This window comes from Ammospiza nelsoni, chromosome 15 (genome assembly GCF_027579445.1).
Source record: "Ammospiza nelsoni isolate bAmmNel1 chromosome 15, bAmmNel1.pri, whole genome shotgun sequence".
NCBI lineage: Eukaryota > Metazoa > Chordata > Aves > Passeriformes > Passerellidae > Ammospiza > Ammospiza nelsoni.
Genome location: NC_080647.1, coordinates 13,280,694 through 13,352,782, shown reverse-complemented (window position 1 = coordinate 13,352,782; position 72,089 = coordinate 13,280,694). Strand labels below are relative to the sequence as shown.

The 72,089-nt window shown below is 40.0% G+C and overlaps 1 protein-coding gene across 3 annotated transcripts; it reads left to right on the top strand.

The window, feature by feature from the left end:
- The first annotated feature begins 41,228 nt into the window (after positions 1-41,228).
- FMR1 (fragile X messenger ribonucleoprotein 1) lies at positions 41,229-71,516 on the top strand. Of its 3 annotated transcripts, none has more exons than XM_059482768.1 (15): positions 41,229-41,561; positions 49,632-49,684; positions 50,592-50,685; positions 51,691-51,762; positions 52,041-52,189; positions 53,175-53,268; positions 53,357-53,473; positions 56,136-56,306; positions 56,409-56,487; positions 58,778-58,887; positions 62,251-62,337; positions 65,124-65,319; positions 66,657-66,800; positions 67,742-67,824; positions 69,552-71,516. In XM_059482768.1, the coding sequence occupies exons 1-15, from the start codon at positions 41,511-41,513 to the stop codon at positions 69,711-69,713; spliced, it is 1,662 nt and encodes a 553-aa protein (XP_059338751.1). In that variant the 5' UTR covers positions 41,229-41,510; the 3' UTR covers positions 69,714-71,516. The 3 variants fall into 3 exon arrangements, with proteins under 3 accessions (XP_059338751.1, XP_059338750.1, XP_059338752.1); XM_059482767.1 differs by having other exon boundaries at positions 41,230-41,561; positions 66,621-66,800; XM_059482769.1 differs by having other exon boundaries at positions 41,233-41,561; positions 66,621-66,800; positions 69,603-71,516.
- Positions 71,517-72,089: the final 573 nt, after the last annotated feature.

Sequence of the window (72,089 nt, the reverse complement as noted above, 5' to 3'; positions counted from 1 at the left end):
GAAGTCAAAACATCCTGCTCTAGCTTTTGTTTACATACCGCAACCAGCTCCCCAACTCAGTGTGCAACTTGAAACACAGCAAAAAGCTGCTTAAATATGTGCTCCCTGACATAGTTCTCCTTGCCTAGGATGGACTACAGCAGTGATCCTAACTGCCAGAAAGAATGCTAGCATTAGGTTTGCAAACAATGCTCAAAAAGCAGGACTTCCTTACAAAACAAAAGTTCTTGGAAAATCTGCCAACCAATGCTTCAACCACTGCCACGGGGGTTCTGCAAGAAGGCATCTCAAATTTCACTCAGAGCTTCTGTTTGGGGAAAAAAAAAATCAGGGAGGAACTGAGCACTTGCGCCCTGATGTCTTGTCTGGCGCTCACTGAGCATGGTGAGGGAATGTTGGAAGGGGTGAGGCTGCTCAGAAGTGGAGCAAGGATTAGAGCAGAGTTGGGCTGCAAAAAGCCCCTCAGAGTGTCCCCATGTGCTCTCTGAGGGGTGCTCCAGCATTCTGAAGGGGAATTTTCCCTGGAGAGCTGGTGCTTTCCTGTGGCTGGTGCTGGCCTCTCTCTGTACCTGCCTGGGGTTCCTGGGAGGCACCTAAATCTGACCACCAAGTCAGGAAACCAAGAAATCTGATATTCCAAAGTGACTACATGAGATAAATTCCCTCTCCTTCTAATATAAAGTTCAGTGTCCAATTATTATTTGATCTGCTTGCTTTTAACACATCAAGGAGCTGGGAGAGCAGAGAGCTGCTGAGCAGAGCAGAGGTTTCTGTGCTGACAGTCACCTTCCCTCAGCTGCTCCCAGAACATTCCTACTTGGCAAGGCACTGAGAGGGTTTGATCCTGCTGAGTGCCAGACCGAAGGGGAATGAGGAGTAGGGACAGACAGACCCTGTCCTTGAACACACCAAAGGGTTGAGCATTCAAGTTGATTTTTCACTCCCACCTTTGTCTCTCACCTGCAGGTGAGTGATGTTCTCATTCCAGCTTCAAATAAAAGTGTCTGAATAACCTGATGTCATCCTGAGGATAAGATGTAAATGAAGGATTTATTTTAAAGGGAGACAAAGCCACACATGTTCTATTCCATAAAATGTTCTTCCTATGGAAATTAAAGGCTGTATTATTTGGACAAGGATTACTCATTGTTTCCCTTCAAAAATGTAAGACTGGAGCAGGATTATGCTACAAAACTTTATTCTTAGTGAGAGCAAGTTCCAGTGGGAAATTCAGTCTTTCATGTTTGTAATGTAGGGATGATGTTGGTCTTTACTATGCCACAACAAGTAAGACTTCAGAGAAGAGAATGAAATTTGTATGTAATATTAATATATAGATGCTTCTCATCTCAGTCTTTGTTCTTGATTTAACATTTGCATGAAAGCCCATTGCTAACTTATTTAGCATTTTGGCCTCATAAAGAAACTGTGTTTCTTATTAAAATGCTACTACATTTTCTTTTGAGCCTGATCATTCTCTGGTTTATTGTGCTCAGCCTCCTGTGATGAGTGTGTCCTCTTCAGCACAATGTGCAACCAGTAATTTTAATGTACAAAGATCACTTCAGCTGACTTATCCTTGGAATGAAAAAAAGCTTTGTTCTTGTGCCTGGGAACTTTTTAAAATGCTTATGTGCATGTCTGAATGTTTTCAGTATCACAGCATCCTGGTTTTATGTTCCATGCAACAATTTTAATTGGAGTAGACTTTATGTTCAATTATAAAATTATGATGTTAGAGGATAATAACATCAACATTATCATTTCATTATCCAGCTTAATTTTTTAAAAATAATGAGTTTGAATTTTTGTAACAAATGGGTTCTGAGGCCTCACTTCTACGAACTGAGCAGATATGTTTGTCACAATTAACAAAAGGGAAACCATCAAAGAAAGTGAAGGAGGGATACTGTGCTAAAGCTACAGTCTTCCTGATATTTCAAATCCATTTCCATCACATTACTTAGTTCCTACTTCATGGAGTCAATGCCAGCTGGTGACATTCACTGTAAATCCTAAATGGTGTCCCCTGGCTTGTTCCCATATACCCAGTCATAGATGGAGAAAGAGAAAAGAAAAAAGATAAGATTTTCAGCCACTTCAAATGATTCCTTGTTGGAAGCCCCCAAGAGTTCACAGGAAGTCCCTGCAGCACAGTTAGTGCCGTATTATAGAAAACATGGAAATCCATGTCAGCTAACCCAACACCATTTCCACAGACAAGCTATTCTTCATCTGAAAGCTTAAAAAAATAAAATATCTTCTCATGTCTGTGTGGCTCCTTGATTCCTATCAATAAGTAAAAACACTAATTATCTAGAGTGTCTAGACACCATGTTAAAAAACTAGCACTATGAGATCAGCATATGCTGAATAAAATTATTTTAGAGTTCATGGAAGTTTGCAGACAGCTTGAGCACCCTCAGACAGAAGATGGGAAAGAGATGGAGAGAGAGAGAAAGAGGATGGAAATTGTATTCTTGCCCACTGTGCATAGGACAAGAACAATGGAATTAGAAAGCTATGGAGAAAGTTTAAGTTGAACGTAAGAAAAATGTTGTAATGCTAAGAATATCAAGAATGGGACTGGACTGTAAGGTTAGAGCCTTGCCATCATCTTAGGTTTTTAAGAAAAGCTTAGAATGATAAATTACTCTTGACAATTCTTTAGGTGTAGTTCATTCTGCCTAAGGGGGAAGAGATGGACTCAGTTATTTCTCAAGGTCTCTGGGAGAGTTTTGTGTCCATCATCCTCTCTGTGTGATTGCACAAAACTGGTACCACAAGGAACTTGAGCTGAACTGATGCATCTCACTACCAAATTTATCTCAGTCTGCCAGGTGCAGTCCCTCCCACAAATAGATTTGGGCAGAGCAGTCCTAAAACAAAAACAGACCCCTGGATTTTGACCTGTATCAGAGAGCTGCTAGTGAATCATTACTTTTGGTGTTAAATTGATGTTTATGAAAACACGCCTCTACCTTGGACCAGGAAACCCTGTCCTCAGTAATGCCCAGCTACCAATTTGGGATCTCCGGATAATACCCAAATATCACACAGCTAACCACATTTTCCTTTCAGACTTTTATCAGAGGTCACTAAACCATGAGCTCCAGCCCAGCTGGTTGGAAAGCACGGGAGTGTTACAGCTCCCAGAGTGTGAGTGTCTGCTGCCCCTCAGAAAGGAGAGGAGTGGGCTCAGTCCCAGCTCCTGCCTGGAACCAGGCACAGAGGGAGCCTGGCTGGTACTGCAAACCATCCTCCCCCATCAGCCTGCACTGCAGATCCTGCTCCAGAAACCAGCAGAGCCCAGAGCTGGGCCACTGAGGCTTTTTTGTGCAAGGGTTATTGCACAAAACCACAAGAACAGTAAATTAGAGACAGGAATGGAGCAAGACATCAAGGCCCCCATGGCACAATCTTAAAAGAATTTAATATTCTGAGTTATTTCACTTTCTACTGTATCCACATGCCATTTATAACACAGACAAAGCAATATCCAGAAAACAAATTAGGTGTAATTTTCATGCTAATTATGCTACATTCATCTATCCTTTTGTCGTATTTATTTTTATATTGTGTCTTTAAAACATAAAAAGACAATAATATTAAAACACAGAAATCAAATTTTAACATTGTTTTGCCTTCTGCATTCTTCCTATTTTGCATAATAATCCCCAGGTGACATTTTATCTTGTCTTCTCACTTATATTCACAGATGACAGTTATTTATTCCCTTGGCTGAAACCTGGGGGATTCTTTTCAATCATTGCACAACAAAACCTTGAATGAGAGGTGCAGGTGTTTTGAGCAAGGGCAGGAGGAGACATTAGAATGTCTAATATTCTTTCACTTGTGACTGTGCAAGCCAGGAGTAATGTAAATGAAGTTAAAGAATTCACCAGTTTTACAGTGAGGTATGTGCCTGGGAAGAATTGGATTGATCACCAGATACAATATCATGTCACCAGTTGATCAACCAATTCTTTCTCATTGCTGTTACATTCTTCTGAGGCAAATTAAATTGTAGATTTAATCCATCAACCAGTCCTTGGGTCAGAATAGAGTTGCAGCTATTTACAGCTATTTTAAAAACATGTTTCATAAAGGGGCCCAAGTTGAAAATGCTGTAATTTATTTATCAATGTTCTTTAATATTTCAGGAAGTTCTGATGATAATTTTTTTTTTATTTATATATTTCAGGGTTTATTTAATATGCCCATCATCCTCTTTGGATGATTCTACAAAACTCATATCTAAGGAACTTGAGCTGAACTGATGTGTCTCAATACAAAATCCCTCCTAATCTGTCCCAAGAATGCCATGTAGTGCCCTTGTGAAATCACAACATTCAGAACCTATCTGGGAGCAGGGAAATAAAATTTTATGTCTGAGAGCTCTCATGGATATCTTACCCAGGACTCAAAAAACTTCAGTCTCTTGAATTACATTTCCCAAAGGATCTTTCTAGCAGTGAAGAAGAGCAGGATGAGGAGATTTCTACTCTAGCTGGAACATTATATCATCTTGGACCTCTTAGGCTATGAAATAACACAGGTAATTAATTCCCATCCAAAATGACTCTGAAAAAGTGCTGAGCTTCAGACAGACACCCCGCTTACATCTGAGAATTATCCTTGGCTTCACCTCATAAAGGACAAACATAATGCAAGGGTTTATGTCAGTATATTTGCTGTTTATCCCTTAATCTTTTACCTCCAAAAGTGAAATCAAATTGAGAATCTACCATTTTCTCTATTTAAAGAGACTGGCTCTGCATCTGCTCTCACAACTGCAAGTTTTGCTACTGTTTTCCCAAATATGGTTCTTTAGACACATGTGCTGAAAACTCAGTAGTCACAGAAATTAGTCTAATTAGACTAGATTAAAATTACACTCCCAAAATTATTGCCGAGCCAAAGTTTGATGCAAATTTCTATTTGGTTTTTATAAGCCCCATCTCAGCATCATGCCAATTTTCACATCTGTTCATGCTAAGAAGGCAAGACTGGTAGTGATGCCTCAGGTTTGGCTTTTCTATTTTCCAGATTCTGTGCTGCTTTAGTGTGTGGGTCTGGGCTTCATATGAGGGGATGGTGAGCTCTGTGCACAGAGTTGGGAGACAAAACAATTCCTGCTCCAGCTGGGGACCAAGGACAAATGATCCCAATCTCAGGCCCAAGAGCATAAACAACGTGGGCTGAAGAGAGGAAAACAAGAAGGATGGGAAGGATAGTGTAAAGCTGTAATTGGACAATTAACTCCAATATGCAAATGGACCAGAACTTAGAAAAATGAGAGACCCCGTGACTGATTGTCCATTTTGTGACCATTTTGGTTCATTTAGGGTGTAGGCCTGGCTGGGCTCTTTCGCTGCCCAAGGTGCATCCATTGAGGCCTTTTAATAAATCCCCACTTTATTCTTTAGCTCTGTCCAGTCCCTGTTCTCCCTGTTTCACAAGGCATTGGTAGCACATCCCTCCCTTATTCAGAAATCACCTGCCTGAGACACAGCCTGACCCACAGCAGACCCAGGGCAAGCCATGATGAGGAATTCCAGGCAATGTCAAAGGTTCAACTGAGCAAAACCAAATGAGCAGAGCCCATGACACATCCTATATTACAGCTAACCTCATGTTTCATAGCAGTTTGAAGCAGCACAGAAGACAGCTGGCAGGGACTTGCTCATCTAACCAGCCAGCTACAGACAGATGTTGTGCATGAAACAGGAGCCATGGCCATTGACACATCTCACAGGCCAGACAGTGGGGCAAAGTGACTCAACCTGACACAGAGAGGAAATTGTGTATGACATGTCCTTCACTTCAATGAGTAACATGTCACTTCTGGCCCAACTTCTCATCTGAAGCATCAAATGCTATGTGACAGGACTTACATGCGATTTCTGGGGTGCTAAAAGTTTGCTTATGTACATATAAACACACTAAATATAATAAAAAGCACACAACTACGCAACAGGAAAACAGAATTTCTGCAGTTAAGTGTGTTATTGGAACCCCTGATCAGGATTTTCAATTTTTTGATTTCTTAATCTGTTTTAATAATAGACCTTATAACTGCTGTCCACAAGCATTAACAATCATATTCTAGAGAGGTAATTGCCAGCTATTAATTCCTTCTTACAAATCATTGGTTTGCTTCCAACAGTGATGTTTCTGGCTGACTGGACTGAAACATGATTCTACATGAATGGGAACATCAGATAATGAGAAACTCTGTGAGAAGTGAGACTGTGAAGTGGGCAGTATATGGCTGTGACAGCACAGATTAAGAAGTCTCCCCTGTCCTTTGTCAGGTGCTTCTGAACAGCAGTGCTTTCTCAACTACCCGATTACACATTGAGATTTCTTTTCCAAAAGCAAGACTCCAAATTTGATAGGAAATTGGTATTTTATAGTGATGACAAAATCACAGAGCTCAGAGACAGATGGAAGTTCTTTCACAATATAATTTCTCCAAGTGAAGACTAGCCATGAGCAAAGTTATAATGATGTGAATGAAAATAGAATCCCTGTGTAACTATAGGTATAATCATTATATATATACATATATATACACAGAAGGGCCCATCCTAACCTGTGCACAGAGCCTCTTTGGAAGAGATTCACCCATGAACACTTTCAAGCCAAAACAATTCTTATTTCCTGCAAATTTTATGCAATGTTCTAACCTCACATAAATCAAAGGACTTAAACTCGGTGGCCTTGCTTGTGTAATAGATTTCTTTATTACATTCAGACCAATAAAGTCAGTACAGAAGGAGGAATTTCCCCAGAACCTCTGCCCAAACAGCCCTGGGTCAGAATTCCAGACATTCATCCAGCAAAGTACTGGATCATGTGCTGAAATTCAGACAATTAAGACCCCACTGGTGAGTTTGGCAATCCTTCTGTAGTCTACAAAAGCTTTGTGGACTTTGCTAGACTATATGTTAATTTTTTTTAAAAAAAAAAGCTCTGAAAAAGGTGTACTTCCTCCCAGCTTCTCCAATTAGAGATTAGGAGAAAACAGAATTATTTCTGTATGAAAGGATGAGCATCTTGGCCAAGAGCAAGCTGCAAATTACCCACCCACCACCTCATTGCTCACTTATGGATATAAAGGGCCTATAATAAAAAGAGAAATCTGGGATAGGAGGTCTTGTGGCAGTGTAGCACCTCAAATAGTTTGTACTCCATAATTAACATTTTTCCTTGATGCTCTGCATTACTAGATATTCCCAAAGCATATGCAGCAGAGAGCAAAACAGATTTACAACGCTAACAGGAATTTTATTAGTGGCAACATTGGCAGTGTGCATGCAGGCAGAAAGCCAGTGGGTAACAAAATTGGGTGAGGTTTTCTGTTGAATTAGTCATGCTCCAGTGTTAATCAAGCTTTTGTTTCTGATACTTGACTTTGCAAGACCTGGTCCAGCTGCCAGCATTCAGGGCTTTAGCTCAGGTATTAGAAAACTCTGGATAGTGACTGCAATAAACCCCAGAATTGATTCTGAAGCTCTTTATAGCTCTGTCAACACATTCAGTGCCTGCACCAACTCCTGAGTTTCAGTGTTCTGTGGATTACACCCACCCCAGAGGCTGCACCCCTGCAGGGGCAGGTGTTGCCCTGCCCATGCTCCTGCTGTCAGCTCCATCTCAGAGCTGAAATGTGGCTCCAGGACTGCCCACCCAGCCCTGTGGGGCTGCTGGGATCTCTGCTACCGAGGATTCCCAAATTCCAAATGTGGCCACTTGCAAAACCGGCAGGAAAACTGCCAGAAAGTTCAAGACAGATGAACTGTGTGTCCTTCTCAAAAGACCTGGTGTCAGGGTTTAAAAAAAAATTTTTTTGAAGATTTTCTGATTCATTGGGAGCTGAAAACACAGCATTGAGATCTTATCCACATCTAATCCCATAAAATGCAAATACCCAATGAGTCAGAAATAAAACCTATTTGATATCTCTCCAGTTTTGACTTGCTCAGTGTCAATTACAAATCCCAGAATTGGGATTTGCAGATAGCCACATTATTGCCTCCATTTCCTTCAGAAAGAAGGACATTATGACCATGCAGACAGGTCATTAAGTCAGACAAGTCTTCTTGACTTCCTGTCTGTTATTTATTTACAAAACAAATATTTTAAAGAATGAGATGTGGTGTCATATGGACATACACTATCCTAGCTCGATCACAGCTTTTTAGACACCATCACCAATGTTTGTTTTGAAATATTTCCATGCAATGGAGGCATTAGCAGCTGCTTATGTTGATTCTCTGCTGGCTAATAATAATCATCCTGCAGACTTTATCTTTGTTTGGTCACTTCTGTGACCCATCTGCTCTGTTTAGCCCTCTGCTCTGGCAGAACCAGTGGCATTATGATTACATGGACCTGTCTCACTCTGACAAATATAGCTGAAATTTACTCATGGGTTAAAAATATCACTGTGAGGGAGAGGAAACACAAACAGATATACAGATGGTCTAATTGCTTAAGTCTTCCTTCCTCCTGAAGATAAGCTTTAGAACTGGTGATATAACAGACTGATGTCAACCAGTGTGCCATGGGAATGGGTCTCAGTGCTTGAAGCATGATAATGAACTCCTCTAAAACCTTACAAGTGCAGGCAATGTTCCAGAGCACCTTCCCAAATAGGAGAGCAGTTGGTGAAATATGTTAAGAACATGTGTCCCTTGAAATTCAACTGTAGCTTTTAAAAAGAGGGAATCTAGAATAATGAAGGGAAAATACAGTAAGGAGTACAGAGCAGGAACCATTTGCCAACTGGAAACAGCACAAAGGGAGCATCAGCCTATGCCAGGCTGCCTGGGTCACTGCTTCCTGCAGTGAAATACAGCAGCTATTCACAGCTGTCATCATTTTTAAAACATATTAAGCTACCAAATAATCTTGAGGTAATGTAGGATTATGTTCCTCTCCTGTTATAATTGGCTTTGAACAGCTGTCATATAGTTATTAAAACATCCTATAAGCAACATATCAGAAAATAACCATGCACATAAATAACTCTGCAAGTTGAGAAACTATTTTTTTCTTTCTGAATTAGCAATTGAATTAGGAACAAAAACTTTTCACCAGTGTAACAGTTCAGGCTGGGATGGAGTTCATTTTCTTCATAGCAGCTTGTAGAGTGCCATGGTTTGTAATCGTGACCAAAAGAGTGTTGATAACACACCAATGTTTTGGCTATTACTGAACAGCACAGAGGCCTCTTCTGTTATTTTCACCCACAAGTTTTCTCACTTTTCCCTTTCAGTTCTCTCCACCAGGCTGAAGGAGGGGAATGAGTGAGCAGCTGTGTGGGGCTGAGCTGTCTACTGGGTGGGTTAACCCACTAGACACAGTTTTTATTCCATTCATCTTGCTAAACTGAGTCAACACTGACTCATGTTTTGAGGTGTCTTAGAAATGTTTGATAATGCTGAGCAAAAAAATGAATATATAATCAAGGAGTGCCATGAAGGAGTCCTTGAAAGAAGCTGGACTGCTTCACCTAATTCCTGCTACATTTAAGTCAGATCCATGAGAGATTCATAAACCATGCCACAATGTGCCTTCAGTAAATGGCAGCTGATGCTTCTATTTTGCTTATATTAATGAAATATCTCACAATGCTAAAAAATGCATCCAGTTGTTAAAATACACAATGAAATGTCTAAGATGGGTGAAAAGGTTCCTCTACCAGTATTGATGGGCCATCAATAAGTGCTGCTCCTTAAGGGAAAGGCAGAATGGAACATCAAGAAAGCAATATATGTGCTCAGCTGGAAAAGATCAAAGACTTGAAAATCACTTTTAACAGACAGGGGTTGATGTCATGCTGGGTTCCCAAATTCTACTGAATCTTATAGATATCAAAAAAAGGTAAGGACATGAGTTGTGGTTTTCCTTTTTTTTAATGTGGCTTCCCTTAGAAAGCCTCCATTGGACAAGACTTGTAAGCCATGGAAGTAGAGCAGTGGCTGGTGAGTCCCACAGCTGCTCTGTGCAGTCTGAGAGCACTTGCAGGATGAGAGGCAGAATTGAAGGTAGCTCAGGGAACAAGAAAGCCATTCAGGAACTTAAAAAGAAAGGTTTGGGCTTTGCTTTCCCATCATTGGGACATCTCCATGTTTGGTCTTCCAAGGGACAGTCCAGGGACACATCAGAAACAGCAGGGAACCTGGCTCCCTCTGGGTAACTTTGGAGTTTTGTTTGTTTGGGTTTTCTTATTTTGAACTGCAATTCCTTCTTCCTTAGCCTAATTCCAGTAAGAATGGAGACTTTCACCCAGAACAGCACCCTGTAGGAAGGACACTCTCCTGGATGTAGAAGCTGCCACTGCAGACACCCTTAACCTGAGGAACCCCTGAGATAGCATCCTCCCACCAAATGAACACATTCAGACAAACAGAACAAAATAATTGTCTACACAAAGTTCAGCCTTTGAGCTCTGGTGCAGCTCTAAATAGACATGGAAGCTAAATACAGACTTTCCCCTATATCTCCCTCTCTCTCTCTGACACTTCCTATCCCCTGAGATCTACTCCATCTGCTATGAAGCCCTGTGGGGAACAGCCTCCACCCCCAGGCTGGAGATGAGATTCAGCTAAATTAGCACTGTGACCTCCCCAGTGGAGCAGGGCACGCAGTGTGGGGAGGGCAGTGCTAAAAGGCACAAGTGCCTTTTTGTTTGGGATCCAGATCACTGGGAAATAACACAGGCTCTGTAGGGAAATGTGGCAGAAGCCAGGCTGGAATCTGGTCAGCTCTGCTAGAATTCCTCCAGATCCTTTTCAGTCCTCCAGGCACACACCCTCCCTTCACTTAGAGGATCTGTTTATTCCCAAACAATTTATCCTTTCAGTTTTCTTTGGTCCATCCCAACAGAAACACTTCCTAAACAGCATAGAAAATTGTCAGATTGCCCTTAGCTGGAGAAGAGATGGGAGTGAAACTTTGCTGGATTGTCTCCTGACTGACAGCAGAGCCACAGCATAGACTCAGTGATTCCATGTCCCTCCTGTCAGCTACTCAGGAGCAGCTCCTGCACAGCACCTAAAGTAGCTTCAAGCTTATCTTTGGTAGAAGCCTTTTTTACAATTTTTGCCTTCTCCTTTATTTTTACTTGCCAAAACTCCTGTGATATTGTCACCAAGGCTCTGCAGCTCTCCCCAGGGGCAGAGGCTAACACAGCCATAGTCCTTCTGTGCTGGTTGAACTACCAATTGTTCAGACTGGAGGGTTTTTTAACCCTCACTAATAACAGCCAAAAGCATTTTAAAAAGGAAAAAACACTTGAAAGCTTGTCATTTTCTGCCAAACACTTTACACAGAAAAATAGATTTTGCTAATACCAGTTTTCCCAAGTGTCTCAATTACCTGAAAACACTGCTTAGTTTAAATGCTACAAGCAAATATAAGAGAGAAATAAACACTGTGAGCTGTCAAATCTAAAATTGAGAAATCTTATTATAACTTATGTACAACTCACCCATCCCCTAACGCTTCAGCCTGGGGAAGGAACATCTGGACACCAGGAACACTCGTGCTGCACTTTCTCATGGCTTGTAGCTGTTCCCAGCTTGCTCACAGCTCTGAGCACAGCCACAGAGGGGATTCAGGTGAGGAATGCTGAGCACGTACATAAGAGTGTGTGGAAGCAAACAAACTGGGCTGGGGTTTTACATGACCCTGTAAAAAGAGAGATCTCTACCTCCCTCTGAGTATGGGTGTCTCTCATCACACACCATCACCACAAGCACTACCCACTGATTTGCACTGATTTCCCCTGTTTTGCAAAGGTTCAAGTCAAGGATTGATATTGTCATCTTATCACAGAGGTTCCCTACTGTTATCTCCTTATCACAAAAGTTCCATACCTTCTTGGTATTTCTCATGGACATCTCCTCAGAGCACTGACTCTTTCTTCTCCACAAAGCAGCCACTGACTCCAGTTCCCCTCTCACCCAGCCACCCCACTCTTTTACAGCACTCTTCTTCTCACTGGTTACAGCTGTGGCCTGTTAAAGTCAGGCCTGTTCCTAATATTTGATAATTGATCCAGCTGCAACTCCTTAGGGGTAAGATTACTTTCCACACCATCTTTATTGTCTTATATTCTATCCCCCTACACATTGGACCCTCTTCCCTGTCAAGCCTCAACAAAGCAATTACTGACCTTTGTGGTGACTGCACATACTCCTACAATGAATTGATGCCTCCTTCAAGAATTCTTTAGCAGGAATTCATAACAGCATGGACAAAGCTTGTCAAAGGACAGCATGTTAAGCCCTTCCATCAATTTACTTAATTTCCTTTGGTTTTACTTCACCCAGAATGTCCAAGATGTTGGGTCAGTAACCAGAGGTGAGGCTTTCCACCAGCCTGGGAAAGCACTCCTCACACAGGCAGAGAACAGTTTTACAACATAAGTCAGTCCAATACAGTAGCTGAAAGGAAAGTAGAATATGGGACCTGTGTAATAAGAATATGGGACTTTCTATGTAGGTAAAAGGAAAACTTTCTTACAGCAGCCAAATATTGCTTACTTTTTGGCTTGTATAATTCCATTTAATTAGCAAAGAGAGTAGGATTAGTGCCTTGGTATTATAAAACAGACCTTGTATTTCATTGACATATGCTTGAAACAACAGCCACAAAATCATCTGCAAGTAATTAGGCATTCTTGTGGATCTCTTGTCACAAAGCTGGCACACCTTAGAGAAGGATGAAGCTAATGATCAGCATTTTTGAGAAACAAAACCCACTGCTTTTCTGTTCAACCAAGATACTTACATTATTCATTTTAAATGTTACAGATCGAATCAGTTCATTTCTGGATATAAATTCAATCTCACCCACAGTCTAAGCAGGTTGATTTCATCAGACTGATAAAAACAGTGGAGCTCTGGAGCCTCCTATGGGGAGGATTCCACAGCCTTTGAAGATCCAAAGTCTGTCACTTCGACACAGGTTGTTAATCTAAGCCTTCAGGCTATAGGATGAAACACCCTGGCACACTAATTTTCTGAGGTTCTGTGATGGCCTTGTTTTACTCACACTCTTGCCCAGGCACTGCAGTTCTGAGCAGTGGCACGAGGCCAGCCTGCTTCCCAGATCTGATGATCAAGTACCCACTCACAGTCCAAGGGGTGTCAACTGCCAAAATGCACACCTGAATTTATTCTTTGGATTTCATAGCAATTCCACATTTTCATTTGTTCAGCAGAGCTAATTTAACCATAATGTGCCTCATTATTAGCACTCATTGCAGCAGGTTACTAAGGAACTATGACAGTGTGGGATAGAAAAGCTCACATTCTAGGCAAGTACAGTTTGTCCAACTGCTGAAATTTGCTTTTTCTCTCCTGGTTCTGATAAATGTACGTCACGTCTCATCTCTGCATGGCTTTTGGCTCTTGCTCAGAGCTTGCTGCACTACTTACATACTCACACAGAACATGCAGTATATGCAGTGCTCTGTTTGTGCTGTTATAAAACATAAAGTAAAAACACCTACATATGTCATATGTAAAAGTAAAACTATCAATCATAAGCAAATCTCCTGTTGAATATTTATAAAGACCAAGTTGGGTTTGGAAAGTGTTTTACATTAGTAATAACAGGGTCAATAACTTTCCTAAATATATATTCAGTATGAGCAAAATGCTCCTTAAGAAGGGGACCAGCAAAACCTTGTGTGGGCTGCTCAAATCCTGTGTAGAACCTAGTTTCAGGAATTAAAAGTTAGGGGGAGTGGGTGTCATAGTGAGCCTCTGCTGAGGGTGAGAGTAGCTGTAGATGTGTGTGTGCAGCACAGAGCACTTGCTGCAACCTGGACAGGCACATTGAGCATCCTCTCCTCCCCCTCAGTGCCCACCCATGACAATGAAGTCATGGAAACAGTGGCTCCTGTGCCAGCTGGATGAGGCAGATCAGCACAGGCTCCTCTTTCTGGCAGCCCCGTCAGATACCGGAGCTGTGATGCTGCCTCTCACCTGCCTGCCTGCACTGGCACACACACAGAGCTGCAATTCTGCCTCTGCCTGTGTCTCTCCTGCCAATGTGCTGTGTCCTTGTCCTGGACATGGGATGGCTCTACCCAGCCCCAGGCATGGGAACCAGCTCATTTTCAGTGCCATGATGAGACAGCAAGAAGCACAGCACTGGCCCTCAGCACCCTCACTCTGAATGAGATCACCCACTCGTGGCAGGAGCTTCTGCTCCACGATCCAGCACAGAATGAATAATACCAGAATTACAATTTCTGTACTCTGGGTACCATCTCACAGCTTTATCCTCAGAGAACACACAGAGTGCAATAATATCATGACTCTGAGTTCTCACTAACTCTTATATTGCAAAGGGGAAAAACTTCTGCTTGCCCAACTTGGATTTAAGTTAAAATACAGAACACTGGCATTTCAATTTTATGGAACCAAAGATTCTTACACATTTCAAAGCACAGTGAGGTTCAGAAGATAGATGTCTCATATTCTTCTAGCCAACATATGGGAGAAATGAAGAACCAAGATAAGTAATTCACTATTTCATAGTGACCATCATTATCCTTCATGCTTTTAGATGTCTGCACTGATGAGCAATTACATCTAGCTTCATGCAACTTTATGCTGGAGGAAAGCAGAATGGTGTTCATCATCCTCTTTTTCATCCTTCATGCCAAGTGCTAAGGTCATACAGAAAATTAGAACAGGTTATTTTACCCCCATTCTCTTTTTTACAACAAAATTGTCATGAATTGTACATCATTTTATGAAATGGATTAGAGAACAGGATTGCCCAAAATAACAAGGGCTGAATTTGATAACTAAATAAGCCTTTTACACTCTTTGCTTACTTTCCTGTTCAAGGATTTGGCCCACACGCTGCCTGGTCTGAATTCCATGGGATCTCTGCACATTCTGGGTTAACGTGAGAAGCTGTATGTACTGAATGAAAGCTTCATTAAACATGGGAACTTCCTGGCCTTTTCTCTGCCTTCACCCTTTCCCTTTGATAGCTGAATGTGCTGCTTTACTCACGGAAACCAAAGTGCCCTGGCAGGAGGGAGGCATAACACAGGCACGTGCCCTGAATGCGGAGAGCAGAGAGCGCAGCTCTGGCAGCACAGCTCACAGCCAGCCTGGCACCCCTGCCACCTCTGCAGGGCTCACAGGGCAGCCTCAGCTGCTGGGGAAGGTGAAACAGGAAAGCTGTATGAATATGATTGCCTGGCAAAAGATTTTGAGAATATGGAAACTTTAAGCGAGATTGAAATGAAAGCAAGTTTTGAAATACCTCAGTTACTGAACAACGAAAAAACAATAGTATGGCTGGCTAAAGGTAATCCTCTTTTGAGGAAACAATACTCTCTGCTTGCAGACAGGTCCCAGGGTCAGAGCAGACCCTACAGCTTGGCTGAAGGGGTCTAAAGAGTAGTTTTTAGGGTTTAAAATGTAACACAGTATGGTAATGTAGTGATTCTTATAGGCTGCATGTGAATGCTATAGGATTTGTATCTTGTTTTAGATTGGTTAGTGAGAATTAGAATATTCAACACAGAAGATTTATTGTATTGTAAAGGGAACCTTGCTGTCTTATCCTCTTTTTATCTCTTTTACTCTCTCATCCTCTTTACCACACTCTTGCCTTCCCTCTCTCTCCCATTCTCTTTCCCTCTCTCAGTCCTGCTCTGAGCTGTGTTTGGCAGCTCCCAGCAGGGCCCTGCACCCAGGCCCTTTGCAATAAACCCCAAATCCCAGCAGGGCCCTGCACCCAGGCCCTTTGCAATAAACCCCAAGTTCCACGACCTGGCTGCAGAAATCTCTGGTCTCTGTCCATCCTGACCATTCTGCCCCTGTCACTCCTGCACTCAGCACACACAGCAAACACCCTGTGTCACGGTGCAAAATTACCTGCTGAGGGCAAACCTCAGAGCAGCAAGCTCCTGCTCTGCTTAACTGGAATGTGAGGATATGGGTCTTGTAAAAGAAAATGCCAATAGCGTGTGCCACTGTGCCCTTTCCCTCCTCAGCCTCTTTTCCCATCTCTCAGCAGTTCATACCTGGCCAGTGAGCCCAGCAGTCCCACGTGTGCTGTGTGAGCTTCATTTCTCAGTGTGAATAAAGCACTGTGTGTACTTTGAGGAGAACAAGAAGGCTGGTTTCAAAATTGAACATGGATAAAATGACAATGTAAAATGCTGTGTTCTTTCTGGCTTAAAGTGGAGTTCTCAGACATCCATTGAAGCATTCTGCTTTGGCAATTTCAAATGAAGAAATTTTGCACCACACACTGGGAATTTATGACTACTCACACACACATACCCACACACAGAGTATTTTGACCAGTAATAAATCTTCTTATTTCTGAAAGAGCTACTGAAAGTCTCAAATTTAAATGGGATGTTCAGACCAGCATCAACATTTTGTTTCTTCACTCCCCCAGCACCTCTTTCATGCTGTGTTTAAAAATATTATATTTTCATGCAAGTTTTACACTAATAATAACACAGCTAAGAATATTAAAATACAACTAAAAAATACCCTTAAACCCTCATCATTTACTCTAATATCATAATACTGCTTTTTCTACATGCAATTCTTATTCTCTTGTATTTCAGGAATGGTTCCTTGATGCTGTTTAAAGTAGCTTTGTAAATTTAATGGTTCACTGTGAATTATTAAGCTTGCATGATATATAACTACTTTTTATAAATGTTTCTTGTTGGTCCTCTAATCATTTTAAAGTACAATGACAAATATAGGGTCAAACTTAATATCTCATGTCATCTCTTCATATAACAGTGCTTTTGTTTAACAGCATGAACACCACCCGAGAGGAGTCTGCTCTGCCAGTCCACCTTCAGCAGCTGAGCTGCTCTAATTGTTCTGGCATGCCAGAACATTTTGCATTAATGTTGAAATGTTTTGCTACCCATGAATTATGTTATGTTGCAACTTTCTGGCATGTCTTCTGACTTTCAGTGGGGTAAGAAGCTTTTATCACTAACACTAAGGGGTTTCAGTTGTGTTTTTCCAAGCTTGTGTTCTGGGCCGTATCTACGAGGAGGGGTGCAGAATTGTAAAATTCACATTTCTCTGCAGATCAGAGGCTGCTGCACAGGAGAAAGGATTCAATCCCAGGTAGGAGGAGACTTGGAGATGCTGCTTGGATCCTGCAGGATTGTCACCAGCAGAATCAGCACAACTCCCAGCTGCTTTCACCCTGCTGAGCACTCTTGCATTGGCTGATCCTGACATGTCCAACAGATGGGAGCTTCCCATTCTCTTCCTTCTTTCCCTGCATGAATCCCCCACCACAAGGAATCGAGGTGCACCAGACCTTCTGTGCAAATTAATTAGTGGTGCTGCTGGAAACACCATGAAAAGGGAGTTAGAGAAACTTCTATTGTTGGTTTCCTTTAAAGGGCTGATAAAATGTAGCTTTTTAATGAACTTATAGAAAGACAACATGCCTTTTCACCCATTCTCCATTACTGTCAATATCTTTCTGATTTAATCCATGTTTGTGAAGTCTCTCAGTGTGGATTACAGGTTACCATGTTGAGCAGCCACATGCCCATGTCTGCTGAAATGCTGTAACCACATCTAGTTAGAAAACTTATCTGTAGGAGGATAGAATATAAGTAAATAAAGGTAATATAGAAAGTAATCTTACCCCTTAAAGAGTTCCAGCTGGGTTAATTATTAAAGATTAGGAGCAGGCCTGATTTTAACAGGCCACAGCTGTAGCCAATAAGAAGAGTGTTATAAAAGAGTGGATTGGTTGGTTGAGGAGAGCTGGAGTTGGTTGCTGTGAGGATGAGGGGGAGTCAGTGCCTAGAGGAGATGCCTACAAGAAACATTAAGGAGGTACAAAACTCTAGCAATCTGGAACCCTTGTGATGTACTGACAATAGAACTCTTACACTATAATGATAACACTTATCTTTCTCTTCTTTTAAATCTCTGCCTTGTTTTCTTTTATTGCAAGTACTGGACACTAAGATTTTTTTCATGTAAATAAACAAAAAATTGTTTAGGTTAGTCTGAAGGAATGGATTGTGTTTTGGGTCAGTTCACTGTTCTGAAAATTACTGCTAATTTTTCTGTGAAGTCACCAAAGCAAAATGAGGTATTCACGTAGTTCTAATAAGTACCTCACTGCTGGGCTAGGAGGCTTAATTAAGTAGGATTTGTGAAGTAATCTGAGAACTCCAGAAATGCTGACTAAGATTCATTTATGCCATTTCTCCTTTTCCTACATCCACCTTCATTGTTAGGACCCTGTCTCATCACTTCTCTGGCACTAAACTGTGCCCTTTCCCTCTTCAGCCTCTTTTCCCATCTGTCAAACCCCCTGGCAGCAGGGGGGGAGGTTCAGAAGATTGGTGTCTTTTGGTGCACTGTTCTGTGCACCAAAGAACAGCGAGAACGGGCCTGCTTGGGCTTCTTATGGTCCAGCTCTGGTTATTAAGGCTGATGAAATGCAACATAGAGGTGTGACAAAACTGATCAAATATTCCTATTAAAGAACAGATTAAGCATATCAAATTCAGGTTCTGTATCATGTCAGTAAAAGACTGATGTTTAGCTTTTCTTCCCGTGATAATTCATGGTTCAGTTTTGCTCTCCATTTAGGAGGGGTGGTTATTGTACCTTCTGCACAAAATCCCAGCTTTTTTCAGCTCATAGTGCAAGCTGGGGGTGCAGATGAAGCACTAATTTGGGGACAAAAAGGACATCCAACATCATCAGCTTCTTATCTCCCTCTTTGGGGTGGTGAACTAATTGTAAGAAAAGAAAACCCATGAATCAGTGCCTGGTAAATCTGCCCTTTGCTGTCCTGCAGAGAGCTGGCTGCAGCCATCCAGGCCTGTGACAGCTCTCGCCTGGATTATTCTCTATTTGTGCCAGAGTAAGAGGCTCAGTCACAGCAGCTTTGATGGGGATGAGAGATGGCAGACAGTTATGAGGTAGGACAAGCCAAGGGGAGCCTATTATGTCCATCCTGCAGTTTGCTCTGATTAGTCACAGCCAGCTCTACAACAGGGCTTTGATGCTGCCTGTACCAGGGTCCATGTGGGGCATTTACCAAGCACCTCCTAGAGCAAACCCCAGGAACAGATGAGAGAGAGCACACTGCACCCTCAGAGCTGTCCCAAGCACTGAGAGCTGCTCTCCCAAGGAAGGAAAGCCTAACACATAGGGTTGCACTGATTTTAAAAAGTCTGGATGGATTTTTGCTCTGAAAACAAATTAGGTTTGCCTCTTTTTTTTTTTTTTTTTTTTTTTGTTGTTGTTATTTGAACTCTTCCCAGTATGTTTGGGGGTTTTTATCAAGTTACTAGAAAACAAATTATCTTGTGCCTTCAGCAGTCAAAAAACCCACAAAAAATTTATTGCCAAAGACAAGGGAAAAATTGTTCTGTCTTGTTTGTCAGCCTCTACCCCTGATGTCGGGGGTTTTTTTATAAAACTTTCTACCCTATTAAATGCTATTTTTCTCTGCAAAGTTTTGATGATAAAATGTTCATGCACTTTGTTCAATAGCAAATTTCACAGTATCTCCTACCATCTGCTTCACTGCAAAAGTTTTTCCCTATGAAGACTAAATATATAAACACAGAAATGCAGATTTCATGTCAGCAAGTTCTTCTCCAGAGATTAGGAACTATTTGCATGAGCGGGAGCTGTTAGCTTGATTATATCTTAATACTGAGCCATCCCTAAATTGCTGGTTAAATAAAGCCAGACAAGACACAGATAAACTCCAGGGGTTTTTATTTATATAATGTATATAATTGAGATAACACAGAATCTGAAGGAGCTGTAAGAATACAAATCTATGTAAATAAAGAAATCAGATCTATGCAAATAACTGACCTGGGGCATGAAGAAGAAGGTTCTGGTTAAATTAAATTAACTGTTTGGCTTGACAGACCTTCATTTGGAGAGATTTAACACTTCCTTAAACATTCATGTATGAATCAACTTTTTTTAAACAAGATACAAATCCCAAAACCTTATTGATCTGACAATATTTTCATCCAAAACTCTTTCAAGTTGATCTGAATTTTAATCTTTCTTTCCTTTCTCCTTACAGACCATTTATGTGCTCTGGTATTTACTTATTTACAGGGAAACAACTTGCTGCTGGAATGAGAGGTGGAGTATGCTGAGCTCAGTGCCCCTCAGTGATGAAAACACTGAGGACTGTGGTGTGCGCATGAAGTGAGCCAGTGCACCAGGGTGGGACAGGGAAATGTGATTTAGTCCCAGAGAGAAGCCTGGCTGACACAGACACTCAGCATTTGTAGGAAGGCAAGCCTTGTCTGACCTGACCGAGTGCAGCTGATGTATGCTGAGCAAAAGAGAATAGTTTCAGAAACCATTCTTTTGAGACTGCTTGGGGTTGTAAATTCTAGGATGTGTTTGCAGTACTGGAGCTCAACAATGCATTGGCAGGAGAGAAAGAAATGAAGCCTGATCTTTTTACCCATGAAACTACTCAGAAATCATGAATGCTTGATATAATATAGGGCACTTATAATGTAAGTGCTGTATTGAACTTTGTTTCTTTGGCCAAAAATAACTTTTCAGTCTGAGACACCTTCCATATGAATAGCTGCTACTTACAGGATCTCTCCTGCTTTTCTACTTTGTCCTTATGCTGGAGCGGTGACCTTCAACAGAGCTAAACAAGTCAAATCTCTTGATGTGAGAGCATTCCAACTTTGATACATCTACACATCCCAGGAATATGAGCCTGTGGTCATGGGGAAAGTGAACAAATATATTAGTCCATCTTCTGGGAAGCCCTGAGGAATGGTTGGTGTGTGAAAGAAAGTGTGCCCGCCATTTCTGATTTAACAGTTGGTTACCTGTGTTTGAAAACTTTCAAAGGTTTACTGCCATTAAAGGCTACACCAGGTTGTTTGCTTTGAACTGCTTAAAAGCAGAATTCATGGTTTGAGAACTCATTCAGGCAATTATGTGGCTTCAGTTGGTCAGGTACTAAGTAGCAGCAGTGATATCCAGCACAGGCCATGCCCAGCACTGCTGCTCTGTGGTTCTGCTCTGGTTCTGGGTTTGCACTAACTAATCACTTAGTTTGTGCTAATTGATCTCCCTCCAGGGCCATGGAGCACTGCCTTGCCCTCAGAGGGATCTCAGCTAGCCTTGTCACTTTTTGTAGGAGTGCCATAATCCTTTAGAAACCTGGGGAATCATGCTAACAACACTCACTCTGAAATCTCTTCTGGGTGCTCTAGAAACAGGCTGGTCACACAGGGAGGCAGAAATACCCAGAAACATCCTTCTTCTGCCTCCCCATGACACCTCAGGGCTTAGGGGGCCAGGTCTGCATCCATCACTGCTGAAGGAGAGGTACTGAATGCAGTAAATATCTCAGCATAATTAACACTGTTCCTAACAAGAAAGGAATAAAACACTGAACAACTCATCCCCAAACCAAACTTCCACAGGCAAAGGAGAGGCTGCTCAACAGTGTACAGGGCAGCTGGGAGAAGTTGTGGGTTTCTGTTAACAAAACCTGCCTCTGAAGAGGAGCAATGGTTGGATCACTAAAGTGCAAAATATTTCTCATTCTCTGCAGGTACTCCACAAAAAAAAATTATATTCTGATGAAAGAGAGAGTGGATTAAGAAAAAAGATAAGGAATGAAGGAAGTAAATAATGAAATTCCCATGTTGAGCTTTTGCAGACTAAGATAAGCATCTGAGGGCTTTCAGTGATATGTATTTTCTATGGGCTGTTTTAAAAACACTAAATGCATAGTCTTTTCTGGTTATACCAATGTTTGGAAGAAGCACAAGGCATTGTTTTAGGAATAACTGGATTTGAGAGGCTTGTGAACATTGCTGTTTGAGACACAAAGAAACACTGATACGTTTTCCTCAGATTTTATCAACTCTATTGCAGAACTGATGAACTTGCAATGGAGCAAAGGGAGATTTTTCATTTCTAGGAAAAAAAAAGGCATCTTTAATTTGTAGCAGTGTTTCTCAAAAAGGCTGTAGATTTTTCTCAGGTTAAAATCCACATCCCCTTCCACAGGAATCCATCAGTGCTTCTGTGTTTTGGTTTGTGACTGTTTACCCTTATGTTCACTCTTCTGCTTTTTTTTGAGAGATGTAAACCTAATAACATTCATTTACACTCACTCTGCTTTCATCTTTTTCCTGTTTCCACAATGATTATTGGAATCCTATGCAACAATGGTTTTCACTTTGGTGGGAGGATCACTGAGGCCCTAAATGAAAAATCAGATTTGGATTCCCCTCTCCTTCATTCCTGTTCTAATAATCTTGTATCCTCAGCTTTTTAACTGCTTTTCTGTGCTGTTCTGCACCAGTCAAACTTCCTATAGAACTAATTTCAAAGTACATCAGGGCTGATCCCTGAACTGCTGCTGCACCACTGGATTATGCATTGCTTTAATTTATACAAGCTGAACTAGCTCTGTTAGGGACTGAGGGAGGGAATAACAAACAAAAAATTCATTTCATCCTTCCAAGGAGCCTGAATCTATTTTCATTCATATTCTACATAAATGGAACCTGCTCCATTAATGAGGGGCAATCCCATACGGTGATTTTCTGGAGTGTGCCCATCACTAGCTCTTTCTAGGATCTCTAGATCCTAGAGAAAAGGAAGGATCAGAGGGGATGCTCATTAGCTCTTCTCAAAGTAAAATGCCTGTGGGGCCAGCACTTGTGGAGGTGTTGCCACCTGCAGCTAAGCAGACACAGGTAGCTGGGCTTCCAGGGAATGTCAGGTTTTGGCAGGGCAAAGTGCTGCAGCAGACTGAGAAACTGAATTTCAAGGTAGAAAAAATTGATTCCTAAAAGATTGTAGTTTGTCTTACAGGAGTGATTTTGTTCCTTTTTCTTGGCTTTTTACCATTCCAGTGGTGTTTCTTTTAATAATGTCTTTTTAACAAATTTGCTGTGAGATAATAAAGGTAGCACACATTGTCCAGGGAGAAAAAGAAAAAAAAAAAAAAAGCAGGTCTTGTAGGACATTTAATTCCTGAAGAATCTAAGAAAGCAAGGAAATAATTTTCTCCCATTAAAGTACATTACAAAGACTTACAAGAAGCACTCAAAATCCAGTAAATTTAAAGTCTGAGAAGGAGAAATGAGTTTTAGAGAGTACAGGTAATACCTCCCTAAACAAAATCAGCTTTTCAGCCTACATTTGAAACTTTGTTTGGCTGCCCAATTTGCCCCTGAGCTGCTGGGAGAAGAGCACACCGAATTTGTATTGTGCTGTTCCCAGAGCTGCCCTGCACACGGCAGCAGCCATGGCAAGGCTCAGAGTGGGGCTGGACCTGCTGTGCTGCCCCTCATCAGCTCCAGGTAAAGCACCACAGACTCCACAGCCTGCTCCTTCACGCCTGCTTGGTTTCCACCCTGCAATGGTGCTGGTTTTCACTGTACTCTTCCTCATGGCCTTTGCACTCACTGTGCTGGGACAGATGACTCCTTATTTTTAGTCTGAATGTCTGTTGCTATTAAAAATGAAGGGAACGTGTACTCACAAGTGTAAAATTTCTCAGTAAATTACTCACATGTGTAAAATGTCTCAGTAAATTTGGGTGGTTATGAAAGTAACAACTTTTCAGCAGGTGCTGATGGCTGCACATCCAGCACTAGGAGCAATGTGTAGCTGTGTCTAACCCAGTCTGTGGCCCAGCCTGGTGTGCAGTGAGGAGCCCACAGCACAAAGGGCACCTGACAGGCTGGGCACAGCTGGCATTAAATGAACAGGTTGGGTTAAATGCTGGGGGTTGCCTCAGAATTGCTCTGTGACACAGCTACAGATGCTCCTTAGCTGAGATATGCTGGAATTTAGATCCAAAGCTCCGTGGTATCAGGTGGATTCAGATTCATTTAGTTAGACACAGGAAATCTGTTGATATTGAGGAATGTGATCTGGTTTTGATTTGCTCTGAGCAGCGTGGTCTGACCTAACAACTGACCCCACTTTCAGCAAGATGTTGGCTTAGATGGGTTCCTGAGATCCCTTCCTGCCTGAAATACCTTGTGGTCCTGTGCCACTGGGGCTTGAGGGATCAAAATTACTTATGAATTCCAGTCAAATTCAGTAAATAATTCTGCCTAGAGAACGGACAAACATTTTTCAGTTTATGTTAATACTAGATTTTAAAAATTATATATTTGAAAAAGTTAAATTGTTTCACTCCTATTTTTTTCTTAATGGCAGTTCTCATTGCAAAACATATTCTTTCTATTTGCATGTTTTTCTCAGTGAAGTTGAGGAATTTCTTCAGGACCTTGCTTTGTTACTTTGAGTGAAGTCTTTGCACTTCACAGCAGCAACCTGAAACCAGCAGCTTTTCTCTCTCAGACTGCTGAGAGGGAATGTAAAGGAAGCCCTTGTGACATGACAGAAGCAGCAAGATATTATCTTCTGTTTAAACTCTTCAGAAGCCCTTTGAATGAAACACAGATTTCTCTTCCTAAGTTCAAAAACCAATTATTAACTACATATCAACCTTAGAATATTTTTTTCTGCCAGTCTGAGGTTAGCAGCAAACAACAAAAAAATTAGTAACAAAGCCTCACACAACCTCATTTTCCTCTAAATACAAAACCTGCTCTCTGTTCTGCTATTCCAAAGCATCTAAATTACATTGCTGAGACTTCAAATTAATTCACCCTGGCATTGAAAGTTTGGCCCCAATTGTAAGATTCTAGGAAAACTAGAAGGATTCAAGTGAAAGAATAGACAAAGCCTTTATTGCAGGTTTCTTGAAGACAAAAAATACAGTTCCCAAATCAACAGAGCACTCCAGCTCTGAGCATGAGCACACTCTTGACTGGCACATACATTAAAAACAGATAAATACTGTCATTGAAGTATCTGCTTTTTTTTTTAAAGCCCATAGCAGACTTGCATATTTTCCTTATAATGGAGGAAAACCTATAAGTTGCACAGATTCTTCTTGGTGCCTTTAAGAAGTCAAAGTGTCCTAGGAATTGTCAGTGTGACTTACTCCTTATGAATTATCACTTGAACAGAAGAAGTCTGTAGATTACCTGGAAAAAGATGGGAAAATACTTCAAATAATGTCCTAAATAGGTACCATGAAAGCTAGCTTTGGGTTTCTATCCTGTAGAGCTGGATGCTAATCACAGAAGCAGATGTAAATCTTTAGTAAATTCTCTGAAATCTGTTAGAACTATTTACATTGTATAATTTAGAAACTCCATTTCTTGAAGTATACATGTCTCCTTTCTTCACCTGGGGAGGTTTTTCACCTACGTGTAGAAAGGTGCTACTTTATTTGGGAAAAAAAATCTGTTTTTTATTTGAAGATTTCTTTGGCAGAGGAGAAACTCAGTTGTAGAGTTGCTCTTAGAATCCTGTGGGAAATAAAAGAACAGAATATGCTGAAGGGTGGTTGGGAGGAAGGAAAGGAAATGTCTTCAGATATGTGTCACTATATTATTCTGATCTATAGAGGCCTTTCAGAGTGTAATGCAATGCAATTTATTTTAGGTGGCACAGCACCCCCACAAGGCACAATTTTGAACTGAGAGCTGTCAAAATTGGGAGTGGAAGCATAAAGAGCCTAGCAGGGAACTGCTGCTTGCTTCTGGCACATGCTTAGACAAAAATCCATTGGCTGTGAGTAATAGTGGCTCTGCAAGCAAGGTGGAGAGAAGTGTGCAATAAAAGGTGAAACAGTGCAGTGACTTCTGGTGCACTTTTCACACATCTCTGTGTGTAGTCATGTTAGGAGAAGACTACAATTCATGTAAATAACTGTTGTAACAAATATAAGGATTAATTCTACTAAACAGAGTATTTTTGAGTTCTGAAGGTGTCTGAATACCAAAGTCTGTTTGTATTAAGAAGGGAATTAGAAAGAGGTTCTTTTCCAATAATCACCTAGCCCTTCAATGAATAATCAGAAGGAGCAATGCACACTATTTGAAATTAATAGCCTTACCTCTCTTTCCTTGGAGGAAACTAAAACCCAACAGGAAATTCAGGATGAAAGGCAATTTGTATGCATAAAACCATGCACATAAAGGCTGGATAAACATCTGTGGCTTGGATCACCCTGAAGTCCACAATGCCCCTCCTGCCCTGGAAAAAGGAACTGCACATTTGTTACACATGGCATGGCACTCAGTCTCTGGGACCTTTTAAACTTTATACTTCTGAACACGTTGCTACTTTCTGCCTTCTAGGACAAGCTCAACAATTCATGCAGTAGAAGATATTTTGGATTTGCACATAAGCAAGCCATTTAGTGCCTGAAACATTTCTGCATTATAGGTCAATAGGAACTCTTTAGTCAGCTTTTTCCATTTTCTGTGTACAGAGGAAATTTCAAAACATGTCACTCAGCCTAAGAAACAAGCTGATGCTCAGACAAGTTATTTTTAAATGTAGGTCTTCACAAACAGAATATCTAACAGACTTCTTAATATGCCACTCATTTGCTTTACATCTACAGCACCATTTAGAAACAAGACCAGTTTTGCTGTCAGTCTTGCTACCTGCTTTCTTGTACCACTACCTGCACCTGCAGTACTGGATGCCAGCCTGTGTGGTTAAACCAGGAGCAGCTTCAATTATAGCTTAAGCAAACTCAGGGGGTGGTGATCTAATGGATTAGAATGCTTACATTGCATCTGTTTTCATACCTACCACACATGAGCTGAGGAGCTCTGATTCCACACAAATAGGAAGTCCTGCATTTTTAATACAGGGGAGATGTAGGGCTTAGAGCTACATGGCAAAACAGAAAAAGCAGGTGAGTTCCAGCCCTCACTTTCCAGTAGGTACTTTACCCATAGAAATTCTCTATTATGGTCAAATAGGTCTTGGATTGCTCAAATTAATGAGTTTGTACTGTAATCATTGTGACACTGCCAATAACTACCTGAGTTGAGAGCACCTTAAAATTTTGACTCCACACACCCCAAGCTTGTTCTCATTATTCATTACAAACTTATTTCAGATCAGAGACAGAAACCTACCAGTGCCTCTGTCTACCTCTGTCCTTCTGTTCAGAAAACACAGAATTCTGCCTTAGTGAACACTAAGTGGAAAGCATTAAGGTGGTTTGCAGTTTTAATTTCCTTCATTTGTCTTTTCTGATGAAATATCCTTCTTCTACCCAACCATTTCCACAAGTACCATACTCAGCCTCAAAGTCTCTGGATGCTTTGCTGTCTGAAAGACTTTAAGTTCTACAACAGTGAAAAGTGATAAAAAGGTTTTCTATTATCTTCCTCCTTCAGCAGTTCCTTTTTTCCCCCCACTTTCTATTTAATTTAACTTAACAGACTTACTCATAACTCCTTTCCAAGTTATGGCATAAATTTAATAAATGCAGAAATCCTTTAGCTTACATTGCATACACTCTATATCCTTTCTCTAAAATAATTTTGCCTACTCCTTCTGTCAATGGCTTGGAGCAAGGACAAACACACTCTAACTTTGCTATGCCAGCCAAGTGAGCTCCCACTCCAGGCTCTCTCTGATGCAATAAGGCAGCACATGTAGGAAGAGAAAACTGCAGGAAATGTCTGAGAAGCTGATTGCCAGAAGCCACAAAACAAAAAATAAAGGCATATATTGCCTTTTTGCAGATAAGTTTGAAAGAAGTCTGAAATAGAAAATAGAAAATCAAATAGGGAAGGAAATAGGGAATGATAGACCAAAGAAAGCAGCAGAAATCTGACAAAGAGATCTGGGAAGTCAGTATGTTAAACCTGAATTATTTGCTGAATACTTCATATTCTTACAGTATTCTAGATGCAGTCCACTATTTCTATTTCTTTGATTCTTCCAATGATTTTATTTCTTTGGCTTTTACATTCTTTCCACCAAGCAGGGCTTGTTGTTTTATCCTGAGCTCATCCTTCTCTTTTATAAGCCACAGCCTCAACCATGCACTCAGAAACCCGAGTTGGTACCTGATGCAATAAATTATTTTGGTGTTAGAGGACCCCCACCCACACCACCCAGTCTGCTGTGTACTCCAGAGCAGTGACAGCAGCCTGAAGCCTTTGGGTGGGATCAAACACATCAACCAACACAGCCTTTAAAACAAAAGAATTCCAGCTACAGATGCAGTCTGCAAAGTGAAATCTCAAACTTTATGGCTCTCAAAACCAGCTGCAGTGAAAACTTAGGATAAAAGGGAAGAGATCTTGATTATTTCTTCCAATGTTAAAATCTAAATATAAGTAGTCTAAAAAACCCATTTTTTTTAGTGGATGTCACACTCCAACAATACAGGCTGCCTGCAACAATGCTATTAATATAACTATTCTTATTAGCACATTTTTACCACAGGAAACATGATGTTATTGTTTCTAATCTCTAACATATTGAATAATATTTTCAACAAGATAATTCCAAACACATTTCCTCTTGTAGCTATTTTATTACATTTCCTACAGATAATGCTTACAAAATTATCTCACTTATTGTTATTACTGTAGCCTCTGGCTTAGAAGACAAACTCTAATAAAAAGAAAAATTCTGTTTTACATTTTTAGTCCTAGCAGGGATAAAACCTTCCTGTGTTTAGCCTGTATTATCAAAGCCTACAGTGGAAAGTGACCAAAAATCCATAAATAAATCCAACTTCTAAAAAAAATCTCCAAACCTCCTAGTGTCAATCACCCCTAGCCTACCAAACAGGACAAAATACCTTCAGCAATGCTTCTAAAGAAATTATAATTAGTTTGTTTTATATGACTGAAGGCTCATGCTGTATTTAAGGGAAAAAAAGAAGCAATAAATTGAATAATCACTTGTTAATGACAGGCTTTCACAGTGAGATAGGAAACCCAATGTTTTTACACTATGGAGTATCTGAAACTATGGTGTGATAAGGGAAAATGGGAACTAATGTAAGTTGTTCTGTTTTATAGTACTGACCAAAAAGAAAATTTAATCCTGTTTTCTAGCTGAAAAAGCTTTTTTTTTCTTTTTCTCTTTGCACAAGAATAGCTGGTCAAGCAAGCAGTTCTAGGTGACAGCAAACAACTGCAATGCAAATGCTTTCCTGGGAAAATTGTATTTTTACTTTTCTGTGTAGTAGCTGGACAGTTAAAAATGAGTACCTATTATTCTTTTATTAAGACTGCCATCTGATAAGCACCCATTTACCAAGAATACAGGTTAGGAACCAAGGCTTCATATTTTGACAGACACACTGTTGTAAGTTTAATCAGTTTGGATAAGTTCCTAATGGTGATTAATTTGACATAGACCAAGTAGAGTGAAGTTTTCATGGAGCAGAGATTTTTATTAACATAGGTATTTCCCTACAAATAGCTACTGAAGAACATCCTGATTTTCTTCCATCTACACAGATTCATATCCTGAAAACAAAAAATTTCCCCCAAACCCTAACAGCCTAAGTTCTGTTATTTTATGTGGTAAAGTTTGAGGATTTTTCTACCCTTTTTTTCCGCAGTGTCTCTCTAATTTTGATCCCAATCACTGGGATTTGCCTTCCTGTCTGCAGAAAGCAAAGAAGATGTGTAGCTGTTGGGAGGGTTGAAAGGTTTGCCCAGCATGTGCTGCAGGCTCTGAGAGAGCTGGAAATGTCTCTCCCTGGTAGAAGGATCATTGATGTTTGCCTGATCACTGTTTAATTAATTTAGACTGAAAACAGTCTTAGAGAGACCTCACTTGTGGTTCCTTTTCTGTCTTCCTAATGCCCTGTGTATTTTTATCTAAATATAGACCCTCACTTTTCTCCTTGGATAATTCTTGATCGGTTCTGATGCACAATTTTGTCAACCACAGGGGCACAAACAGCCTCTCAATCCCCTTTTCCCATTAAACAGAATCTCTGAATGACTTATTAATAACTCCTTTTCATGTTGGGAAGCTGTCAAAGTTAAAATCAAAGCAACAGCTATAGCAAAACCCATCAGCAATAGCTAATTTCTATATACCCGAGCAGGGCTGACGTTTGACAGATCTGTTTCACACACAGAACATTGCTGGGTCTACTCTGCTCCTACTCAGGTAACAAACAAAACTGTTCTTGACTTTACTAAGAATCATTTTTAGTTGATATTTGTCTTACTGGGTTGCTTAATTACGACAGACCTGAGGGATAATTCAGGGAGATGCTGTGCCATAGCTGCCCACGCTGCTGTCCCCAGCCCAACCACACCTGGTGGCTTTTCCTGCTGTCCTCGCCAGGACTCCTGCAGGACATGGGGGAGGGCGAATGGGCAAACAGACTCCCTGCCACTGCTCTTTCAGTGAGTATCTTGTTTTTTCACTCCATACAGCCTCACCACCACAAACTGTTGGCTTATACAGCTGCTTGACCACCAGTACATAATTCTTTTCATTTACAGAATCAGATTTTCATCCCTTTCAGTGATCTCTTCTCTTTGGCCTTTCATCCTCCTCTCCATTGCATCATCCAGATTTCTTTCTGTCTTGTCTGTAAAACTCTCACTATCATTTTGGTAACTGTCATATTCCCTAATGCTTTAGCCCAGAGGCTGAGATTTATTTATTCTTTGTCCAATCAATAACAAATAGTTGAGACACTACCTGATGAGCAATATTGTCTCAATTCCTCTCCTCAAGTAACAAGAGTTGTGATATTCCTCCTCAGGCTGTTGTAAAGCACATAATGAGTTTCCAGTGGGCCAAAAGCTTTGACTACCTTCATTTTCTTCCTTTTTATGAGTGACATAACTAAAGGCTTTGATAGACTTTACAGTTTACCATAGGAAGTTTCTTGTTCTTAGGAATTTTGGTACAAACACAATTTCTTATGAATTTTGGTATAAACATAATTTGTGTTTATATCACTTGGAAGCTGTTTTACATGAAAGTGCCACACTGTTTCATCAAGACAAATTCCTTCAGCGAGTAGGCTGCCTCTCATCATAACGTCATCTAAGAACAATTGGTGTGTTGTGATTTGGACTGATAACGTTTGTCTCTTCCTGGGAAATGTTAGACAGCCATTTCAGAGACATTTTTCTTCTGTTCAGAGATGCTTTTCTCAGCAGTTGGTTAACTGTGTCTTTTGTTATTTTATCCTTCTGTTGAAAGCGAAGGGAGACGACCCATCCTTGTTGATCAGCATCGACTCCAGATTTATTGATCCAAAAGGCACGTTTTTATAACCGTGTTAATTAAGATCATACATATTGCAAAACTTGAGCTCACGATAGGCTACTGAGCAAACATTAACCCCTCCCTTTGTTTTCAATACCTGTGGTTTGTTTATTGAAACCAAGAATTGTGTTCTCACCCTGATATGAAGGGTTCTCAACCTCCATGTCTGTTCCCAAGGACAGAATGTTTACCTGTTATGAGAAGACTGTCTGAGAATCCTGCTGTTTATAAAATGTGCCTGAGAACCTAGTTATTTACAGAAATAGGCTTGGGAACTGCAGCTTTACAGCTGCCTTTTACTTTTCCATCAGCTGTATATTTTCATGGCCTCTTTCTTTAAGCCATGTCTGAGCAAAATTCTCCAACATCCTTCCATGTTCATCAGCTACTTTTCAGCAACACCTGACATCCCTATAAATCCTGTGTGGCAGAACCTGTGTCCACACTCCAATCTTTCTCTGGTACAGTTTCCAACTCACACATCTGCTGCAATGCACTCAGCAGATGAGTTTTAAAAAGGCACTGAAAGAGTCAATAAAGAAGAAAAATAGTGCCTCTTAAGCTTTATTTTAACCACAGATGTGGCATTTTAATATTTAATGAAAACTGGACATGGACATCACTTTTTGTTCCATCAAATAGCATGAATATCTGAACATGCCTGAGATGCAGAATTACTGCACCATTACAGAATCACAGAATAATTTATAGTGGAAGGCATGTCTGAAGGTCATGCAGTGCAACTCTGTTCTTAGCTGGGCAGCTGAGATGCTGCAGACTGAAGCAGGGGATGACAGGAGGAGCCTTGGCCTCATTAGAACAGTAGGAAAGCTCTGGGGCACTTCTGTTCAGCAGAGCCTGCACCAAAACAACCTTGTCACAGGACCCCAGTGTTGGTGGAGAGGGGGAGCTGCTGACTCTGGAGTGAGAAAATTACCTGTGCTTCCTTTTTGCATGTCACCAACCCAAGGTTCTGTTTTTTAGCCCAGGGGATGCCAAGCTGCCCACACTCTGAGGCAGCCAACACGAAAACAGCCCCTGCAGAGGAAAACACCTCTGCAAGAGGAGCCCTGTCTTTACCTCGCTGAAATCTGAAGTTTTCCTTCCAAAGTTAAAATTTTCTTTCACTAGCTCCCAGGCCCAGCAATTTTTCTTATTCCAAGAAATTCAGAGAGCACTCATAAAATGAATATACCAGTCTTGTTTTCCTTCGCTGTCTGAAATCTCTTCTGAAAGATGTTACATGTACAAAAGGAAAGCTGATGCACTGAGTGAATCACACCTCTTCAAAATGCAAATCAATAATCACAACTGACATCTAAACACTGGAGTTCTGCCAAATCCTTTGTAAAGGTGTAAATTGTTAATATAAAATCTAGTACAGGACTAGATGTTTTGACAATAATATTAACAAAAGCAGATGTATAAAGTGGGGAGACAAATGAGTTCTGACAAAACTCTACTTTGGCAACTTTCCTTTTAATGTCGTGATGGTCTGCTGAAAATCTCATTTGCTTTGGTTAACTGATACATCATTGAAGTGGAGCCTTTCAAAGTGTAAAGAGTGCAGCACCAAAGTTTTTACTGTTGAATGAGAAAATTTAGTTGACTTTTCATTGCAACCCAAGAGAGCAAAACCTCACTCTCAACTTTCAATACATAAGATTTTCTTCGAAAGGCTGTGAAAATGAAAAAGATCTCTAAGCCGAAAGGAACAGGACCATTAAAGTAAAATAGGTTTAGTGCAGTTAAAGGGTACATAAGGGAACTTCAGGATTTGACACATGTACTGCCAAGTGCTTGACAGTCTCATGAGAGCCTGCAAGAAACGGAAGAACACTCTAGGTCATGTTATTTAAGACAGCTCTCAAAATTAAAATACATTCACCATAGTTAAAAAAAAATCCTTTATAATAGTCTAAATTTACCATTAACAAAAACAAAAATTAAAGGTATTATAGGCTCTTAGTGTGTCATTTGTTTCAAGCATTTCTCCTGGGTTCTGTGAGACGCTGTGAGTCCCGAGGCGGTCCGGAGGCAGGATTTAGGGAGCTGGGGCGGTGTGCTGTCCCCACAGCGATGTGAATGCAGTGACAGCATCACGAACCGGGCACCGGCACCGGGCACCGGCACCGGGCACCGACACCGGGCACCGACACCGGGCACCGACACCGGCACCGGGCCCGGAGAGCCCCGCACGGCCGGTCCTGGGGCGCCCTCGTGTGACCGCAGCCCGGTACTGCAGCCTCGTTCTGCTCGTATCAAGTGACGGCAACAAAAAACACCCAACCAAAAACAAACAAAACCAACTACAACAAAAAAGCATAACTAAAATACTGCTATTGAAGGGTAATTTTTCCTTTTGCTTGTGAGTTTTTTTTCCCACACTTCATCTGTTGCCACTGCATAAGATTACAGCATTGTTTTCTGTAACAATTTAGTGGGAAAATACAAATCATTTAAGTTATATATGGTTCTAATAGGAAGTTAAATATCACAGTCTGTCCAGAGAATGGCATTTTATATAGTAGTTCCATATCAGTTCTCACCAGAGTCAATACAAATAACATCAAGGCCATATAAATGTACTGGCATATATAGCCTTTGAAATACAGACTTACTGCTCCTCGACATCCCTGGGAATTCTGCTATGGATTGGAAAGAGTCATGTGATGTTTTCAGATTAACTTCAGCTAAAAGTGCAGTATATTCAAGAGAGGTATTCATCAGCCTTCATAAATCTCTGTATCAGCTTCAGACTGAAGCCTCCTGTTCCTGCACATAGCAAAACAAATACCTGATGGTCACCCAAAGGATTTACAATGGGTGCTAGAAAAACATGCCCATGTTCTGTGTTATAGAATCAGATAAGTAATCTAGAAATGTCACTCTATTGACTAAAACTTTGATTGACTAGAAAATTAGTTTAGTTTAGATTGACTAGAAAATTAGACTTTCTAAGCTCGTGAGTTCCATCTTTGATATTGTTGCTGATTGGGCACACTCAACTTAGGGAAATTAGTTGAATGTATTACCAATCAAAATCACACCAGGAAAATGAAAAGTAAAAAAAAAATCCTAAAAACACCTTCCCCCCCCCACCTCTCTTTCCTTCATGGGCTTTGTTCCCAATACTCTACCTCCTGCCCCCAGAGATGCCAAGGAACAGGGAACAGGTTTATGGTCACTTCACCAGTTCAAGTTTCTGCTGCTGGTCTGCCATGAGGAGAACTTCTTCTTTCCCTGCTCCAGCATGGTTCCCTCCTATGAGAGACAGCACTCTGAAAACTTCTCCAGTGCGAGTCCCTCCCACAGGGCACAGTCCTCCAGGCACAGCTGCCTCAGAATGGGTCCCCTGTGGGGTCACAACCTCTGCTGGTAAACATGCTTCTCTCTCCATGGGGCCTCCCTGCCATGAGCCTGCTCCAGCACAGCCTTCCCATGGCTCACAGCCTCCTTTGGGCATCCCCCTGCTCTGGGGTGGGCTTCTCTCTCTAGCAGGACACCAGCACAGCCTTCCCATGGCTCACAGCCTCCTTTGGGCACATCCCTGCTCTGGCCTGGGCTCCTCCCCGGGCTGCAGCTGGATCCCTGCTGCCAGGCCCCCCCTGTGCTGCAGGGCACAGCAGCCTCTCCATGGCAGCACCAGGGGCTGCAGGGGAACCTCTGCTCCAGCGCCTGGAGCACCTCCTGCCCCTCCTTCTGCACTGCCCTGCCTGTCTGCAGGGCTGCTCCTCTCACACATTCTCACTTCTCTCTTCCCTGGCCACAATTACTCCCACTCAGGTTTTTTTTCCCCTCTTACCTGTGTTACCACAGAAGCATTATCATCATTCCTGATGGGCTTGACCTTGGCACCAGGGGCAGGTGCATCCTGGAGCTCTCATTGGCTCTGTCAGACCTGGGGGAAGCTTCTGGCAGCTTCTCACCTGCCAGGCCTGTGATCCCCTTGTCACTCACTACCAATACCTGGCCATGCAAGCCCAGCACACTGATGAGTGCTGCCCTTTGACACACAGACAGGGGCTGGCTGAAAACTCAGAGAAGACCCTTGTGGAGTCCATCCAGGTGTGCCGACCACAGCACAGCCATCTCCATCTGCATTGCTACCCAAGGCTCTGCTTACAGCCACTGCAATGGAGGGCTGCATTGCCTCCCTCTCCACACAGTCAAGAGAATCAGGGCCATTTTCGTGCCAGTAACTTTTGGATACAATTCTTAATTCTATGAAGGAAATCCATTCCAGATAGATCAAAGCACCAAAATCTTTCCTTTTCTAATCACAGCATCAATGCCTATAGTTATGATGATCATAGACTTTTAAGGTTTTAGTTCTCAGAGAAAAAAGCTCATATTCAAAGGCTGTATGTTCGATCTGTGTTATACACTCAGATGAGTATTCCAGAAACATCCAGAACCCCCTGACCTGAACTGAGGGCTGTGTGACCCAGCACACACTGCACACAGGGCAGTGGTTAACCACCACAGAGGTGGTTATGGAGGTGTCCAACCACAGGAAAAAACAGAACATTTCTCTTGTATCGCATTCTAACCAGTTGTATCCCACATCTTCTGAGGGTTTTTTTCTGTTTAAATTAATTAACTTTCAAGATATACGTAATTCAGAGATATTCAAGATACACATAATTCATTTTCACTTTCATCTCATGTTATTTGGTTAGTGATTTAAAAAAATTAGCTGAGTAAACCAACATGCAGTTTTCCATATGAATGTGAATGTTGTCTGTCCAAAAGGACTGTTGACAACACCAATATGCTTCTGCAGAGGAAATGACATGCAGGTTTAGTCTAATGATAAATGCATTTGTGGGGTTACGAGAGAAGAGGGTGGAAACTTATGAGTGGGAGCTGAAACTGAATAATTAAGCAGCAAAATGCTACATAGTACACTTTTAAATTCACTGGCATGCAAAGAAAGAAAATCTGCTACTGAGTGATATACAGCCATAGTTCTGGAAGACTGCAGAAATTACTATTAATTTTAAATGAGACCTGTTATTCCAACAAATAATATAACATAAAGCAAATAAGAAAGAGATTACCCACTAACACAATTATTTCACAGGTGAGTTGAATGACAATGTTGTTTTTGGAATAAGCAAACTGAGCTAGAGATTGATAGTTTAATAGGTAGTATTTCAAAACCACATATTTTTAGAAAATGATATCTCTGTAATCTAAAAATTTTAATAATCTCCTGAAGTTCAGATTCCAGTATTTATTTCTTTGACTCTTCTCTGTGAAACTGGGAGGCTTCTGTCCTGCAGGCACAAAGTACTCTTAAATCCCTCAGCCTTGTTTCCATATTGAGGTCAGCAAGACACAGTACACCAGAGAAACTGAAAACCACTCGTGGAAACATATAGCTACACTACAGTAGACTCTGTGGTAAAAATGACCCTTGGATGGCTCTCTACTCCCTGGCTACTACGCAGAAAACTACATATTCAGAGGCAGAGGTGAACTAATGACTTATAAAAGAAACAGTCAAGTTTCATTGAAGGTCAGTTTAAATAAAGACAGAAAATAGACTAGTTGGCTCTTCCCACTAATATATTTTTACAAGGTTAAAGATTACCAACCATCCTCATACATGTAATGAAGGATTTTTTGGTTTAATCATTTGCAATATTCAGGTTTGTCTTTTTGAGATTGTTCTGCTTTTTTTGCCTCTCCACATGAACACTACCTCACAGAGTATTTTATTGGCATTCCCAGAGAAAGCTCACATTATCTATTCAAAGAACTGAATGAACAGGCATCACATAATCTGATTTCTTGTCCACACACACTAACATTTCAAATCCTCCCTAGTATAGTTCAGCCTGTCTTCCCAAGCTCTGGGAATACCCACTGCTCTACACCCTGATTGGGATATCTGTCACTTGTGTGTATCACTTCAGCCAAGGAGAAGCTAATAAAACTGCAATATTTTGGTTATATTTAACCTTCAGCTATTATTGATTATTCATAAAGCAATGCATAAGAAGTTTTTCATCTTTGTATCTCTATTAACTGTAACTGCTTCTTCCAAGTGCTGATCTGGTTATTATAACATCACTATTTCAGTGAGGTTATAGAAAAGCCTTTATTGAGGATATCATGCAAATTAGCAAGAAAAGAACATCTGAGCATCTTTATCAGAATGTAATAGTCTTCTGTTCCCTGAAACTTTTGAACTGAAAGACAACAGCCTGGATTGTTTAGTCTCATTGAAACAACTCACAATCCTATGTATCTCACATGCATTTGAAGTCCCTTTGTCTCAGTATCACATCAGAAATAAGATACATATATTGTGACTTCCAGTCTTAAATGGAAATATGGAGGTCTGAGCACCACCTGTATGGCAGGCCACAGATCATCATGAAGTCAGCCAGGAGAGGCTGCCATGGGAAGTAATGCACAAGGAAAACCAGCAGATAGAAATTTGAAAAGCTGAGTTAAAATCTCTATGAGTCTTGTCAAGACTGAAGCCCAAAATAGGTAAATAAGGAAGACTGTATAAAATTCCATTAAGAGACTCTGATAGTTAATTGGATTATCATCTATTTAAAAGATTGTTTCATGAGTAACTCTTATCTGTAGTTCTGGCCATCCCTTTAGGTAAATCTCTCCAGGTGAGGATAATACTCAGTAGTTCCTGTCACTCTCAGCCCAGTGTCTATGGGAAGAGTCTCTCACTGAGCAGGGAGGGTGCTGGGGAAGGCTCTGATGGTTGCTGCTGTTCTGAAATGGTGGCACCAATGGTTACATTTTAAATTCTTAACTCCTTCAATGTATGGAATCAAGGCTGGCATTTCCTGGTGAAGGTCCATGAACAGCTGGAACATCTAAGATACAAATCCTCAGAGAAAAGTATTAGTTAAACTGGTACCAATGATCAAGGGTCATATCCTGTGATATCACTGAGGAGTGTCACTCACCTGAGCTTTCTGTCCTTCAGCTTTCCTGAGGAGATGGGAAGAGACCTTTTTCTTACATTCTCTATAAATATTTAAGAAACCATTTGAGTGAATCAATTAGTGAATAAAAGCCAAAGTTGTTTTATTTTGCCTTTTAATTATTTGGATAGTGAAAAGAGGTATTTCAAATCATGAGGAGCACAAATCCAGCCAGCAGATCAGCCTGCAAGCACCAAGCTGTGCAGATCTGAGCAAGAAACAGAAGCACTGGGTTTCCATTCGACCCCCAGGACCAGACCTAGGACTTGGGACAGGTCAGTAGAGACTGGGAAATATGAAAGAATTCAAGGAGGTGGAGGGGTGGGGAATTTTGGTTAAATCATAAAAGCACTGCACACATCAGGGTTGGAACTAGATGATCTTTCATGGTCCCTTCCAACCCTAAACCTTCTGTGATTCTATGATTATATATTAGTGAAGTCTAATATTTCAATTAAATAACATTTTACCTTTAATAGTAAAAGACTGTAATGGAATTACTGAGATGTATTTTTATAGTGTCACCACATTTGAAATAAAGACACATTGGAAAAGATCTACTTTACTGGAAGTCTATCTAAGAACTAGTTACTTAATTTGTGAACACATTGCAGAAGGCACAGACAGGTCAGTCTGAAGATAGTTCAAAGTAAAAATCAAAGTAAAATAGGAAAACAATAAGTAATTTGAAAAGCAAGAGGAAAGGTTAGGAGTAAATGAGCAGACAAACTAGGGAGTGTGCTCTGCAGATATGTACATGCTCTCATTAAGCAGACAAGGATTAGAACATCACTAGTCAGGTCAAAATAAAGAATGTTAAAGTTAAGCAATGGCAAGGAAAATTTAAGTTAAGCATTATGGAAGATTATACAGAACAGCAGCTTTTATCTTGGGGAGAGTAGAGAAATCATCACTGGAAGAGCTAAATTACACATCTCCATATTCTGACTGCTCAGAGATAATCTGCCTTCATGACAGCAACCTATTTAATTAAAAAGAGAATTATTATGACAAACAATGAATGGGAAAAAAGAAAACCAACAAAACTTCATCTAATTTTCAGAGCTGGGCATCATCACTCCTGGCAACTGTTGAAATGTTGAGTTGAACCATTTACATGGTTTCCAGTTAAAACAAAATAAAAACAAAAACAAAAACCCAAACATGAACAAGTCACAACAGTGAGCCATGGCATCTAAATTCCTTCATGGAGACTCTGTAAGACCTAATCTGTCTAGTGGGGTTTTATCTGTACAAAAACACTTGTCATTGCTCCTCTATTCATTTTTTTTTCCTTCAGTTCCTCTTGGACCCTCTGCCATCCCCAAGCAGGTCAATCCTGTGACTGCTTGCCTAATGAGTGCAATGGGTGTAGAATTTCACCATGACTTGTGTAGGGAGAGCATCACACACAGTGAGAGAAATCATAACCATAGTAATACATTGTGATTTTTGAGCATAAAGGGGATTTTTTTTCCCTCTCTGATTCTTTGCAGTTATGTTAGAAAACATAAAGATGTTAATGTTTGTGCAGGGCTAATGTAAGGCTGAACAAGAAGCTTTTGTGCCAGTGCACTCTAAGTTGTAGATGTTCCATCATACAGGAGCTCTTTATTCAGCACCAGGCTCTACAGTGGGCTGTATGTGCAATGTCACATTGAAATGTCCATGGGAGTTTAAGTGCAGCTGAAGGATGCAGTCGATGATATTGGAGATCTTTCCCAAAATTATGGAATCCACAGTCCTAAAATAATAGTATGTGTTACATGGAGAACTTGTGTGTTGAACACAGGAACTGCTACAGGGCAAGGCACAGGAATCATCCCTTCAGCTCAGCTCCTCTGGTGCCAGACCCTTGGGAGCTGTTCAGGTCTCCAGCAGAACCAGCCCTACAGGAGCACGAGCATTCCTAAGGCAGAGTCACGATTCCCAGAATCATAGAATGCCCTCAGTTGGAAGGGAATCGCAAGGATCATCAAACTCCTGGCCCTGCACAGAACAGCCCTAAGAACCCCACCCCGTGCCTGGGCATTGTACAAACACTTCTTGAGCTGTGGCAGCCTTAGGGCTGTGACCACTGCCCTGCAGAGCCCGTTCAGTGCTCGACCATGCTCTGGGTGCAGACCTTGATGCTGATATCCAACCTGGACCTGCCCTGGTGCAGCCTCAGGCCATTCTCTCGGAGAGAGCAGTGTCTGTCTCTCAGGAGGAAGCTGCAGGCCGTGATGGGGTCTCCCCACAGTCTCCTCCAGGCTGAGCAGACTAAGGGCCCTCAGCCTCCTCACACGGCTTCCCTTCAAGGGCCTTCACCATGCTCGTGGCCTCCTTTGGACAGGAGCTTGAGCTCTTTCTTGTACTGTGGTGCCCAAAACTGCACAAAGAACTCAAGGTGTGTGCTCAATTCATATTTATTGTTAACTCCTTGCCATGGCCAAGCAGGCAGAGCCCATTCCACAGATGAGCCTTCTCCCCCCACAGCGCAGCCCCTGAGGGACCAAGCCCCAACCCCACGGGCCCAGCCGCCATGTCCCCCTCCATCCCAGGAGCCCCCGCGCTGCTCGGACCGTCATTCCCTTCACCTCGCCCAGGGCCCCGCAAGGCTATCGCTCCCCGGGGCCGTTACTCGGCGCCGTTTCAGGCCTCAGCACCGCCCGCACCGCCCCCGCCTGGGCCGAGGCGGGCACACGGACACGGGGCCGCGGCCCCACACGGACACACACCCCCCGCCATACGGGCCTGGCTGAGGGTGCCGCGCGCCCCGACCAGCGCCGCTCAGGCCGCGCGATCTGATTGGCCGGCAGTGCCGGTCACTCAGGCGCGCGGCGCGGCACCGCGCGACCCGATTGGCCGCCAGGGCGGTCACTTCGGCGCGCGCCGGGCGGGGTGCGGCGGAGGGGGGGAGGCGGGACCTCGGCTCCGCAACTGCCGGGTTCGCGCGCGCCCCGCGCCACTGCGGCTGCGCGCGCGCGGGGCCGTTACAGAGGCGGCGGCGGCGGCGGGTGGGCGAGCGAGCGGCGCGCGCCTGCCCCGGGCCCGCTCCCGGCCCCGCCCCTCCCGCGGTCACGTGACGCGGGCCCCGAGCGCTCGCGTGCGAACCGGGCGCCCTGCGCGCGCCCCCCGCGCGCCGCCCGCCGCCGTTTCGGTTTCATTTCCGGCGGCCCCGGGCCCGGAGCGGCGGCGCCGAGCGGAGCCCCCGGCGCTGCCCCCCGCTCCCGCCCAGGGTGGCCACACCCCCGGGCTCGGCGTGAACCGAGCGCCCCCGCCCCGCATACACACACCGCTCCTCCCCCGCCTGCGCCGGCACAGAGAAAGGGAAGGGAGGCGGCGCCGGGCCCGGGTCTCCCGCACCGCGCACAACATGGAGGAGCTGGTGGTGGAGGTGCGGGGCTCCAACGGGGCCTTCTACAAGGTACCGGGTGCTCGCGGCCGGGCCGGGCCCCAGGGGAGGGAGCGGGCACGGCAACGGGAGGAGGAGGAGGCGGCGGCGGCTCCTCCTCCCCGCGCTGAGGGAGAGCGGAGGCCCCGGGGCAGGAAGGAGGAGGGAGAAGCAGGCAGGGGTGGAGGCCGCGGCGGGTCCCTCGCGGTGGCCGCGCAGAGCGAGCCGGGGGCCGCCGGCGCTGAGCTGACTCGAGGCCCGATGAGGAGCGAGAGCGGGGAGGCCTCGGGCCTTCCCCCTTTGTGGGAAGGGGCGCCCGGGGCCGCCTCGTCCCGGGCTGAGCGAGGATCAGCCCTGGGATGGGGCATTAATTGCTAAATCCTCAGCTTTTGTCGCTACTTAAGGAAAGTCTCTCTCGGCGTCCGGGTTTCCAGGAGAGCTGCACTGCATGAGCACGGCCTGCAAGGCGGGGAGGAGGGGGGCCCTCGTTAATGCACATTCCTGATGAAACGCTGTGGTGGATTCTTGCTCCTAATGCCATGCCTGGTGATATTAAAGACAGCATTGCTTGGCCAGATCTATCTGTGCTGAGTCCCTGAATACATATAGATATCAAATCTACCTCTTCTTACTGAAATTATTTAGTGGCATTGCATGTTTGTTTCCCAGCCCTTATGCTTAATAAAGCCAACCCTGAGCCTTGAACATATGAGCGCTGAATATGTTTTATTAATACCGTCTAGTATTGTGTGGCTTTGCATGAGTTGAGTTGTATTAATCAGCGTATTAATAGGGTATAATTTGCAGTTTTACAGAAAATAAAATTCGGATATGGTTGGTTTGGGCCTAGTCTCATTGACCTGTTATCAGCATACCAGGAACAGCCATGGATCAGTTCCTGCAGGTTTCCCATGGTTTAAATGATCCTAGGACTTTAAAAATTGGGCCTAGTTATAGTGCAACATCCAATATTTATGTTAGCATTGAGGGACCGGGTAGAGTTTCACACTCACGTGTTCCTGTGCTAAGCCAGGTAGATAGCCAAATGATGTAGTTCCAACACCTCTGAGTTTTTCTAAGAAAAACAGACCTCTTAAAAGCTTATTTTTAAAATTTGTGTGCTATCCAATTCTGAAAATAATTTTTTTTTTCAAAAAAGAAAAGAAGCAGTATGAGATACAAATCAGTGGTAAATAAGCATCCTGTGAGCTCACGGTGCTGTAGTCAAAGTTCTAGATCTGTATATTGCTTCCTGGAATTAAATAATCTAGCACTTCTAAAAATGTTTTAGGTTTTTAAAGGTACAGTATTTGGTCAGAAAGAAGCAGAAGGAGTAAATGCATTGCACATTAGAACTTTTAATGAGGCTTTCATCAAATTATAGTAGTTACACAATGATGTGAAGGAGATGATGGTAATAATGACATGGTACTTTCTTTAGTGACAAATATTGAATAAACCTGGGAGAATTGAAAGCTTCTGAAACTTTAATTGTTTGTTTTCAGATTTGACACCATGGGGGCCCAGTACCCCTTGTGTGTAGGTGAAAGCTTAATCTGAGCATATGTTCATGGAAGCTTGGTCATGATTTAGTGCACCCAGGTTCTAACCAGCCATTGCCCCAAGCAGTATGGTTATGTTTATCTTTTAACTTCTAGAAATTTTGACAGGATTTTTTTTTGTTTGCTCTTTCTCACTGACCAAGCAGCTTTGGTTAAATTGTCTAAAGGGAAAAATGGGCATATGGATTTATCTGTCTTCACCTGAATTACCTCTTGAGATGGAGCATCACATTTAAAATAAATGCAACATTTATTTTTAAAGAATAAAAGAGTGGGAGTTGTTTTACACTCTCATGCAATAATATTCAGTATAAACTAGCAATTTTCCTGTGGTTTCCCCTAATTTGAATTACTTGAATTCTAATTACAGATTTCTCTTTCGTCATGATATCTGACTATCACTCTGTTACAAAGTAATATATCTAATGTTTTTCTTGTGAATTTTATGCCCATCTTAGAGATGGCGATTCAGTTGTAAAAAATGAATGTTGACCCAGCCTAGCAAGAAGTGTGCAGTGATGTCAAGTGTGAAGTTAATTGCAGGATGATTTTATTTTTCCATTTTACAAGTTTCTTTAAGCAGCCTCCTGAGAAGTGATTTACAGCAGTAATGTTTCAAACAAACCAAAAGCAAAACAATTCTTTTATTCAATCTCATGTTTTACTGATAACAGGTGAAGATTTATTTGGCTTTGAATAATTCTGAATTAATGAGAATATGTAAATTTTTTGGAAAAATACACCTCTCCTGTTACTAAGACATGGAAGGGGGTGGAGTATGAGGCTGCTGTAGTCAGGATGGGATGAAGTGGCTCAAGTAGGCACCCAGTTGTGCCTACACTTCAGCTTTTCATATCCTCCTTGCAGGTCTCTCTGAGGACCTAAACATTTTTGAGTGTACCCACCAACATCATCTGGATCTTTACAGTACAAAACTGCCCACATAAGCCCTGCTGAAAGTAACAAACCAGTGTTTTCTGAGATACATCCAGAGGATTCATGTCCCACACAAAGCATAGGAGATGGTTGGAGGATGCCTTCATAGCCAGCTGTGAGATCTGAATTCAAATTTCATTCTGGTCAGGTGCACTGGAATACTGGAGTGTGCTGATGTGACTGCTGTAGTGCAGGCTGGTTCTTTCTGAATGGAATTCAAATACTGCTTAGTGCATACTCTGTACTTTGATGATTTTTTTCCTCCTTGCCTAAGATGAATGATTCCATGGAAAGCACAGAGCAGTAAGTGGGCATGATTCAGGGATAATTGACAGTCTGGTACCTAGACATGCTTAGTCATGACTTGCTATGTGCTTGGGCCCAGAATCCTTGGAAAGAAAATGTTAGATTTCCTTACTTATTCCATGAAGCCTGGTCCAACAAGCACCAGGACTGTGAATCCAGGGAGAGGAAATTGCCTTTTTGCAGCTCACAGCCAGGTAACTAGATCTTGAAGGTGTGCAGTATTAGCACATATCTTCTTAATCTCTTTTCTTGTATGGGAGTAGTAAATTGGGTTTTGAAGTTCTTATTCACAGAGGACTAATAGACAGCCTTTGCCTTATCTTTTTGGGATTATCTTGAGGTGTTTCCCTCTAAAAGGGGACGTGCTGGATGCCTTTCCAACATGGGATTGATTTTTCTTTTTGAGTTTGGGAGTGATTCTCTCTTGTGTCCTCTGCTAAAGATGGAAAACATCCGTTTGAGGCAGTCAGTTTTGTGATGGTGTTTGTTGTTAATATCTCTGTGTTGTCTGTAACCCAATTTTTGCCACTTCTTGCTCTGTAACCTTGTGAAAATCTTCCACTTTTTATCCCAGTAGTTTCAGCGCCTTGCTGTCATTTGCTTGGTTTTATAGATAACTTCATTGAAGCTACAGCTGATAAAATAATTCATCTTTCTTACCACTTTATTACTCCAGGTCTCACTATTAGCAGCTGTTCCTGTGGCCCTCTATCCATTTTTTTCTTTCACTGTTCCATCCAGACACCTCAGCCAATATCTGCAGTCTCTTTGTACATTCATGAGCTGTCTGCTCAGTCCATCTGAGGATGACCACCTGTACGCTTTTTCCCTGTCTGGTGACCATTTCTGTGACTTTTTCTTCTCCCTATTCTGTTCCTTTGTATGTCCAGCCTTTCTCAGACTTGATTATACACCGAGTTCCCTTTTGACATTCTCCTTCCAACAGGTATGAAATGTTACACAATGGTTACACTAACAGTAGATGCACGTTTGTTATCAACACAGCCTTTTTATGTTAAAAAGCATATTTTCCCTACTTTCCCTTCTTACAGTTAATTATCCTCCTTTATTAAAATGGTTGACAATGCTCACATCTGATGATGTGAGCAGACTTTAAAAAAGCAAAATTTCATGGCAGCTGAAGCCTTTATTTTTCCCTTTGAAGTGTCCATCATTCCATTTAGCATAAAAATATGCTGGTGCTTCCAATAATTCTTATTTTTTAAACAAATAATTTGTAAAATTTAAACCATATATTCAGCTATAGCCGTTCTTAGAATGTGAATGTTTATGTGTTTGAGAAATGCCATGCTTTAAACTTTTTTACTTTATAATATCTGAAGCATGGAGAGAAATGAAATGGTTTATGTGACTCAGAGTCAAATTTGGTGTAGAAAATTTGATTTTTTTTTTCCCACATTAGAGAAGAAGAATCAACCTTTGCCATTACAAAATGTGCTTCTGTTCACAATTTTGTGTACTCTTTCTTGTTATTTCTGCTGTTAGCAATAATGGTATGTCAGCTGCTTCAGTCTTTCACTGTCCTGTTACCTCATTTTGCTTCTGTCCAGTTTCACTTTGTTTTTAAGGCATTTCATCTTGGTGTCCAAATTCATCAGAGCCACTGTTCTGTCCCTTCATGGGGGTGCATTTTCAGCTCATGTATCTGCACCCTTATGTTTGAATTTCCATGCCTACTTACACTCCTTATCTAAAAATGGCTGATGAATGGTGATTGTGTTTCTCCTGATACTCCTGTGAGATCGGAGCCTCTTCTCTGCCTTTACTGACATCTGGGGCTGGCTTGTCCTGTCTGTGAATTTGGTTTATGGTGTTAAAGGCTTCATTTCTTTTTAGCATTGTGTGTAATTTCACAAGAATTACAAAAACAAGACTTACAAACAGTTTGGATAAGTATTAATTTTGGTTTCCCAAAGGCATTGCTGCTGAAATATTAGTTTTTTAAGGAAAACTTAGAAATGTTTCAGACCTTTTCTGTTTGAAAATGTACCAATTGAAATATATAGTGCTGAAGAGTCCAATTTTTGTGCTACAGATCAGTTTAAATATTCATATTGGAGGAAAATTGACATGGTGCTGTGGTCCAGATGATGGTAAACTGATGTGATAAGTGTCTGACATTTTTGTGTGTCACAAGAAACTTGAAAACAAGGAGAACCCCCTTTTCTGGATAGGTAGGATTAGACACCCAAATATTAAGGACTGTATTAATAGTCACTAAAATATTTTGCATGATGGTTTTAAGCATAAAGATCACAGAGAGTTGTGCAGACATGTTTCATATATTGCATACTTGAAATTAGTTATTTGGCAAGGCATTGTTCACTTTGTAATTAATTATAAATTTATTCCAATGAACTCTTGTAATTTTGCGAGACTATTAATTAAAAGACAAACCACAGAGTTATGACATCAGTGGTTTTGGCCAGACTGAAGGGAAAACCAGGTATTTATCTGCTTCTGTGGCTGACTCTTCTGAACCTGGTGTAAGCTAAAGAAATTCAGATTTGTGATTTTCCCTGGCAGCGTCTGCATTGATGCTACCAGTGTAAGGTCAGCAGTTTAACCAGTGTTCCTGGTTCAGGCTCCCTCTGATTTCTGCATTGTGACCAAAGCAATGTGCAAGAGCTGTTTAAGGAGAGCTCAGACAGGACACTGTAGTTCATTCCTCTTTCAGCCAGCTGTATCTCTCAACTTTTACTGTTTCCAGATAATACAATTGCTAAATTCTTTGAAGGTCCAGGCTAGTCTTCAGCTTAACTTAGATTTATTTGTTGCACATCGTGGTTTACTCATTAATGGTAGGTTTTAGCATTATTACCCTTAATAAGGTATATTGCTGTAGCCCCTAGGATTGTGCTCAAGGTGTATTGGAAGTTAGGAGCTCTCTTCCATTTCTCTCTGGATATGAGATGTAGTCTTGCTCTTTGCTGCTGTGCTTGTGAATTTTTCTGCCATTTTCTGTCACTTTTTCAGAGTGCTGATGAGGACACCTTTTGGTGTTTTCATCACCACAAAGGTGATGACTTCTCCCAAAGTACCTTTCATACAAGGAAAGGTGATTTTTTTTGACATTTTATAAATATGAGAAAATTAGGTATGAACAGGTTGTTTCTCAGGGCATGAGTTGTGTTGCTCTTCCCTGTTCTCCTGAAGGCTGTTAAGTGTTCCTGGTATAATTTCTGTGGAATTTGCTTTGTAAAATAATCTCTGCTTTTACATACTTGAGTATTACTATTAATCCTTGTCCAGTCTGTGGCACAAAGGAGCCATGCCTACTGTCTGGTAGTGATCATAGTGGTTTTCAGGTGTTAAAGGCATTCATTTCAGCTGCATCTGGAAGAATAAGTGGCACTTTACTACCATTGGAGACACGTGGGTGAAGCCTTTGAAGGTGATCTGTGTAATGTGAAATGAGTCAGGACTACTATTGTATTGTTCAAATGCCTCTCCAGTTCTGGAATCTTCTTACAGAATACACCACAATATGAAACATGAGCTAAATGTATCAATAATGATCACCTGAGAGCTCTGTTGCCTCTTCATGTAAATACCTTTTCTGTACTGCTATGAACATGATCTTGAGATGTGGCCTTAAGTCGTCTTTATACCATGGCATTGAAAAACATCAGCTGTGCTTGTAATCCCCTTTGAAGGAATATGGAATTTTGAAATTCATAATTATGCAAATACATTTGGAGACTTTTAAAAGTCTCCTTGGTTTGCTGGCAATAATAAGTCTTGTTCTTAAGAGTATTGAGAGGCAAGCAAGGTGTAAAATAATTTTTTGCTGTTGTCACTGTGGCTTTTCTTCGACTTCTTTTCTTCAACTTCACAGTGGCATTGGTTATGTTTCAGTTCTCAACCTGGATGGATTTTTCCTTGTACTGAATGACTCTGGGTGATGACATTCACATGTATTACCACTTCATTTTAGCCAGTTCTTGGAGCTCTGTATTAGCCCATGTCAGGTGTTGCTCTTTTTTGATACTAAAATACTGCTGCAACTCAGGAAATATTTTGGAGTACTTTGTAAAGCAAAAATAGCAAAAGAATTTCTTAAAAATCATTTAGGTTCCAAATAAGAGAGACTCTTACCTTCTTGTAAGAGATAAGATCTCTTCTTGTCTTGGAAGCTTGCAAGGGCAAGAATAATAAAATGGAGAAAAATAAAATGTTCATTAATTAATTCTTCCAAAGAAGTGGTAGTTGCTGCTAAATTAGTTTCAATTTACTGAGATGTTTTTAATCTACGAAGGTGGATCTCCATTAGTAGAAAAAATTTTTCTATTCTTTCATGTTCATGGGCTTTTATTTACCTACCTTGCAATGATACTATGTGTGGACTAATGTTAGTGGAATACTCAGCACTTCAGCACCTTGTTTTAGAAGTTCATAGAGGTCCTTTAAAAATAAAGAATAAAACCTCCATGATCTTTTCATCCCTGGTTAACCTGTGACCTCCATTGTTTCACGCTGAGAAAAATATTTTCATTGGTACATCCCAAAGTTGTGAGTATGCTGGTCTTGCTGTTCTGTAGATGGGGAATGGGGGAAGCATTTGGGGCTTTAAGCTAAATATTGACAAATCCAAATCAGGCAGTGGAGTGCTTAAGGCAGGAGGAGCCCTCAGTGCTGAATTCTAGTTCTGTCTCTGCTTTGTGGTGGCACGGAGAGCACAGCTGCTGTCCCTCCCCCAGGAGACAAGGGAAGGGAGGCCCCAGGGCATTTATCTAAAGTTTGTGCTCTACAGACTTAGTGTGGTGAAGTAAATATGGGGAAGACACTGCTGAAATTGATATAGATGAGTTTTGCTGGTGCAATGTTCAAATGTACTTTGAGGTAAAGAAGGAAGAGACAGGACCTGGAGGTTTTGTGGGCTTTGGTGTCATTTGTTTTTTGAGGAATACTGATGTTTAATTTCTGTGCCTGTCTATACATTAAATGTGATTATAAAAACCAAACATTTAAAAATCTTGAACTATCTTGTCATTTCCTACTAACCTTTCCTGTTGCTTCTAAAAAGTAGAAATAATGTCTTCACAGCTGAGGCATTCTGTTTGTGTATCAGTGTGCTGCCAATCATGGACCCAAGGAGGTTATCAGCTTTCAGTATGTGTTTTATATAAGTCTGTTGCAAGATTAAAAAGGTTGACTTTAAAACATACTTTCATTGTGAGAGTCATCAATATTTGTGGAAAGGAGGTGTTTTACAGGCTTAAAATTACTTTTAAAAGTGTCTATAAACAGACATAATTATACTTTGTTTCCTCCACAGGCATTTGTAAAGGATGTGCATGAAGATTCAATAACAGTTTCATTTGAAAACAAGTAAGTGTATTGCTGGTGTTGTACCTGTAAATGACAGAGTATCAACCTTGCATTTGATTGACCTAAATATGGCTTAGTGCAGAGTAGTGTATATTAGATACACTAAACTTGCTGCTGGCATGTTTTACAGTTATATTTAGTATCTACTGTTTTGTGATATTTCTGTATAAATGCCTTTAAATACTTATAAATTATTTAAATATTTCTGTATAAACTTTCTGTATAAATTATTTAAATACTTTCAAGTGCAAAACCATAGTAACATGGGTTTTACTGGGAAGATAATCATGTTGTCACTGAATTTACCTGATGACAATCTATGTTTGAGTAAGTCAGCAGTTGTACTATTACTGACTCTTTCACGTGTGAATGTCTTGCCTTGGTTTTAGAAGATTCCATTATTACAAAATTTGTTCTATAGATAAATGATGAATACCAATTTTCTCATCTAGAAACTAAAATTATCCAGTCTCCATTGAAGAAACTGAAAATGAAAACAGTATTCAGACTGGATCCTGATCAAATTTTCATTACCTGTAGTAGAACCAAAGAAATAGAAGATACAGACCTCTTTTGAAGGAAGTGTCCAAATATGTTATGGAATGTTTTTTATCTGTGTTTCTAATGTTGGGGTTAAAAACCATCCCTGTAAATAGAGGAAGGGCTTCTACTAGAAGATTCAAAAGATTGCAGGGGGAATCAGGGTTTCATTTAAGATGCTTAGTGGTCATTTAGATGTGATTTTTTTTCTTATTATGTATACATTGGATCACATTACCTTTAATGCATATATGCACAAAAGCTCCACTGAATTTGAAACTGTAAAATTATTGGATTAAAAATGTTTGACTTTGTTTACAAAGAAGATGAAAATATTTAGAGCATTCACAGTGATTTTTGTTTGCAGCTGGCAACCAGAGAGACAAATCCCATTCCATGATGTGAGGTTCCCACCACCTGCAGGCTATAATAAAGACATAAATGAAAGCGATGAAGTAGAGGTGTGTATGCTCCATTAACAGCTCTTGTCTTGAGAAGTGAGAGAACTTGCTGTGAAAAATGTCAGCCAAGCCACTGGAAGGTTTGCTTCCATGTTAGGTGATGTCACCTCCTTTGATTCCAAGTACTGCAGAAAGCACAGTGTCAGGCACATCTCCAAAGCCAGAGTCTGACAGTAATAAACCATGCCAATTCCATGTACCACAAAAGGCCGTGTACAATTCCATGTACCATGAGTTACAAATAGGCTGATTTATAGACATGATCAATGTTGCATTGATTACAGATCAGTCCTTTTTAGGACATTTAATTCAGAAATATGAATGAACTGTGGTTATTAAGCTGTAAGGTAATAATGTCTCTGTTACCAAAGCTTCAAGCTGAATCATAATTTGCATTATATGTGTGTGTACATAAAAACATAGAAATATATGTGTATATGTAAATACTTACATGTATATGCAAAGAGATTGACTTTAAACAGCATATTTCTAAAACCTCCTTATTTTATAAAATTGTAACATTTATTTTCATAATTAATTTAAAGAAAGAGGACTTGCAAGATTTGCATTCTGCTTGCATGCTCTATAGACTTTTAATTTGAAAAATAAGAAAATGGCAAAACTTCTGTAATATAGGTGTGGCTGATAGCATATATGTGCTAAAGAAGTGCAGATATGTAACCTCCCTCTCACCCACTGGTAGGACTTCATCAGACCTACACACAATTAGAAATACTATTGATTAAATATTAACAGATGTAAAAGTCTGAATTATCTCTCTTTTAACTGCATGCAAGACTGAGGCAGCTACTGCAGTAGATTGGGCACTGTATTATTTATTATTACTTGTCTATACAATCTTGCTGTTACATGCTTTCTGTGTTGTGCTCAGAGACTTTTTGTACTAAGATGTTTTGCTGGGTTTTGTTCCTATGGAGTTCCTGATCATATTAGTGTCAGCTTTTGTGATGTCTTTTAAGGATATAATGTATGTATTTTGTTCAGGTTTATTCCAGGGCAAATGAAAAAGAACCCTGCTGTTGGTGGTTGGCTAAAGTGAGAATGATAAAGGGTGAGGTAGGAGTATGCATATATACATATATATATTTTTTTATATTGACTTATACTTTTTTCTTTCTTTTCTCTTTATATATTGATGTACACTATGGTTTGAACTAATCTCTATTCATTTTTTAAGAGTTTCTTGATTAGGAAAATTGCAATTACCATTAACCTCAATCTGAGAAGTCAAATTTGACTTGTACAGTTAACAAAAGTACCTTTTCCTTAATAGTGTAATGCTCACTCATGTCATAAAATATGTGGCTTGGATGATTTTATTATTTTTATATCAGTTCTACGTAATAGAATATGCAGCCTGTGATGCTACATACAACGAAATTGTCACAATTGAGCGTTTGAGATCTGTGAACCCCAATAAACCCGCAACAAAAGATACTTTTCATAAAATCAAACTGGCAGTTCCTGAAGATTTAAGGCAAATGTAAGTACAAGCGTTTCTTTATAACTTGTTTCAGAATGTGGGTAACTTCTTAAGCCTGAGACAAGAAGAAGAATAATGCTTTCTACCACTCTAAATTAACTTATTGCAATGTAAAAAATACAAATATTCATGTGGTCATACTTCAGAAATAGAAACGATGATTTTTTGAATTGTGGTGTATTCCTGGAGGAAGAAACACTTTCTTCAAAATTTTAAGGTTTATGTGTGATACAGATTAAGATTTTCACTCTTAGCACTGTTCACTGGTATGCACAGGTTAATCTGAATCCATTCTTGGTCAATTTTTGTTATTTGTTGATGGCTCTGGGAATAGTTGAACAATAATGAAACCTCCCAGAGTATGATACAAAGCCAGCTAACTTTCTCCTAGGCCATGGACCTGTTGTTGTAATGTAGTTACAGCTCTAAAAGTCACAATAATACTGACTCCCCTTGTTTACCTTCAGGTCACTTTCTGCTTTCCTTAAGATGTATGTTATTGTCTCAGTGTGGGATGAGTTATAAATTCAGGTTAGACTAAAACTTCCTGAAGTTAGTGTTACAGCATACACAAGTAGACACAGGAAACCTGGAGAAGCCGAGCACAGCATGAGATGAGCATATGGTCCTTAGAATGCTGCAGGGGTTAAAATGAAATCACACATTTTAATGGTTCATGATGTGTTTGAAATCTTGAACTTGCTGATCATAGTGATTATAGTTTTTAATGTAGTTTTGTCTAACTTGTCATTCCACAGATTTACATACAGAAAATTTCTGAAATATTTCTAATCCTACTCATGTGAAAGCAAATGAAAAAAAAATTAGTAAAATAAATTAGAATAGAATAAAATAACACCTGCTTTGAAAGGGACAGCTTGCAAATCTTTATTTACATTCTTTGTATTAAGGAATTAATCTTTTTGGCTGTTAACCATAAATGCAGTGGTTACTATTTTTAACTTTGTTACATTTTTATTCCTAGGTGTGCCAAAGAATCTGCACATAAGGACTTCAAAAAGGCAGTTGGAGCTTTTTCTGTAACATATGATTCTGAAAACCACCAGCTTATTATTTTGGTAAGTACAAATGTTTTACTGGAGCATTGGCAGTGGTTTGTTTCACGAGTCCATGTGTAAAGCACTGTTGTGTTTATTCCCAATGCAGTCGATCAACGACGTGACCACGAAGCGAGCCAACATGCTCATTGATATGCACTTTCGGAGTCTGCGCACCAAGCTATCCCTGATACTGAGAAATGAAGAAGCCAGCAAACAGCTGGAGGTATGTTGCTTGTCTTCCCTGAAGTAATTTGAGTGAAACAGATAATAAAAAAAATCCCTGATGTGTTTCTTAGCTGGTGGGACTTGCATTGAGGTGAAAGTATTGATGTATTGATAATAATCTGGGTGGTAAAAAAGGCAGGTGGAAGTGTCATCCAACAAAGATCTTTACAGTTACAAGGCCTGTTCTTTCAAAGACTCATCAGCAGGATTTTGTGGGGGATTGAATACAGCTATGTAGATACACATACATGTGTATTTCTTTCATATTTTGAAGCATAAAATAGCCATCATTGCACAAATAATGCCACATATTTGGTAGCTTTAAAAATAGATGGGAGTGAATATGTTATGATCCTGATAGGACTAGAACTGGATCTAGCAAAATAATACAGTGAAAATGAGATGAAGGGGGTGAAAACTGATGCTGGTAGAATGTATGAAGGGATAGGTTTGTCTATAGATAAAATGTTAGGAAATAATCTTACAGCAGATACAGCTTCTGATACTCCTGTGACTGGTGAGTGGGTGTTGACTGGCAAGAAGCTTGAGTCATCCTTGTCCATGGGTAAAAGAAAAAAAAAAAAAAAGAAAAGAGTAGGCAAGGAAATAAGAGGGTTTTTTTATACACCAGGATTAACATTTCTTCATGGTTTTTCTCCTATCTACAAATTAGAAAAAATAGCAATATTTATGAAAACTTTTTAGATTCACTGTCAAGAATCAGAGATACCACTTAAACTCCTGTAACTCAGTTTGACACAGGTGTATACCAGCAGTGTTTCTGCAGAGCCAGGTTTCATTCCCCTTTCCCAGGGGTTCCATCTGTTTGGAGTGGGATGTCATGTTCAGCCCTTGTGTGTCCAGTGGGCATACTCACTGTTACAAGAACTTCTCACTTCTGCTCTTCCCTCTTTTGTATCTTGATTTCTGTGTTTGAGAGCTGAAATCTAGGTTTGTTTGGGTTTTCATTTTTCTCAAGATGAGGGATGGACCAGTTTCTCCTCACTGGTGTTCCTTACTGAGCACCCCATTGTAGCTCTTCAGTAATCATTCTTCTTTATCCTCCAGAACTGACAGTTGTGTGGGCAGTTTACCTCTTGAAGTGCAAAGTATTATTTTGGAGGTGGGAAGAACAACAGCCTCTTTAGAGCTAATTCTCTTTACATGCCCCCACAAATACATGCACTAACAACTGTTGTCATTGATTCCTTTCCCAAACTAATCTTGGATTCTTCTTGTCATTGTAGCACTGAGTCTTTTTGCTGCTGTGAAAGTCTCAAACTTGATTTGGTTCTCACTGGAAAACCATTGTTGAACTTCAGTTTCTACCTAAGTACTTAAATAAAGGTTGTGAGATAAATATATACAGTTAAAATTTGTGTGACAGAAGTTGGCTGCTATTTTTCATTTTGGCATTTGTGTTTCTTGTAGTTAGAGTAAATATAAAATCAGTTTCATCCAAAGTTGAAAGGAAGAGCTTCAGATAATAAAAATCATACTCATGATTATTGTTGAGACACTGACATACCAACAGACTGCACATGTCCATCTGCAGAAAAAATATTTAGTGAACACTTTGGGCTTTACTGCATTACTAATAGCAGCTCACTGTTTTCATCAAGTAAACCTTTTTATGTGTCTCATAGTCACTGAGCTTTCAAAGTCTGCCCCTTCTTTTCTTCCAGCAGTTTTACCTATTTTGTTTCCTGAGTCATTATCGCTAGACCAGCTTCTTTTGTTCAGTGGAGTTTTTTTCTTCCTATTTGTTGCACCTTCTTTTTTGCATATTATCTTCTTGACTTGCATGGCTCTACTTCTCAAACATGGCTTTTAGAGCATCAAGTGGGTCTCATTTTGCTGACATTGAACTGCTAATTTGAAGTGTGCTTATGTATGTCTTGACAGTAGTTACAGCTTCAATTGCAATGCAGAAACATGGACAGGATTATATCTCTTGGCTTTTATCTTGTTTCTTCCTTGCAAAACACTCCTTCCTTAATAGATTATCACAGTTGGAAATTCTCTGTCTTCCCACAATGCATTAAACAATTGTTGCTTTCCTGTGTTCTGTTATGCTCATGCTTGTGAGTGCTCAGTATGACCCTTCTGTCTGGGTAGATGTGTGATTCCTGGCTGAAATTCTGAACGTATTTGTTCTCTGAATTCAAACACTTTTTGTGTTGTCATGCATAGGCACAGATTCTTCATTTTTTTAAAGTGCAGTAGATATCCACAGCTGCTCTGTTTTATATATAATTGTGTCAGTCATTGAGTTATTACAGTTTCACCCACCTGTTGAAATTGGTGCAGGTTTTTTCTTGGAGATTGTAAGGTTTGCTTTAATAATCACCACAGTTACTGTTTCACTACCTTATGAGTGCTGTCTTCCCTAGTAACACCTGATAGCTGTAGCTATTAAAGGGTAATTCAGAATGGAGGTGTCAACACAGCTAGAGGCCAGCCTTATGTTAACATTTAAAACATTTCTGAAGGAGACTCCTTGGTGGTTTTGAAGCTAAAATAAGAGCAGTAAAGGGATTGAGTAAATAAAAAGTAGGCTAAGCACCTGATTGAATAATAGGCTTGAAATTTATGTTGATTTCTCTCTCCAGTGTGCTGGAGAGACAATCAAAGGGAGCTGACATGAGATTTTTCTTCAGAGTTCTAGGCAACTTGCATCCCGGTTCCATGAACAGTTTGTAGTACGTGAAGACCTAATGGGTTTGGCCATTGGCACTCATGGTGCTAATATTCAGCAAGCCAGAAAAGTCCCTGGAGTGACTGCCATTGATCTTGATGAAGATACTTGTACATTCCATATTTATGGAGAGGTGAGTTCCCTTCTCTGTCGTTTCCGAAAATACCTGAAGGAAACAAGCGAACAAAAACCTTGGGGAAATGTGTCTTGTTTCTTACACTTCTTTCTATTGTAGGATCAAGATGCTGTGAAAAAGGCAAGAAGTTACCTTGAATTTGCTGAAGATGTCATACAAGTCCCAAGGAATTTAGTAGGTAAGTCATTTCTGGAGGCTGCCTGTGTGGAAGTAAGGAAAAATGCCTTCTGAGAACTGCACTGAACTGGAAGCAATGTGCTGATGCTCAAGTACAAGGTAGAATAATTTCTGGATTGAGCTAGAGAATTATTTACTTCCCCCAAACAAGTCCAGACAGTAGTTGAGCTATAGAAGAGATGAATCTGCAGTCTCCTATTTTCCAAGTATATTTTGAATAATTTCTTTGACTTATATTTGTCTTTTTTTCCCCCTGTCCTTTTAGAGATGTTTAGAAGCAGCACTGTGAGATGAACTAGGTATCAGTGATGAAGAAAATTTAAAATACTTCCATTGCCAAACAATTAAAAATGTCTTAAAAACGCAGCCCTTGTATATGTGGAGAAGTATTTGAATAAGCTTTTGATGCTATAGAGCAAAATAAAAATACATTATTTCATTCAGTAGATTAGAAAAGAGCAGAGAAGACATTTTATGGTAAAGCATAGCCCTGAAAGCAAATGCTTTAATAGGTTGTCAGGGAGTGTATGAAAGCTGGTGTTGAAGCAGTGTGAAATTCTGCAGCAGGACAAGTCCTAAGGAATGTGGCAGCTCAGCTCTGGAATTGATTAAAAACAGTTTTCCCTTCTTTATTCCCCCCTGTTTTTACTGGTGATAAGTGAAAATGATAAGCTGCCATCATTATTTTAATGTGAGGTCTTAAAGTCTGTTTCTCTTTAGAACTTAGCAATTATATTTCTTTGCCAGGTTTTCATTTCTACTCTTCTTGACAAGGATCCTTTAGAATATAACTTTGGCTTAACCCTATATTATGTCTGAAATAAGCTATGTTGAATAATTTGGCATTTAAAATTCCTAGTAATTTGCTTTAAAAATGCAGAAGGCTTTTTTAGATAGATGTATATACTGATACTTTTTCATCTAAAGAAAATGCAAACAAACCACCTTTTTCTATTTAATTATATTTTTAAAAATTCAAACTGAAAAAAAGTCAAACAAAGGAGAAACCCACCCAAGATGGTATTTATTTTTTAAAGTCTGTATGGACATTTTTATTTGAAAATATTTGTGTGTGTTGCCAAATCCTCACAAAAGCTTGGATTGGAGTAACTGATGTAAGTTGTGAAGGTTTTGAGTGATTTATTTTTTAAATCATTACCAAGGCTTTTTTACATTTATTAGTAAGGTGCTGTTCCATTTGCCAGTAATATATAATGAAATAAAGTATTCAGATAAAGTACTCAGAAATAGTTTTTGATAATCAAAACAGCCTTTGTCATTGAGGAGGAACTTACTGGGCATATTTTGTCATGTTTTCTGCAAATATTCATGTCAGACAAGTTGAAACACAAAAATGAAACTTTATTTAGCTTTGAATGATAGGAGCAATAGGAGTCTCTTGTAACTAAAAGTGGTATTTAAATTCTTCTTCATGGATTAATTATATCAGTCAAACAGTAGCTCTTATGCACTTGGGGTTTTTACCTCTAATTTAGTGATGTGCCAATGAAAAACGATCATGTCTTAAGACATGTTCAACAGTTTGTTAAATAAAAATACTTTTTTTGTTCCATCCAGAAAACATGTTTGACATCACTCTTTAAAGCTTTTCTTGAAAGCTGTGATTGAAGGATGTGTCTTCCCTCATCACAGCCCAGGCAGCTTCGTTTTCCTGCCAGTTTGCAGCACGTTGTTTTGCTGAGATGGGAGAGAGCTAAATTTTCATTTTCCTTGTCTCACAGTAGAATGTCTGCTTCAGAAGATACATGTCTGCATTACTGGCATTGGAGTATAATTTATTTCCATTTTTATCCTGGAATTTTTAGTGAATTATAAACTACTGGCAAAAATGTCTGAAAACCTCAGTTTTAGAGAATTTTACATCTGCCTCAGACCGTATCTTTGGTAGTGTTTGATCAACTAAGATTTTGTAAATGAACTAAGTTTTGCTTACACAAGGAGTAGTTCCAGCAGATGTTAAGGCACTGTAAAATGATTTTTGTTTGTTTTGATTGGCTATTTTAAATGCAAACAGAAATATTTGTAATTTTTGAAGTTATTTTAAACCTACCAAAGCAAAGCCAAATAAGCATTCAAGGTATCAAGTATTTCTGTAATCAATATGTTTTATAAGTTACCACCACAAGCTTATGTGAACATTTTAGTTTGTGGCTTATTAGCTAAATCTTTGTTGTAGAGGATCAAGTTCTTGCACTGGCACTTAAATAGTCCTGTCTAATTAGAGTATAGCAATACTCTCAGGTTGAATGTTCTGTATGTTCTTTCTGTAGGAAAAGTAATAGGAAAAAATGGAAAACTGATTCAGGAGATAGTGGACAAATCTGGCGTTGTAAGAGTGAGAATTGAGGCTGAAAATGATAAAAATATTCCACAAGAAGAGGTATGTTTTCAGTTAATTTAATTTTTCTTTTTGTTAATTGGTTATATTCTACCCAATTATCAAGTAATTTCTTCCTTCTATCTTTGTAGTTGTAAGATAAGTGATTAATGTGTTTTCTCATGGATTCTATCTTTTTCTATTAATGCTGAGGAATAAAAATTTGGAATATAATTTTTTATATAAATTTGGCTTCTCTGTTTTAGAAAAAAGCTTTGTGAAATTTATTGGTGGTGCACCTTCTTAGAGATTTCATGTGGTTCCTGTTAGAAGCAATGACATTTCCCAGCATGTGCTATAAATCCATATATATGAAACTTACTGATTTCATTCATCAATCTTCTTTGAGTTTGATTTCTTAGCTTTTTACCTGGTTTAATTTTTCATTGCAATTTTTTTCTGTTGAAATGAAAAACTTGTGCCTTATGTTAAATCTCTGCTTTTAAAAAATACTACCTAGGTTCACAAGAGCCTGTAAATTATAACCTAAAGAAAAAACAAGCATGAACACTTTGAAAGCCCAGGTTTGCACAGGAGGGCTGGCAGCCTTGCAGAGGGCCTGAATGAAGTCTCAAACATTGTCATTTGAGGCACTTCTGTGTAGGGCTGCATTGAGGGGCAAGGTTGTGGTATGCAAAAAATCTTACAGCATGAAGGTCTTGACATCTCAATGCAAAAAGACTCCCTGCAGTTCCAGGTGTGAAATGTGCTTAAAGAAAACTGAACTGCCTTTCATTTACCTCAGAATCCAAATATGTACCAGCTAAGAACCTTTGCACTTTGGATAAGCTATGAAATGTGGTTTCTTATATTCTTGCTTGAGTAGTTATTTCCTCTGCTGTTTTATCGCTGTAGGACTTAGTGGAAATCCACAATCCAATTTCCATCTTTCTATACAGAGTGGCTAGGCAATTACTAAGGGTTTTTTTTACTATTCTACTAGTTTTACATCTGTCTGAAAAGGTAAATGGTCAATATTTAGACTTAAAGGTTTCACTGGTCAGTCGTATTTAATTTCTAAAGAAAAATTCCTGCAGCATAAAATGGGATTAGTTTAATAAGCAAGAGGGTGCTGCTATTGCTGCAGGCTAGAGAATCACAGAAGGGTAAAAGAGCCAGGACTCATGGCTGCAGAGAGTATGTCTGGCTTTTTTATTTTTTTAATTCTGATTTGAAAAAGCTGATTTGCTTACATTTTTCTGTCCAAAATGCAGCTTTGAAGGATTATCTTGAAAGGTCTTTTTTACCTGTCAAGCTCTGCATTCATACTTCTGTTTTACCTGTAATGACATTACTAACACTGGCATTGCTTGCACTGCTTCATGTGTTAGTTGTGTCATCTCAGAAACCTGGATCAGACTTGAACAGGTAAGAGTTGGTACTTGTAAATTGAATGCAGCTTTATTTCAACTATAAAATCCAAATAATCTTTCCATATGTAAATTTGGATATTGCAGCCCTTCTTCTTGTAGTAGAACAGTAGTTCAATTAAATTTTAATACAGCACTTGGTTCTTTTTATGTGACTGAAATGTTAGAATACTGCCCATTAGTTTGAAGTGCAGTTTTATACATCCCATTATTTTATAACAGGCTATCTTCAGGCTTTTCATATTTTAAAATGAGATAGGTACTGTTTGTTACAGTAATGTATATTACTTTTATCTCTGTATTTAGTATGCACGTGAGGGCTGCTCAGTTTCCCCCACTGCAGCCAAGTTGAACATAGGTACTTTTGCTTTGAAGACAAAAATAAGGCTCAATAAATAAGCACTTTGCTGCTTTTGTATGGCTGAAATTGCTTGACATGGTTACCAGCTCATATTCTTAATAGCTGGCATTGTCATACCTTGAATGCACTGCCAGAAGCAACAGAAGCAGTTTCCTTAAATGCCCTCTTAAATCATTTGTCTTGTCATCATTTAATAATTGATACTGTGAGCTAGTTAGTGCCAGTTTAGTAGAAATTTCACTGCTCTTTATCAGGTTGTATAAAATATTTATGAAACTTAAAATACCCCAGATAATAAAACATTTCTGTCAACAATGCCTGTGGCTGAAGAATTTTTAATGCTTATGAAAGTCAGTGTTAATGTTGAGGTTCCTTAGGACTAGAGGACTGTGTATATATTATTTTTCCTGGTTACTTAATGTAGATGTGTAAGGTCTAATGTAAGGGGTTTGCCTGTAAAAGAAAGGGATGGGGGAAGAAAACCAAACACAAGCCTAAAAGGGGAGACAAATTATAGACTGGCCACTCCTGGGCAATCTCAGCACAGTGTGCTTTTAATTTTTAAGACATTAGTGTCTTACATGATTTCACTTCTGCAGCCAACCTTCCTTTGGAATGCAGTTCTGTAAAGGGTGTGTGTACAGTGAAAATGAAAGGCTTCTGTAGAGGTAATGATGAGATAGCAGAACAATCTTTGAGATAATCAGCAGGTGTGCCAGGCTCTGCTCTGCAGTGGCATGGGCTTCAGCAGCTGAGTGTTGGAGATGCTCAGCTTAACCTCTGCAGTCCACAGTGAAGCTTCTCCTGCCCAGGTGCTGCAGCTGCTGGAACAGTCAGGTTCACTTCTTGGGCCTGGGTGGGCTGCACTCACACCTCTGAAATGCTGCAGGGACCTGGCTGAGTGTCAGAAGTTTTGGTGTAGAAATTGTCCTTCTATTGCTAAGGTTTACTTTGTTTTCCACACTCAGTGGAACCTTCTAGACAGTTTTTGTTTTCACCTGCTTTGGCTACCTAAGTTAATCTTTAGGTATTTTGTCTCTCAGTGTCATAATTTCAGACTTTAGAATTTCCAGATTTATATTTTCCATGTGTTTATTGAATCACTTCACATGCTTGAAAGCTAGAAGAACTGTAAGTTAGAAATCCTCACCTGAAGTACTAACTCTTCCTTGAATATTTTTTGGCGCTTTTTTTACAGCTGTACAGATCTTCAAGAAGGATCAGGTTTTGTTTTGTGACAGAATGTTAATTTGATTTACTTTTTTAAAATATCAAAGGTAGACCAAAAGGAGCTGTTGTGAGAGAATGGATGCAGTCAGCAAAGGTGGTATTAGCTTGAAGGGGGAAAACAGTGTTCTAAATTGACTCTTTTTCACTTGTTCAGAAAAATAAATATTGACATTGTGATGCAAATGATGTAAATCAGCCTATTGAAAAAAAACTCTTTGCAAAAAGGGAATTAGAGTACATGGTGTAGTCAATATCAGAATTAAAATAGACTGTTTCTCACTTTTTCGTTTTTGCTTATTCATGGTGTAAGAATTGTTTTCAGGTTTTACAGTAGTTTGAATTCATTACCTAATTCAGGATTCAATACCTTATCAATAACCAAAGCCAATTGTTTCTGTGTTTTAGGGCATGGTACCATTTGTGTTTGTAGGAACCAAGGATAGCATCACTAATGCAACTGTTCTTCTGGATTATCATCTTAATTATTTAAAGGTGAGGATAATGATGCTGCTTTACCACTGATTTTTTTTCTATCAATACTTAGGGTGGTAACAGTGTGATGATGATAAACTGTTCAGATCCTGAGACTGTTGAACAATTAGTATTATAAAAGGTTTTCTGTCTGAAAATGAAATGTTTTTAAAAGAATAATTTGACAAGAATAGGATGACAACATCTTTCAGGATGCACATTACAAAAGAGTAAGAAAATTAAAAAATCTGTCAAAATGTGCTGCCAGCTTTATATATGAGAGAGTAGCCAATCCTTCATGCAGCTGCAGAGCAAACGGCCTTCCATGCAGAATCTTGTACAGAGTGGACATTTGTTTTAATGCAAAAATGCTAAACTACTTTTTCTGTAATGAATTGACATTTCATACCTGATTATGTTTTGTAGGCAACTCAGCTTTATATGTTGTGTTTGCCTCTTGGCTCCATAACTTCCTCAGTAGTCTGTGATGAGTGGTCTGTTGTATAGGGAGCAAAAAATATCCCATATTGTTGCTTAGAGTTACTTTTGCCTGTGGTGGTTGTGGCCAGGTGCCCAATGGCAGGGCCAGATGTAACAGGAGGGACAGCTTTGAGTTCATTTAATTAAATAAACTCTTGCATCTGTTTTGAAGCCTTCAGATCATTCATGGTTTATGTCCAGTCAGTGCAGTAGCCATCAGTGAATGTTTTAGAATGCTAAAATTTCTATACATTGTTAAACTTTTCAATACAGGTAATCAAAGAAGTCAGGAGAAGAAACAACTTTTGTTTTCTTACCAACTCAGTCACTTTTACCTTTTAATTCTGCTTTTGTCAGTGTTTTGGAGCAGAGGTACAACAGCTCTGCAGGTGTCACAAGACAGAGGCAGAGAAGAACCAGATGAAAACTAATACTAAAAATCAAGTTCATTTCTTGGATGCTTGCTATGCTTTGAAAAGATATTTCTGGTTTAAACTTCTTTGGCTGCCTAAAGTGCATACTTGCACGTGAGTCAGTACTTGAATGGGCACTGACATGGTAGTGGGAAGTGTTTAATAGCTCAGCAGTTTTGTTTTAAATTGATCAGTTCATCATGAGCTATGGTCACTTTGTCTTAGTGCTCTTAAACCTTCCTGAACCAAAGGTCACAAGTAAGTGTTCATCAGTCTGTGATAACTACTGGATAGATTCTTCCCATCCCATTAAACATAAACACAGAAAATGTTGTTATCTTAGTGGCCTGTTGCCTTATGATTCAGAATAATGTCCTCCAGTTCACTGACAAGTGGGACAGACCTGTTCCTCTAAGATTTTCATGTTTTTATGCCTCCAGGCAAAGATTATTAAGGAAACTTTTTGTAAAAGATACATAATAGTGCATCACCATCAAATGTACTGTATCAGCTCAGAGTCATGGTTTTCTTGGTCTGTAAAAAGAAGAAAGCAGACTTGGCTGGAATGACTAGTGAATTTTCAGAATCTTGAGAGGACTGACTTAGACCAGGATTCAGAGCCTCAGACTGCAGGAAGGTGAACTTTGGCCTGTTCAGGGATCTGCTTGGAAGAATCCCATAGGATAGATTCCTGGAAGGAAAACAGGTTTAGAAGAGCAGCTCTTAAAGCATCACCTCTGAGCTCAAGAATAGTCCATCTTGATATGCAGGTGTTCACACAAAAGTAACAGTAGGGTTGCAGGGATCAGCAAGAAACCTGTGACTAAATTAATATAGGAAAACCAAGGATACCAGGAGTAAAGTCAGGACAGGTGAATCAAATGGACACAATGTGTGTGGGCAGGGATGAGTTTGGAAAGCTGAAGTCCGTCAGGAGTTGAATATGGCAAGGGCTGTGAAGGGGAACAGGGGGAGCTGCTGCAGAGATATTGGCAGCAAAAGGAATATCAAAGAAAATACAGGCCTGCTGCTGGATGGAGATGGGAACTTGCTCACAAACAGGAAGGATGAGATGCTGAATGTCATCCTCAGTTTTGGGGGTTTTTTTTATTTATAAGTTTCATCCTAAGGAACATCAGCCCCTAATACCAATGGGAGAGTCAGGAGCAAGAAGTCTTAGTCTTCCTAAAGGAAGGTTGAGTTAGGGAATATCTTAAGGGGGAGAGAAGAGCCATACACCAAGTCACTGATGGAGTGCATTCCTGAGTACCAGAGCATCTTAACAAAGTCCTGGCTGGGCTAGGTGACCTGCAGAGAATACAGTGTCAGAATGAAACTTCTATCAATAGATTTCTCCCTAATTAAAGAAAAAGGAGATTGCCGCTCTGATGTGAGCTAGGTAATATCTGAAACTAGCAAAGGTACTTCATGAATATGTGTTGCTGTATCTCTTTTACCCAGTTGTATGTGGGAAGGGTGCTGTGTGCTGATGCTTCTGTGTCTGAGTTACAGCACTTTTCTCTCTATGCTTTTATGCTTCCTCATACTGTTCATTATCATTGTGTAGGGTTTAACAGCAGAGTGCCTTTTAAGGAACAATACTGTTACATCAGAATTGTTTAATAACTGGTGTTATGTGCAGCAGTGTAAAGAGCTTGTGTTCTGATCTGAATGCTTTTTCTTGATACAAACCTAAACTTGTCAACTGTGCCACTGTAAGAATTGTGTTGGTAGCACGTGGACTTGAACATTTGAAAGCCTTTCTGTTAGGCAAGTTATTCTCAAAGCTGATTTACTGTTTGAGTATTAATCAGTTGTAATATTTCAGTGGTTTTTCTCTCTGAGACCCGTGTGTGTGCACGTGCAGATGGTTACATAGTGGTGGTCCATGACTTGCTGGTTGTGTTTGCACAGGAGGTGGACCAGCTGCGTTTGGAACGATTGCAGATTGATGAGCAACTGCGCCAGATCGGAGCCACTTCGCGGCCCCCCTCGAACCGCCCGGACAAGGACAAAGGGTACATGACGGACGACGGGCCCGGCCTCGGCCGCGGCAGCCGCCCCTACCGGAACCGCGGCCACAGCCGGCGTGGGCCAGGCTACGCTTCAGGTAGGTGCCTCCAGGGACACCTGCACTGCTCAGGGAGGCCTCCTGCTTTTGTGACTGCTTGGAAAAGACTGGACTTAGAGCCGTTTACAATGCAGTTACTATTGAGTGTTAATATTTGAAGATGATACAGAGCTTTATGCTGTAAGAAAGTACTTCCAAGTGTAGTGCTTTCCTGTAATCTACACTGATTTCCATGCAGTTCCTGCTTCTTACAGCATGCTTCTGTCTCCTACATTATGGAGCATAACTAGTTATTCCCTAACTCCTTAGGGCAAGGATTGTTGTTTTAGCTATATTTTGAACAATTCCTGACCATTAAGTCTCAGTTTTCATTTAAGCCTGCGTGGGTCTATCCTAATATAAATATTTATAGGTGAAAATACTGTGTAGCTCAATTTACATGAAAGCTACTTTCTTCATAATAAATTGAACTTTTATGTTTTAATAGAAGACCATACTCACCAAAATAATGTGTTACTCTTTGAAACCTTGGATAATGCATTAATGAATAGTTTTCCAGATCGTGCTTCTTCAGAGCAATCTATTACTTCATTATCCATAATGTAGGTCAGCTGGTGTTTGTCCTGACTGAAAGGCCTGTAGTGTGAACTTTGTAAGAAAATCATAGCTTACGTTCTGCATATACAAAATTAATGTTTTTGTGATGTTTACTATTTTTAGAAGATGTGAACTCACTTTGCTAATAATATGGGTTATGGGGGGAAAAAATGGGGAAAGGACCAGCTTTTGTCAATAAAGGTGATCTGTTAATTGGAAAAATTACAATGGCCATTTATTTGAATTGATACATTTCTAGCATTTTGACTTTGTTCTCTTCTTTTGTAGTCTGTTTACAGGCTGTTTCATGATGAAATTTTTTTCTTTTCATAGATGAATTGCAGTGGTGAGAGGAGACAGGACAAGTTACATTCACAACTTTCAGTTGTAGAAATACGAAGGAGTCTAGTCTATTACACTTATGTCTTATTAGACGTCTATTACATTTTGTAGTATGTTCAGTAATCTATTGATATACTGATAAGACCAATTTTAAGCATGTGACACACTTAATTATTTAGCCTTAAACACACAACTAATTTTTATTAGTCTGTCTTGAATTTTGAAGAAGTAATATATATTGTGTACTTTTCTGTATTATGTATGTTATAGAGGCAAAAACATCCCAAAACTGTCCATTAACAAAAAAGAAAGAATTTAAATATATACATTTTGCATTCTACTATAGTAATTCCATGCTAAGCTACACTGGCGTGTTTGGATTTTTTTCATCCTCTTGATAGGAACTAATTCTGAAGCATCAAATGCTTCTGAAACAGAGTCTGATCACAGAGACGAGCTGAGCGATTGGTCGGCGGCCCCGGCGGAGGAGGAGCGGGACAATTACCTGCGCCGGGGGGACGGGCGGAGGCGCGGCGGCGGCGCCCGAGGCCAGGGCGGGCGGGGCCGCGGAGGATTCAAAGGTAAAGCAGAGACTCCCTTTGGAAGCGGCTGTCAGTGAGCGAATCCTAAAGCAAACTCCCTTCTGCCGGCTGCTCCTTTCCTCATCCTCCAAACTCCCCATCTGCTGGCCTCTCCTGACTTTGTCAGTCTTTTAAATGGAGTGTTTTGTTTCAGATGTGTCGAGCATTGAGCAGAGTGGTATAATTCTTTTTGACCTGCTTTAGTTTTGGGGGGGTTTTCGCTATATTTGTTTTCCTAAAATGCCTCTTGGCTCAAGTTTGTCTATCACACATCAACATCAAGGAATCAAATTCTAGTTTGTATGTAGATACAGAAAAATCTTTTAAAATCTGTTTTACTCATTCAGCTGTCCATATTCACATCTTCTTATATTTGATTTTCTTGGAACAGGATAACATTGTAATTTAGGTGTTCAATGGAAAGGACCAGGCAAAAGTAACATGGGAGAACTTTAAAAAGCTAAATATATATACAAGAACATATGATGTTCCATTATATTTATTGGTTAAAATACTTTATTCTGCAGCTCTGCTTATTTCTTGATTATTTTTTTTTTCAAAATATGGGTGCTGCATAATAAAGACAGTAATGTATAATTTAGGAAGCTTATAAGCCATTAAAAAATGAGAAGGTATTAAGCACTGCTGATTGTGTACCTCTCTTCTGTGGTTAATCATTTTGAGAAGTGTTCTTTTTCCAGTCACTAGTCAGTGTTTTTTAAACTGTAGTGATTTAAAACACTGAGGTTTTGTCTGCATCATCACCTGAGAACATTTTCTTTAGTGATTCCTGGCCCATAGTTTAAGAGCTGTTAAATGTTAGTAATAATATGTGTTCGTGAGCCAGAAAATTCTGAATTGCCTCCTGTGCTTGTGTAAAATTTAAGTGGCAGAAGATGATGTCTGTGTTGAACAACTTGGTGGATGAATTCTCCTTCCAGGCAATGACGAACAGTCGCGAACAGACAACCGTCAGCGCAACTCAAGAGAGGCGAAAGGGAGGACAGCGGACGGGTCTCTTGAGGTAACCCTGCTCATGTGGGAAGTCTGTACTCTTAAAATTGCATTGTGTCCTATAGTAACAGTAGAGTCTTCTGTTGTGCGTTGTGAGTGATACTGTAGCCTTGTGATTCCATATTCTTTGACTCCCTAATCACATCTACAAAAGTTGTGTTACAAAATTATGCAGATGCTCAGGACTCTAAATATATCAAGCTGTGTAAAGATGCAATTTTGTAATGCTGTTGAGCTCTGTCTGATAAAAAACTGATGACAAGTCCCAAGGATGTACTAACCAGCTTGATTTCAGTCTCTGTTCTTACTAGTGCTTTGATTTTAGCTTTTATTTCTTGCTGTGTTTTTGTCTATTTTCTGTGTACCTGAGGGAAGAAAATGCTTAACATATATAAAGAGTGTGTGTTGTAGCCAGAATCCTCAGAGTAAGAAAGATTAAACTTCAGAAACAACCTCCACTACTAAATGAAACATTTGTAATTGAAGGCTATTCAGTCTAGAAAGTAAGTTTCAAATTCACATCAAGAAACTTTTCAAGCAACAGGTTTGAAATATCTTGTAACCTTTAAATATTTTAAAGCTTTTTATAAAGATATTTCCACATTTTTTCAAATGCTTTGTTTCATAAAGTTATCAAGGTGATACCTTATGTATATATGTTAAGTTTCCCCACATGGAAACTGTCCTTGCTGTAAGTGGTAGCTTGCAAACCTTCCACCATCTCTTACTGCATAGGATGAGTTAAGTTGGGAGGAAGAAACACAGAAGTGCTGCAAGCTGCTGCCTCTGTGTGGTGGTACCAGGAGTCAGGGTTCCAAAGGGGCATCAGGGTGACTCTTGGCTTGGTTTTTGGAAAACCTGGTTAAGAAAGGGAAAAAACTGAATAAGTGACCAGTGCTTAGTTTTTGAAATGGGAGTGCTGAACTTAAAGGTGTAGTAATTGAATAGGGATATGAAATGCAAGTAATTGACTTTGCAAAACAAAAAATAAATAATGGCCGTGTGAGTTTTATAATTAATTAGTAATTACCTTACCAAGTTTGAAGTAGGCAGTGAGAAAATGTGGTGCTGAAAAAAAATACATAAGGCACTTAAATCATGGGGGCTTTTATCTATTGCCCCAAGATTTGGATGCAGTAACATGTTACAAGAAAATAAGGACTTGCATGTTGTTCAGATTTGGCTGAGCAAGTTGCAAAATTCATGTTACATGTAAAGGAATAAGCATTTGCCTCCTTTGCAAGCATAAAAATACGCTTTCAACATGCTCTCTTGAAATTTTTTATGACCACTTAAAAAGACTGCAGAAGTTTTTTGGGTGTATTAAATTGATCTTTTTTTTTCAGATTCAAAAAGGTCTGAGTAGAATCTGAGATTCAGAGATGCTGCTATGAAATGACTCTGTGTCATTTGGGGGCTTTTTGCTTATAAAGAGTAGGAAATCAAATTACTAGAAGTTGAAATAATGTTTCAAGGATCCATCGGACATTAATTCAACTCTTTTGTGCACAAACAAACTGTAACTTTTTCTCTTAGCTCCAAATGCTAGGTAGATGGCAGAGGATTTTTTGGCTCACAGGTATGTGGCATTTTTTGAACAGAAAAGAATTTTCACCCTCCCCTGCAGCTGGATACATTTAACAAAGCCATGAGGGGCTGGCACTATTTGCTGCTCCGAGAGCGCCCAGGGGTGGAGGAAAGGAGGAGAATGCTTTGTATAACTGTAAATTGTTCCAGATCAGAACTGACTGCAATAATGAAAGGAGTGTCCACACTCAAACCTTACAGAATACCTCGAGCGAAGGCAGCCGGCTGCGCACGGGCAAGGAGCGGAACCCCAAGAAGGAGAAGACGGACAGCGCGGACGCTCAGCAGCCGCTGGTCAACGGAGTCCCCTAAACTGCATAACTCTGAAGTCATACTTCCTATACTGTTTCAGTAATTCCTATTCCATGTTAGAGAAACTTGTTAGGCCAAAGACAAAATAGTAGGCAAGATGGCGCAGGGCATGAAATGAACATATGTTCTCTGTTAGCCTTTTTTAACATCAACAGTATGCAGTTGTTTTCAGAATAAGAAGTTATTCAAATATTTGCATAAAAATACCTGAACTTCTGAAAATCGCTTCCAAGTACATATTGCAGTTCAAAAGATGAAAGGTTCTTTTTTGTTTGTTTTAAAAATACTGAGCTGTGCATTGGTAAACTTTCTGTTCAGTTGTACCATTTTAACACATCGGGTCAAATTCACTGCTCAATTTCAATTTTCAGAATAAATAGTGTTTGCAGTAATCAAATTGGCTTCTGTTTTCAATCTAACTTACCAGTTCTTCATGAAATGCTATGTCGTTTTATGTCCTGTGTCAGTTCACATTCTGGTCCACCTTTTTCAATATTTTGGTGGACCCTGAAATCTGTGTGATGTAACAATTGTCATTTTCATTAGCAAAAAAGTTGTATGATCTGTGCCTTTTTTATATCTTGGCAGGTAGGAATATTATATTTGGATGCAGAAATCAGGGAAGATGAGTTGGTAACACTAAATGTAAAATATATGTAGCAATCCTTGTCAGACGTTAGTACTTTATAGACAAGTGCATGCTTTCCATAATTTTTTCCTTACATAAACATTCAGTTAGGCAGTTATAAGAATAGGAAATTTATTTTGCACTGAAGATTTGGCAAATAGTGTTATTGAAAAAGGGGTGTAATTTTTTTTCTTTGTAGGCAGTACAGAAGCTTTTTTTTTAAAAAAAAAAAAAAACTAAAAAAAAAAAAATCTTTCCATTGTGGAAAACTAAAAAACTCATTGTTACTGAGGGAACAAGTGTAACATGTTCACAAGCTAGTAGTGGGTGCCTGCTGTTTGGCCAGATGACCAGCCTAAAGCATTGATGGTTTTCATCCTCCCAAACTTTTTGAATTGCTTATTTTAATTTGGGGGCTATTTCAGGAGAGGTAAGAAGAAAGTCACCACATTATGCCCTGGCAACTACAGATACAGTAGTTGAAATATTGAAGGTAAAATAAAAGTTCTTCATATTTTGAGCTGCAGGGTCCTAATTACCAGCCAATATGAAGGTGTCACAGAATTTGATGCAAAGTACAGCTGTACACCAGGGAAGGGGGGGAAGTGGTGGGAGGAGCTGTGCTTTCTTTCATTTCTGATCACACGTTAAACTTACTGGGCACAACTGCATAGAGACCTTCATTTTAGTCCATTTTTGTTCAGATTACTCCAGAAGGAGAGCCACTGTTTATGTACAGAATTGTACAAACTTGACCTTGCCTCTGATGTATTTTGTGAGTTTTGTTTCTTTGCTTTCTTCATTCTTTTTTTTCCTTGCATACAGGTGAGCATACTAAAACTGGCAACGAACTGCACATGATTTAACAAATATAAAAATGTCTTAAAAAGTATTGCCAAACATTAATGTTGATTTCTAGTTATTTATTTTGGGAATGTATAGTATTTGAAAACAGAAATTGGTACCTTGCACACATCATCTGTAAGCTGTTTGGTTTAAAATACTGTAGATAATTAACCAAGGTAGACTGACCTTGTAATGTAACTGCTCTTGGGCAATATTCTCTGTACATATTAGCTACAACAGATTGGATTTTATGTTGACATTTGTTTGGTTATAGTGCAATATATTTTGTATGCAAGCAGTTTCAATAAAGTTTGATCTTCCTCTGCTAACTGATGTTGATGCAATCCTTATGAATGATTGCTTTAAAAAATCTCAACTGACAGAAAGTAGGAAGTATTTCTTTGTTTAGACTTTAACTTGTAGCCATTGTTTATTTACACATTTTAGAAAAATCTCAGATACTACCAGATTTCAAAAATACAGCACAAAATGCTCAAGAAGACACAGTCTCCTCATGGAATGGTACAGTACCTGTTGAGTGGTCACACTTCATGCACTCATTTCTCACATTCAGTGGTTGAGTTCACTAAGGTGCTAACCCAGGTAAATGTGAAATTCCTAAACCACAGTCTGACTAATTGGCTGCATTCCATTTCCACGTGGGTTTTGGGGTTATGGCCTTTTTCAGTATTTGTGTACTTCACATACATCCCTTTCAGTTCCTATTCCAGTGATTGAAAATGTTATTAAATTTCAACAAATTAACCTGTGAATCTAAATGTACACATTTATTTTGAAAAGTCATGTTGTTACAAAACTTGAAAGTGCAGCAATTGTCTGATGCTTGAGTTCAGGTCTGTCCTATTGGTAACTATTATAAAGTACGGTCTAATGAATGAAAA

Coding starts and splice junctions, on each gene's coding strand:
- FMR1 (XM_059482767.1), top strand. CDS start 41,511: ATGGAGGAGCTGGTGGTGGAGGTGCGGGGCTCCAACGGGGCCTTCTAC. Junction 56,307..56,408: donor CATTCCATATTTATGGAGAG/GTGAGTTCCCTT, acceptor TTTCTATTGTAG/GATCAAGATGCTGTGAAAAA. Junction 58,888..62,250: donor AAAATATTCCACAAGAAGAG/GTATGTTTTCAG, acceptor TCTGTGTTTTAG/GGCATGGTACCATTTGTGTT.